Source organism: Sorghum bicolor, chromosome 1 (assembly GCF_000003195.3).
Source record: "Sorghum bicolor cultivar BTx623 chromosome 1, Sorghum_bicolor_NCBIv3, whole genome shotgun sequence".
NCBI classification, from domain to species: domain Eukaryota; kingdom Viridiplantae; phylum Streptophyta; class Magnoliopsida; order Poales; family Poaceae; genus Sorghum; species Sorghum bicolor.
In genome coordinates this window covers 4749210-4818916 of record NC_012870.2, presented here as the reverse complement: position 1 = coordinate 4818916, position 69707 = coordinate 4749210, and the positions used below count along the sequence as shown (strand labels likewise).

At 46.7% G+C, this 69707-nt stretch overlaps 5 protein-coding genes and 1 long non-coding RNA gene across 8 annotated transcripts; 5 read left to right on the top strand and 1 right to left on the bottom strand.

Annotated features, from left to right (window-relative positions):
* On the top strand, positions 12955-16044 carry LOC110431662. 2 transcript variants are annotated; one of them, XM_021450922.1, is made up of 4 exons: positions 12955-13137; positions 13223-14625; positions 15471-15727; positions 15809-16044. In XM_021450922.1, the coding sequence occupies exons 2-3, from the start codon at positions 13229-13231 to the stop codon at positions 15679-15681; spliced, it is 1608 nt and encodes a 535-aa protein (XP_021306597.1). In that variant the 5' UTR covers positions 12955-13137; positions 13223-13228; the 3' UTR covers positions 15682-15727; positions 15809-16044. The 2 variants fall into 2 exon arrangements, with proteins under 2 accessions (XP_021306597.1, XP_021306598.1); XM_021450923.1 differs by having other exon boundaries at positions 15793-16044.
* Positions 18641-26748, top strand: LOC8084134 (RING-H2 finger protein ATL70). 2 transcript variants are annotated; one of them, XM_021448480.1, is made up of 3 exons: positions 18641-20293; positions 21276-21642; positions 23155-26748. In XM_021448480.1, exon 3 carries the CDS (start codon positions 25809-25811, stop codon positions 26397-26399), a length of 591 nt encoding a protein of 196 aa, XP_021304155.1. In that variant the 5' UTR covers positions 18641-20293; positions 21276-21642; positions 23155-25808; the 3' UTR covers positions 26400-26748. The 2 variants fall into 2 exon arrangements, with proteins under 2 accessions (XP_021304155.1, XP_021304190.1); XM_021448515.1 differs by lacking the exons at positions 18641-20293; positions 21276-21642 and adding an exon at positions 21651-22686.
* On the top strand, positions 28784-31964 carry LOC8084133 (putative phosphatidylglycerol/phosphatidylinositol transfer protein DDB_G0282179). Its single transcript, XM_002466287.2, has 4 exons — positions 28784-28989; positions 29055-29156; positions 31357-31514; positions 31623-31964. The coding sequence occupies exons 1-4, from the start codon at positions 28884-28886 to the stop codon at positions 31728-31730; spliced, it is 474 nt and encodes a 157-aa protein (XP_002466332.1). The 5' UTR covers positions 28784-28883; the 3' UTR covers positions 31731-31964.
* On the top strand, positions 33569-47107 carry LOC8084132 (nuclear pore complex protein NUP1). The gene is made up of 18 exons (XM_021451495.1): positions 33569-34086; positions 34636-34682; positions 34784-34926; positions 35237-35405; positions 37092-37376; positions 37793-37870; positions 38217-38861; positions 38959-39410; positions 39732-41742; positions 41881-41949; positions 42429-42575; positions 43567-44584; positions 45167-45310; positions 45428-45580; positions 45722-45837; positions 46122-46289; positions 46392-46616; positions 46699-47107. The coding sequence occupies exons 1-18, from the start codon at positions 33759-33761 to the stop codon at positions 46822-46824; spliced, it is 6324 nt and encodes a 2107-aa protein (XP_021307170.1). The 5' UTR covers positions 33569-33758; the 3' UTR covers positions 46825-47107.
* Positions 51988-55671, bottom strand: LOC8083907 (fasciclin-like arabinogalactan protein 16). Its single transcript, XM_002463723.2, has 2 exons — positions 54025-55671; positions 51988-52454 (listed from the first exon to the last, which is right to left on the bottom strand). The coding sequence occupies exons 1-2, from the start codon at positions 55373-55375 to the stop codon at positions 52381-52383; spliced, it is 1425 nt and encodes a 474-aa protein (XP_002463768.1). The 5' UTR covers positions 55376-55671; the 3' UTR covers positions 51988-52380.
* Positions 60789-61090, top strand: LOC110436519. Its single transcript, XR_002454304.1, has 3 exons — positions 60789-60822; positions 60901-60966; positions 61041-61090. It is a non-coding gene; the product is annotated as an uncharacterized LOC110436519 (long non-coding RNA).

Below are 69707 nucleotides of genomic sequence, written 5' to 3'. Positions count from 1 at the left end.
GGCAGAAGTCACCATAGCAGATCTTACATCTTGGGAGTCAACTGCGGACTGGATGCAAAATCTTGATGATGGCGCATAGCAGATCTCCTCTAGAGATTTCAACTGAAATGGGAAATTGAAGAGAAGATGTAAGATATGAAGCCAAGTACGGCATAGTATGCTTTCAAGATAAAGAGATGATCAATACCTCAAAGTTCTCGAAGGAGATCCTGCCATTGACCTTAGCCTTACGAATAGTATCCGTCAAAGTCGCCATATCATACTCATTGAGCCGAGGACGATTCTTGTTTACACTATCCGTCAGTTTCAAATTATCGACAATAAATCCCTGACAACCGAATATACAGTTAAACAAGTTAACTGTGAAGCAGGCACATCAAATCCATATGAAGCAGGCAACTCAAGCACGATAAAAAAAATCCAAAGATGACAGCTAGCTGGGCAGGTAAAAAAAGCTAGTAATTGATGAGAGCACCAGAATGCTTACCAGAACTATGATTGGGCAACCAGGCATAGTAAGTGATGCCTTGTTTTTTGCATTCTGCCTCTGCTCCTTCCAAATTTTGATAGAACCCCTGAGATGCTCATACACTATTTTACACATGTTATATTCCTTGAGGCTTGCCAAATTCCTTGTGTACATCACTGCATGTACGTTTATACTTTGTGAAGTGGTAGGCATTAGAAATCTTGAAAAGAGAATGTTGAAAAAACATTTGACCTTCAAATGTTTGTTCTCCTCTTTTTTCATAAACTTCAATATATTCGCAGTGTCCAACAACGTTTCACCCAATTCAGCCTTCAATCGAGCAAAGTCCTCATGTTGTTGCGAATTGTACTTGAGGGGGGCCTTAGTACCTTGGGGCAGCATCAAGAGATCATAGATCTCATCTGGTCTGATGTATACAATTACATCATTTTGTAGCTGCACCTTGATCGCATCCTCTTCCAGATCAACTAGCTCCATACACAGATAGGTTTCCTTGCGCTGGCTGATTGGTCCCAACTTTAGGTTTAGGAAAGCTCCATACCCAAGTTGCTTAACTTCATCTCGCTCTGCTTCATCAAGACAAGCCGCTGCTTCCATAACCTCTTGGGCCTTAAAGCCAAAGTCAATACACAAGCGCTCATCTCTTTCTCCTTGTGCGCCCAACTTCTGACTCTTCATCTGGGGACCTGCTGTCCTACAATAGAGAAAACGATAAGTTGTGTCAACTTGCAAGTCAACTATCATCAGTAGAATATGCTGAAACCAGCAGCCAATTTATTTTTAAATGTATAAAAAAATAACAATCAAGAGCAAATCGAACGATCTGCTTCAAAGCGTATCCTAGACTTGTCAAATTATGCACTGCGAGTGAATTTTTGTGTGTCTAAGATACTGTCACTAGTACACACCAACGTGACTTCAAAAAAGAAACAACCTAACTATAGATAGAACAAGATAAAAAAACAAGATACAAATTAGAACAAATCCATATTCAGAGATAGAAATTAGGATAGATAGAAACTAACATTTACAGAAGCATCTGAATATGACCACATAATATGACCATGACTCCTAATCTGAATACACTAGCTAGGACCATGAACTTGACGACCTTAACATTTAGATTTTCCGTGAGATGCAGATTCATCACAAAAATAACGAGTTCATGGTTCAGAATGAAATGAATCACCAAGTGCACACGTTTATAAATTAAACAAGTGCATGGATAATGCCTGGCATACATCACTAGCCAACTGAGTGCTTCATAATGTGAATGTGGACAATCTAATTGCAGATAAGTATACACAATTACTATGAGATATAGCAACCTAAAGAATTTATGCGATAACACTAGAGCAACACCATATGGGCCCTGAAATGAGGCCAGATACAGAAGTAGACGATCATACTACAGCGCACCCGGGATGTTACAGTGAATGAACTTAACACATACAAAGACATAGTAGAGACAATATAAACTAGATCTGAACGACTAACGGAGCGTCAGATATTTAAACATATAATGAAGTGTTCATAGCAAAATCCAAAGCACAGCCAGATGCACAGTACACAAGGAACGAGGGGAAAAGGGAGGAAGAAAGAGGAGACAGGGAGGAAATGCGTACCTTCCAGCTTTCCTTGGACAGCAACAGATGACCGTGCCCTTGCTCTCCTCGGACGAGACCTGCAGCGCCATATATCAGTAATGCTACAGCAATTTCAGCACCATATATCAGTAATACTATTGGACTATTTCAGCACCAGATGCATTAACACTTGAAACTATATTGGACAATATCAGAACCCTATATCAGTAATACTAACGCAAGAACAGGACAAAAACTACCAAACAAACTATACAAATTTGATTATATTTCAGCACCATATTTCATACACGTAATTTTGAAGAAGCAACCAAGTGAACAAGCACAACAAAATTTACCACATCATCTTGAACATACTAGTTAAGTGTACAAAGTGAACAAACAACTGAAATATTGGACAATCATACCACAAGAAAGCAGGGGCGGGCCTAGGATTTTGAACATGGGTATTCAAATTTTTAAATAACAGAACATTTTTTTTATAGACGGGCTAAATTATTAATGCACAACAAAAAATCGAGTACAAACATCATCGATTAATAAAATTACTTCAAATTTGAAGATATTCAACACAACATATCAAAGCTTCAATGTCTGAAATAAATAGATGATAAAACAACCAATTTATAAGAAAATTTGCATCCTATAGATTTGAACCTATAAGCCTTCCTTTGCAAAAAAATTGCCTCAAATCAGTAGTAGTAGCACTACTGTCTTCCTTCCTCACCTAAAATTCGTAATCACGCAACACACAAGTTGCAATCAGAAATGGATTACGGATGGAAATCAAAATTCGTAAATCACCACTAGCACTAGTGGTCTAACAGCAGGTCCAACGACTCTTATTCTATTTTTCAGATCCAAATCGGCTCACGGCTCACCTTCCTGGAGCCCAGCTCGGAGTCCTAGAGATGCACGCCGCCTTCCCGGACCTTGCTGGCCTGCCGCAGTGCCGCGCCGCGTGCCCGCGCCGCCGCCTTGCTGGGCTGCTGGCTAGTACGACCTATACACCAAGGAAACGAAATCATCCATCCTGATTTCACAATGGGGTAAGAAACAAACAGATGACCCAACGAATGAACCAACCAAAGGCATCTCGGCGAAAAACTAGAGAAAACGATAAGTTGTGTCAACTTGCAAGTCAACTATCATCAGTAGAATATGCTGAAACCAGCAGCCAATTAATTTTTAAATGTATAAAAAAGTAACAATCAAGAGCAAATCGAACGATCTGCTTCAAAGCGTATCCTAGACTTGTCAAATTATGCACTGCGAGTGAATTTTTTTGTGTCTAAGATACTGTCACTAGTACACACCAACGTGACTTCAAAAAAGAAACAACCTAACTATAGATAGAACAAGATAAAAAAAACAAGATACAAATTAGAACAAATCCATATTCAGAGATAGAAATTAGGATAGATAGAAACTAACATTTACAGAAGCATCTGAATATGACCACAGAATATGACCATGACTCCTAATCTGAATACACTAGCTAGGACCATGAACTTGATGACCTTAACATTTAGATTTTCCGTGAGATGCAGATTCATCACAAAAATAACGAGTTCATGGTTCAGAATGAAATGAATCACCAAGTGCACACGTTTATAAATTAAACAAGTGCATGGATAATGCCTGGCATACATCACTAGCCAACTGAGTGCTTCATAATGTGAATGTGGACAATCTAATTGCAGATAAGTATACACAATTACTATGAGATATAGCAACCTAAAGAATTTATGCGATAACACTAGAGCTACACCATATGGGCCCTGAAATGAGGCCAGATACAGAAGTAGACGATCATACTACAGCGCACCCGGGATGTTACAGTGAATGAACTTAACACATACAAAGACATAGTAGAGACAATATAAACTAGATCTGAACGACTAACGGAGCGTCAGATATTTAAACATATAATGAAGTGTTCATAGCAAAATCCAAAGCACAGCCAGATGCACAGTACACAAGGAACGAGGGGAAAAGGGAGGAAGAAAGAGGAGACAGGGAGGAAATGCGTACCTTCCAGCTTTCCTTGGACAGCAACAGATGACCGTGCCCTTGCTCTCCTCGAACGAGACCTGCAGCGCCATATATCAGTAATGCTACAGCAATTTCAGCACCATATATCAGTAATACTATTGGACTATTTCAGCACCAGATGCATTAACACTTGAAACTGTATTGGACAATATCAGAACCCTATATCAGTAATACTAACGCAAGAACAGGACAAAAACTACCAAACAAACTATACAAATTTGATTATATTTCAGCACCATATTTCATACACGTAATTTTGAAGAAGCAACCAAGTGAACAAGCACAACAAAATTTACCACATCATCTTGAACATACTAGTTAAGTGTACAAAGTGAACAAACAACTGAAATATTGGACAATCATACCACAAGAAAGCAGGGGCGGGCCTAGGATTTTGAACATGGGTATTCAAATTTTTAAATAACAGAACATTTTTTTTATAGACGGGCTAAATTATTAATGCACAACAAAAAATCGAGTACAAACATCATCGATTAATAAAATTACTTCAAATTTGAAGATATTCAACACAACATATCAAAGCTTCAATGTCTGAAATAAATAGATGATAAAACAACCAATTTATAAGAAAATTTGCATCCTATAGATTTGAACCTAAAATGCCTTCCTTTGCAAAAAAATTGCCTCAAATCAGTAGTAGTAGCACTACTGTCTTCCTTTCTCACATAAAATTCGTAATCACGCAACACACAAGTTGCAATCAGAAACGGATTACGGATGGAAATCAAAATTCGTAAATCACCACTAGCACTAGTGGTCTAACAGCAGGTCCAACGACTCTTATTCTATTTTTCAGATCCAAATCGGCTCACGGCTCACCTTCCTGGAGCCCAGCTCGGAGTCCTAGAGATGCACGCCGCCTTCCCGGACCTTGCTGGCCTGCCGCAGTGCCGCGCCGCGTGCCCGCGCCGCCGCCTTGCTGGGCTGCTGGCTAGTACGACCTATACACCAAGGAAACGAAATCATCCATCCTGATTTCACAATGGGGTAAGAAACAAACAGATGACCCAACGAATGAACCAACCAAAGGCATCTCGGCGAAAAACAAGTAGAGTTGCGTTTTCTACCAAAAAAGGAAATGGGAATTGAAGAAGCCCATACCGATCTTTGCACTCTCACGGCTCGGGAGACGGATTAGCAGAGGGCGAAAGCCTGAGCTGGATTCTAGGAATCAGGGAACGTGGGACAGCCTTTCCCGCTGCTTTTCTCCCGCGAACTGCCCTCTCTGCTCCGCTGGTGGGCGCCTCCGCGCCTGGGCTGTTCGCTGCTGGCCGGCGGCCGCCGCCTAGGGTCAGCACCCGCCGACGCCCGACGCGGTGACGGCGTGACGAGAGGGCGAGGGCGAGCCGCGACGGGAGCGAATGAGCGTCGATGGGGAACGATTCGACTGAATCAGAGATGGTCAGATGGGCTGGTGGTGGGTGGAGTTTAGGTTTGGACCGTTTGGGCCGTTTGGGCCTTCGGGAAGAGGAGGGAGATGAGCTTTTTGCCTTAACGGGCTAGAATTGATGAGAACACATGCTATTTTTTTTTGTTTGTTTTGGTATATATGCTTGGTATACACTATACATACAAATTTTTTTGTCAAAAATAATGGGTATTCAGTTGAATACCCATGAATACACGTGGGCCCGCCCCTGCAAGAAAGTGAACAAGCACAATTTTTTTACCACAACAAATAGAACAAACAAACAAAGAAGTTGGCTCTGTAAGAATTCAGGAACTTGTGCATAGTGTACTTTCTTGTCTTAGTTTTATCACAAAATGTTACTACTCTATAATCTTATCTTTCAGAAGTGTTGGCCACTTTTTACAGAAGCATTCGGTGGTTAATCAATTGAACAAACCACTCACATCGACTGCAGTACCTCTTGCAGTTTATTACTGACGAAAATTGACAATACTGAACGAGTTTAATAACAGAGCAAAAGGATGCCACAGGATTAGTTAGAGGAACAGAGCCGGTACAGAGCCGGTACGTACTGCACACTCCACATGCAATATCTCGTCGCCTGTAAATGACTGGAGCCCCCTCCGCTCCCGGCCTCGGCGGCGGTTCCGATCTCATCGACCCCGCCAAGAAGGCCTCTGGTCCTCCCAACCCTGCCGATCAAAAGGCCGAGGAGGAGCGCTAGGAGCATGAGCGCCTCGCCAAGGAGGCGTGCAACGCCGTCATGAGTAAAATTGCTGCTCCTCCCAACCCTGCCGATCAAAAGGCCGAGGAGGAGCGCTAGGAGCAGGAGCGCCTCGCCAAGGAGGAGTAGATGTCTCGCCCAAATTTATGGATGTCTCATAACTAAGTGGATGACTCATAACTAAGTGGATGTCTATAAGCCGGTAGCCTCCACGAGGACTTCGCAACCCTAGCGAGATGCCACCGACGCCGCTGACCCCTACCCCCTGGCGTCGCCGCCCTCCATCCCTGTCGCGCCATGACTGGAGCCCCCTCCGCTCCCGGCCTCGGCGGCGGTTCCGATCTCATCGACCCCGCCAAGAAGGCCTCCGCTCCTCCCAACCCTGCCGATCAAAAGGCCGAGGAGGAGCGCTAGGAGCAGGAGCGCCTCGCCAAGGAGGCGTGCAACGCCGTCATGAGTAAAATTGCTTAATCAGCTCATGACCGGAGACCTCGCCAACGCCGTCATGGAGCGCGACGCCACCGCCCGTGCAACTTGGCTCACCATCGAGGAGGAACGAGTTTTGCAGAGAGAGGGGATGGAGGCAAGCCGGTACTGACCTGGTCAACGGCGTATGGGATTTAAAGATTTGTAGCTATTCAACCAAGCACTGCTTTCACGCCAAGCTTGGCGCTTGCTGATTTGCCCTGATAGCTTTTGTGCGCAAGTCTTGAAAGCTAAATACTACCCATCTGGTAATCTGCTAGACACGGTAACAGCTAATGATGCTTCGGCGACATGGAGGGCCGTTGAGTATGGGCTGGAGTTGATTAAAAAAGGTGTTGTGTGGCGTATTGGAGATGGCAAGTCTGTACGGTTGTGGCGTGATAACTGGATTCCTCGGCCATCTGGTTTGAAACCCATCGCCCATCAAGGTTTTCCGCCGTTCACGTATCATCCGACGGTAGCGGGTGAGGCAGGCAAGGCAAACAGCTGCCGGGTCCTTGTGACTCCATTGTGACAGCTGCTGTTGTGGGTTCTTGGCCTTGTTTTGTTCCAAAAAGTTACTCCTAAATTTACTATATAAAAAGAAGATTTCCACAGGCCACCATAACCACCCCATTGGTGCAGTTCGTAAGTGATACTAGTTATGATGCACCTAATTTCAATCGAACCTACAAGAAGAAAGAGGAGAATGCATCATCTACCAAGAACGAAAACTCACAGACTGATTTGAGTTGGGATTCACTGGTTCAGGGAGAATCAAGCGATGAAGAGGTGCTAGACTAACCTTGCGGCCACCGCCGTCTTCTTGCGGCCAAAGCATGAGGATCCGCGTCCACGACGGAGGGAAGTCGAGGCCACCAGGACATCTTCGGCCGCTACGACCAAGGTGAACGGGGTTCCGCCGCAGACGCGGATCCTGGGTTCCGCCGCGAACGCGGATCCTCGCCAAGCCATCGCCACCCCGTTCACCTTGATCAACCCTAAACCCTAAACCTCTCGCGCTCACCTCCACCATGTGCTGGTGGCCGAGTCACAGCTACAGTCGCGGAGCAGCGGTGGCGTGCACAAGAGTCAAGGCCCAGCGACTGCTGGTCTCCGTTGTCCGGCAACGACAACAGTCCATCGCGGGTCCCATCCTGCCTGCTTTAGCATGACCGGTCCTCTTGAACACGGAACCCCTTGCCTTGCGTCCGAAGCCTCGCCGCGCCCACGCCCAGTCCCGCGTTCCCGTCCCAGACCTTCCCCTCACGCTTCTCCCGCTGATATCTGGATCCCACCGGCGTCCCGGCGGCCAATCTACCGGACGGCGGGGACCACGTCTCTACCTGGCCAGTGGCACCTTCGGTGTTTATCTGTTCGGCTTGACCTCCACGCTCCGCACTAACCCCCTATTCAACCCCCGGCCCGCCGTCCTCGCGGTCTCACATGTAACCCCGCCGGAGAGAACGAAGACGACGGCGTGGCCGGTACGAACAGCGCGCAAGCTCGAGTCCACCACATCCACAAGCGAGAGCGAGCAGCTAGCGCGTCGGATGGCGTCCGGAGGCGTCGCCTGCTGCCGCCTCGCCGAGGAGCGCAAGTCGTGGCGCAAGAGCCACCCGCACGTACGCGCGAGACCGAAACAGTATACTAAACAGTATAAATGAAGTGTGTCATCTACGAAGACACGTGTGCAAACTCAGCTTAGCAAATAAGAAAAACTAATCCCCAACTTCCCCATGAACTTGCTAATCCCAGAATCATGATGGAACCAAACAAAGTACACATGAATTTCAAGACATCTTTTCTCGACATAAGCCATCTCTTTAGAATAATGAAGTGAAATGAAATACAGAGTACACATGAAGTTATATGGCAATAATTATATATAACCATGAGCATCCTTTAATAATATTTCGGGCTTACATTTGAACTATAAGAAAATAACAACGATAATTGTTTACTGATTTAAAACCCTCAACCACGAAACCAGTTGTTCAGGGCACCTGAACTATTAAAACCGTCCTTTTTTCAACCTCGGTGGTTTTAATGGCTGTTTTGGCCTACGTGACGCCACATAGGCATGTCTGACGTGGCGCCTCTCTCCCCCTCCGCCTCCCTGCCTCGCCCGCACTCGCTCCCCACACTACACCTCACCGGCGCCACCGCCCCTCCCCCCACTCCAGTGGCCAAAATCTGCCACCGGCGCGCCCCCTCGCCTGCGCGCCACGGGAGCCTAGTCCTCAAGTTGATGCCGGTTAAGGTTACTGATGCCGGTTAAGGGAATTGAGGCCGGTTAAGGGAATTGACGCCGGTTAAGGGAACTGATGCCGGTTAAGGTTACTGATGCCGGTTAAGGGAATTGAGGCCGATTAAGGGAATTGAGGCCGGTTAAGGGAATTGACGCCGGTTAAGGGAACTGACGCCGGTTAAGGGGAATTGATGCCGGTTAAGGTTACTGATGCCGGTTAAGGTTACTGACGCCGGTTAAGGGAATTGGCGCCGGTTAAGGGAATTCACGCCGGTTAAGGGAACTGACGCCGGTTAAGGGAATTGAGGCCGGTTATGGGGAATTGATGCCGGTTAAAGTTACTGATGCCGGTTAAGGTTACTGACGCCGGTTAAGGGAATTCACGCCGATTAAGGGAATTGAGGCCGGTTAAGGGAATTGAGGCCGGTTAAGGGAATTGAGGCCGGTTAAGGGAACTGACGCCGGTTAAGGGAAGTGAGGCCGGTTAAGGGGAATTGATGCCGGTTAAGGTTACTGATGCCGGTTAAGGTTACTGACGCCGGTTAAGGGAATTGACGCCGGTTCAGGGAATTGAGGCCGGTTAAGGTTACTGACGCCGGTTAAGGGAATTGACGCCGGTTAAGCGACATAACGCCGGTTAAGAGAATTAACACCGGTTAAGGGAACTGATGCCGGTTAAGGGAACTGATGCCGGTTAAGGGTCGGGCTCTAAAACTAAAAACTCGCATACACACAAAAAAATTTTAGCAAAATTGACTGAAATTTATTGGAGATGGATTTGTTGATTTGTGCATGCAATTTATATAATTTTCAGTTGTATAATTTATATAAATTAATTATAAAATTAATTGTATAAGTCATGTCTACTTCATGATATGACTCAATAAGTCATGTCTACTTCATGATATAAGTCATGTCTACTTCATGATATGACTCAATTAGCAAAATAGACTAAAATTTGTTGGAGATGACTCAATATGATAATTAAGCAACAACTTTGTGCACAATAGCGTGACTAGACCTATAGGTCGCCCCCACGTCAAGAGTCGGGCTCTAAAACTAAAAACTCGCATACACACAAAAAATTTTTAGCAAAATTGACTGAAATTTATTGGAGATGGATTTGTTGATTTGTGCATGCAATTTATATAATTTTCAGTTGTATAGGAGCCCCTGACAGTGAGGAGTAAAATAAAACACTGAATCGGACTATCAGAATAATCTAATCTACGACGACCCCTTCGAGGAGTTCTCCGATGAATCTGACATGGGACCGAGACTAGCAGGAGCCCTAGGACCGACATTGGAGGGACCATCGTCGATGTCGAAGTCTGCACTCTGAAACTTCCTGGCCATCTTCGAGTCCACCTCCTCCTCCTCCTCCTCCTCCTCCTCCTCCCCCACCCTTCTCTTCTCCGCAGCCCCTTTCTTGTCTCTATGCTCCTTCGCTCGCTTCCTCTTCTTGGCCTCTTCTGTCGCTTCATCGTCCTCGTCCGAGCTCTCCTCAACATCGTCCTCGTCCGAGCTCTCGTCGTCCTCCTCCTTGTCGTACTCGGTCTCCTCTCCATAAGAGTCATTAGGAGAATTTGGTACGCTACTAAAGGGCTCTGATGAGAGGGCAGAGTCATCATACTCATCGGAGGAGTAGTTGTTGACAGAGTCACCATCCTCGTCGGAGGAGTAAATGGTTGTACGAGACCACATGTTAGTTATGGTAGTTTTTTGGATTAACAGAATGTGGAGGCAAGGTAATGGAGGGTTTGGTTAGCACATGAGGAGGGTCCTAGGTATATATGTAGGACTCAATGGCTCATGATTTTACCATGTGTCCATATTCAGCACACTTCTTTACAAAATATCTAACTCTAGAAGCACAGTCTCCGGTTAACGGAGACGGACGATGTCTTTAACCGGAGACACGGACCAGCTCCTCGCCAGCAAAAAACGGACAATCTGAATGTCGTTTTATCACTCGTGATCATCGACCTCAACGCACGCACGACTTAATAACAGCGGCTTCTTTATGTATGGAGCACCCATATATATATGGGTTGCATGCTCTGTTACAGCTGTTGTGATTCAAGAGCTTCTGTTATACATCTTTGGTGATTCAGTGTCTTCCTTCTGCGTGCAAGCTATTACAACAACGTCTGCTTCTGATGACGAGAAGTGCATAGGGATTGAACCTATCTTTTGCAGCTGTCTCAGGACTTGTGATTGGTGGAAGGTAAGATAATGTAGAACTGATCGCCTGTACTCATTCATCCATGACTGCAAAATTAAATTACAGGTCATTGACATTTCACAGTAGGTTAAAATAGGGCGAGGGCCATACACTTACTGAGTCAGTGTTCATGTTCAAATCCTGTGTACCTTTATAGCACTCCTCAACGAGCAACTGAACTCTCAACGAGCAACTGAACTTAACTTCTATGCTGACAAGCGCTCCTCAACGAGCAGGGGTAGTCTACACCAACAACGCCACCACCCCCGTGAGTGTCCTCGGCGGCGGAGGCACTGTGTTCGCCCACCTCGAGTTCCCGCCATCCGCTGCCGTAGATTTATCTTGCAAATTAGTCTTATTTTGTACCATTAGTTTTCCTAGCAAAAATGCCCGTGCGTTGCAACGGGAGAAAAAAAGCTATCAAATCCATATCTATATCTCTATTACCTAATTATATATATCTATATCTAATAATAAAGAGGTAAAATTTTAGGCTCTTTTTTTGCCCATCTATTTTTTTGTCTATCTTCCTCTAACTACCGAACAATGAAATGTTTCTTTTATGTGGACTTATATATATAACCCATGCTCATACGAGTTAGAATAACTTGCGTCTAAACCAATATGTGGAGTAGAAGTCTTAATATAAATAGATTCCTCACATCCTAAGTATTCTAAATAGAACTCTTAATAGTCAAATAGAAAAGGATAAGAATTATGTTCTTTATTTTGCTCCACTTTCTTTATTTAGGGGGTGTTTAGTTTCCCTTTTTTCAAAAAATTTAGGTTTTGGTCAACCATTTTGCAAAATGGACTAAACACTATGCAAAAATTTTGGCAAAAAATGTGGTTATTCTCCATTTTGTATTTTGACCTTAAGAAACCAAAAAAAACCCAAAAAGAGTCTCAAGAGGCTCTCATGAGGACAATAAATTCTGCATTTTGGATGGAACTAACCATGACCCTAAAAATTTTGGCCTTTTGTATTTCATCATTCCAAAGTAGTTGGTATTTTACATTTTGGATTCTATGAGAAACTAAACACCCCCTTATTTAGATGTCAATCGGAGGAAAAAAAAGCAAAGTCCTATAGTTCCTTCTTCTTCTCTAATAATAAAAAAGGAAAAATTTCTAGTCATTTTGGATTTTAGTCGAGCCCAACTATTCGCTTGTTTCGGTCTAAAATTGGTTTAAACTCGTGTGAGGCTTCTGAGTTAGATTCAGCCCATAACTTTCTTTTTTTTTTCTAACCCAATTGGACTAGGAGTCTTCGTGCCATGAACAGAAAAATAAGCTAAAAATAATAGAAAATTAGGTCCGAACGAGAGGAGCATCGTTTAATTAATCTTACTGGTGGACATATAAAGATATAATGGACTGAAATTTTCACAATTATATATTAGGAAAAAGATAATTAATTTATATTTATTATTAACACTTCAAATTAGTACGTACTCCGTATCAAACAAGAGTTTACTGACTAGTACTATATTATCAAATTATAAACTAATTATATTCGAATAGATTTATCTTACAAATTAGTCTTATTTTGTACCATTAGTTTTATCATTAATTTATATTTATTAATTAACACTTCGAATTAGTACGTACACGAATAGATGTTTGGTCCAATAGAGTCCGACCAGAGTGCAGGCCCACCAATACAGCTTTCGTATCCTATACAAGTTCCCAACCACCCTATTATTTTTGTTTCAACAAAAAACCCCCCCACCCTATTATTCAAAAAAAATCCAGCCACCAATTCGAAACCCTAGATCTGTTTTGGTTCCTCGAATCGGGAAGCCGCCGCATCGCCGGAGCCTCTACCGCACGCCTCTTGCCGCCTCCCCTCCTCTCTTCTCGACGGCCGGCAGCTGCCTACTTCTCCGTGGGTAAGGCACCTCTTCTTACAATTCTCCCGATTTGTCTTCACGGTGATCCCCCCTGGTCCCCCCTAATTTCCTCATCTGTCTCAAGGTCGCCATGTCCGCGGCCATGTCTGCCGCCGCCGCCTCTGCCGCCGCCTCCCCCCCCAAGTGGGTGATGCTGGAGCGCTTCGTCTTCCGCATGGACGAGGCCTTCCCGGACGAGGACAAGTTGCCCATCAGGGCTTCCGGCATCACCCGGTGGGAGGCCCCCTTCGACATCGCCTTCGAGCTCGCCGAGCCCCCGGCGATCTCCCGCCTCTACGCGCGGCTGCCGGGCTTTCCGGATCCCTTAAAACAGGTGCCCTTAGCCATCCTGGCGAGCCACCAACATCTCGTCCTGTTTCGCGTCTGTATCGAGGACGATACATTTGATTTGCGGCAGGAGCTCTTCATCTACAGCGCCTCAGATGCCGACGACCCTTCCAAACTCAAAGCACTGCCCGCTTGCATGGATTATCCCCTCCATGGTGGTGGTCGTGGTGGTCGCCGTCGCCGTCGCCGTCGCCCTCCTCCTAACAAGGAGCAGCGACCGCGTCTGATGGCGGTCAGATCCATGGGCATCTTGTGCCGAGACCAACAGGAGTTCGTGGTAGCAGAACTACGACTTTTCAGGCCTGGCCGCTGCCCTGACCCTAAGGTCTGTGCCCCTGAGGTCTTTGCTGACATCTTTTGGCTGCACAAACTAGCTGTACCCACTGGTGCCATCGAGGGCAAATGGAACTCCTGCCGCGTACCAATCCGCAGCTTCTGCAAGAAGCCCGATGGTAATGGAATCCTTGGCTTCGAGAACCCCGACCCTGATGATACCTGGCAACTCTGCATCTGGCAGACCGACACTGTCATTCCTGTTGGCCGCTGGCTGTGCTGGATCGACTACTACCGTGGCATCCTCTTCTGCGATGTGTTCGGAGATCCCACCCCTACTGTTTCCTTCCTCCGCTTCCCTCTTGACGAGTTTCCTATCCGGGGCAAACCATCCAGCTGGCTGTATCGTGGCGCGTCCGACGTCGGTGGCAGAAAGCTCAAGTTTGTTGACATCGCCCGCCATGATGGCGTTGGCTATGGGGCACTCAAAACCAGTGTTGGTGGCTTCACCATCACCTGCCACACCCTCTCCTTAGAATCCATGGAGTGGAAGAAGGACTACACGGTCACCTCCAAGGAGCTGTGGTCTGCAAACGCCCCAAAGGACCTCCCTCGCCACATTCTCATGTTCCCTCAGGTGGACATCTACAGGCCACATGTGGTGCACTTCCTTTGCTGCGACTATGAGTACGTGATGATGAAGATGTGGGTGGTCACCATTGACATGAGCACCAGGATCGTGGAGTCATGTTCTCAGTATCTCAATGGGTTGGCGGACCTTCACACTGACAAGATTGAGTTGACCCAAGTAAAGTCTGCCTTTCCCTTGCCATTCCTTTCATCTGAGTTCTCCAAGTTCCTCTCAAGGTAATATATATTGCTTTGCTGCTGTTCTGGCTTTTATATTTCATATTATACTTAATTGATTTGTGCTGGTCGGTTGTATATTTATTTATGAATGCATATATGCAACTGCTCTTCACTTTAGGCCTTGTTTTTTTGGAGCATGTCCCCTCCCCCACCCCCCACCCCATCTCCAATGAATCCTGCATCGTCCTAGTGAAATTGAACCTATATGGAATTCCCGTTTTCCAAACAGGCCTGGCATTTCACTTACTCCGGAACCACCATCTTTCTCCAACTACAGAAGTACTGAAAATTCACATGAATCAGACATCACAATTTCATGTGAAACAAGTCAATTTCTACGAGAAAGCACAGGGTTCTATGAAAACAAATCATGTTTTCCAGGGGGGTCTAAACATTGGTAGCTTTTAAGTTTAAGTGAAATTTATTTATCAGGCATAAGAATGTTTAGAATTGTCAACACCTTCTTTCAAATCTTGGAAATTATTAGTATGGAAGCTAAGTATACCACTCAATTATCTTCAGTGTCTGTTTCTGGCAATTGTATCCTGTAAATATAGCACTATTACTTTACGAAAAGCCGGGTTTCCTAGAAGCAGATAGCAGGAAAGGACTTCAAGGTTCTCAAAATTCACCGCTCGTTAAATGCTACTCTTCACTCTTTAGCCCATCACATGCCTTTACCCAATTCTCATGTACATGTTCTGCCCTTGGCGGCTATCTTTCTTGCCTTGTCTAGAGGCATTGCAGTCTGTATCCGGGGAGCATTTTAGGCTCCTTTCTGTTGCTGTTTAAGTTTATGAAGTTTGTTATAAATAAACTAACAAAAACATCCTTTCATGCAGTGCCAGACCCTGGGCACCTGCTGCACGGGTCCTTACTAGAGCTTCCGTCACAGCACCCTCTGCAGCAAGCTTCAAGACACATGGTCTGGTGGACGTCCTTGTATGCAGTGGCAGACCCTGTACACCTGCCCTACGGGTGCTTACTAGAGGTTTGTTCGCAGCACCCTCTTCAGCAAGCTTCACGCCACGGGGTCTGGTGGAGGTCCTGTGATTTGCCCAGGCTCGATTCACGAGCTTGGTCGGCCACAGATTGCATGGTACCCTTCTCTTGCTAAGTGAAGCAAGTATAATATGAACATCCATCTGACCATTTTTCTCACAGTATTTATGTATTACAGGGAGAAGGATATGGATCGAGTCATGTCTGCCTGCATCACTTTCATGCATCACTTTGTGGTGTCTTCTTTTATGTATTGTATAGTCATTATAAATAGCGTCATTGTGCGGATGTGTCACTTCGTCCTTGAACTTGCCCGTGTCATACCAAGTTTGCATGCAAAATTTGATCGCTAAGTAACAGTATGACAATCTAAAGTACATTGGAATACATTACAGAACTTTTGTTTAGCTGCAATCCAATCCACCTCAGTTTCATGTATTGTGGGGGATTGGGAAGGACTAGGAGTGATTCAGGTGGAAGGCTCGACAGACATCGTCACATTATTTTTTGTTGGCTGCGTTACCGCACGTCAGCTGGCTCTGACCTGTCGCCCCGCCCCCGAAGATACCTTTCACGATGATGCCTGTGCTGCTGGCAATAGACCAACATAAAGGTGCAGAACATCACACAGGTTCACAAGCCCAATATAATGGTGCGGAACATCACACAAGTTCGGCAATATAAGGCCCTGTTTAGTTCACCACCCAAAATTTTTTCATCAATCCCATCGAATCTTTAGACACATACATGGAACATTAAATGTAGATAAAAAAATAAACTAATAACACAATTTAGTTGAGAATCGCGAGACGAATCTTTTAAGCCTAGTTACTCCATGATTAGCCTTAAGTGCTACAGTAACCCACATATGCTAATGATAGATTAATTATGCTTAATAAATTTGTCTTGCAGTTTCCTGACGAGCTATGTAATTTGTTTTTTTATTAGTCTGTAAAAACCCCTCCCGACATCCTTCCGACACATCCGATGTGACACCCAAAAAATTTTCATTTCCAATCTAAACAGGCCCTAAAGGTGCGAAACATCACACAGGTTCGTTGCAAACTTGCAATGCTAACAATACACACTGATAAATTTTAAAATTTGTGATTGTTCGATTGTGATGTTTACAAAGTTCCCAATTATCACTTTTGAAGAAGCACAAAGTTAGATTGTTCTTCCGTACAACACAAGCATCGTGCATTGTACCAGAATGATAACCATATAAATGTTTGAGTTCACACTATGATAGCACCAATGTTTGAGTTCACTCTATGGCCCCGTTTGGTTCCCTTTGCTAAATTTTAGCTAACTAAATTTTAGTCACTTTAGTAGTTAAAGTTCTAAACACATTGACTAAAAAGGAGCTAGAATAGTTTAGTCTCACTAGTCATCCAAGAGTAGCTAAAATAATTTTAGCTAACTAAAATTTAGCAAGTGGAACCAAACGGGGCCTATGATAGCACCAACTGAATGTAACAGCTCTTCATACACGACTTATCCTCATGTAACACGCGGACACACATAGTACCTGAAAAAAAAGAAGAAACATGCCCTGTGTCCATCAATCTGTTAGTCACAAAGCCTATCAAATCGAAAGCCATGATCTAGCTAAACAATGAATGACATCTTCGACCAACATTGTCCTTCCCTATATCATAGTTTTCAATCTAGCTGATGATGAACTTGACAGAGATGAAGTTGGTATCTGCAACACTTGGTCCTCTTATGACCTTGGGATGTGGTTGTAGATCACAGAGTGCACTCTAGATCTCTGCAAAACAAGAGTTGAAGGCTCAATCCACCATCATAAGCATTTAGATGATGGAGAGGAAACAATTTTATCCTCTCACCTGAAATTATCCATGAGTACATGCCCATGTGATAAGCTTGTATAAAAGAAAAGGCATTGAGGAAATATGATTGTACGGTGGTGTTGGTGTTTTTTTTAAATTGGTAGTCTGTTATGTGCTTTGAGTCTATTACTCTCGGATTCTTGAATCCTAGTCGACAAGGAGTTGCTCAGGAGCTTCCAACTTGTGGATCCTTCAAGGGTAGTTTGTATCACCCATTTGATTCTAGTGGATTTCTCAACTTGAACTTTATGGTCACTTGAGAGTTGGGGTTTGGTCACATCAACAATGGGGACCCAAGCATGCCTTTATGGTTTTGTCCAACCTTAGAGTAAATTTGTGTCACTTGTGTTCTACTTGTTCTTATTATTGTTTTGTGTAATTATTGTCAAATATTTGCTAGTATATTTGGGTGCATGAATCTTTGGAGATTATTTTTGTCCACCCTCTACGTGTCTTTGTAACGAATTGATTCTTATTTCGGTTGTAGATCTTTCAAATTTTGTTCTACTCCCTCAATTTCAAATTATAAGTCATTCCAAAAATCTTGGAGAGTCAAAATATTTTCAAGTTTGATCAAAATTATAGACAGAAATACTAAGATTTGTAACATAAAGTGAGTATACTATAAAAATATAATTAAGAAAGAATCTAATGATACTTAGTTGGTATAATAATAATAATGATTTTATCATATAAATTTGGTCAAATTTAGAAAAATTTGACTCTCCAAAATTTTTAGAATGACTTATAATTTGGGATGGAGAGAGTACTACTTTTATCTATATGAGAGACGGAGAGAGAGGTCCTAACCTCACACACACGCACACAAAGCCCCTCTAGTTATTTGCTATAAAATTGTAGAAGCTCAATTCACCCCCTCTGGGTGCTGTGTGCACATGTGTTGTCGTGGTTGCTAAATGCTGTTACGTCAGTACGTGCGCAACGCCGCCGTTCTACTTCAAGTCTTCAACGGTTCTACCACCTGTTTGCCTCCATTTTCCTCTATCATGATCTATTCGTACAGAGCCAAGATTTCGTCGAACATTTAGTTCAGAGTTGGACCTAGAGGTCATGCATGAACGCATTCATGGTCGAGCACGGCTCAGGTTCGTATATAAATCCGTCCCGCAGTTCAGCTCGCATTCATGAACTTTCAACCGCAATATTATTCTCCTCTAACACCATTAATCTGTGATTCCGTGCAGTCTCTCTTCTCCTTACGAATCCAAGATTCTCCACTTTGTGATGTCAATGCAAGCATGTGGTACTTGATGCTGTGGCGGCGGCTGCGGTGGCGGCCAAGCGTGCGACTTCAGGGTTCAAACCCCGCGACGACAGCGACGGCGACGGCGACGGCGACGCGTGCCTGGCCTTGATCTCAGTTGGCCGTTGAGCGAGCTCTCACAGCCTCGTAGGGCCATCGCCTACTGTCACCTGAACTAGCCACCACCTGCCGATGATGCAGGGAGCGGAGAAGCATCAGGGGAAGGGCATCGCTGGAGGAGGTTGTGCTATCTGCAACTGCTATGCTATTAGGCTGCTAAACTAGGGCATATTATATATACAATTGCATTGACAATTCGACTCAAGTTCCATCAATCAACGTCCAAACAAACCAATTTATGTGCTTTTTTTTTTCTGGACGTACGTTGACCTTCCAGACCGAGTAACTGACCACACATGTTCTTCAACCCAACCCACCTTCTCTGACGTTGCAACGGAAAGTTCAGAAGTCAGAATCGAGAGCAGCAAGGATCCACATTATTCTGGACAGCAACCAACCAAGATTCGGTTCCAGAGTTCCAATCGGCTGCGGCGTCCTCGAAAAAAAAAAAAACCAGCTTTCCGAATGGCATTTGGCAAGATGAGGTAAGCCTGGTTTGGTAGAGGTGAAGAGGGTCTAGTAGTATTTCGCTAGATCTTGTGACGTCCCTTGTGTTGTGCGTGAAGGCACTAACAAGACGAAACAAGAATCGTCCACAGCGCTTCCTCGCCCCGCAGCACTCCATCGCCCCGCAGCACTCCATCGCCCCGCACCGGCTTACACTGTCCTCGATCAGCACCAAAGCCCAACCACAGAGGCGTTGCGCACCATCCTGTCCAGCAGGGGTGCAGGGATTGCATCCCATTCACACCCTCTCTGCCTCCAACTCCCCCTCCCTCCGCAACTCCTCATCCCTTCGACTCGCCCCTCCGCCGAGCGCCCCTGAGGCCGCCGTCGCCGGGCACCGAGGCCGCCCCTGCTGCTGCTGACGACGAGCGCCCCTGAAGCCGCCGCCACCGAGCGCCCTCCTCGCCGCTGTCTCCACCTCCAGTGGCGGCAGCGGAGGCGACAGCAGCGGGTACACCGGCGTGGGCCCCGCTCTACTCGACGGCAACAACTTGGGCGCACCTCAGTACCGCAGCCGCGACGATTGATTCCAGCCCCCTCGATACACTCCGACACAGCTCCCCAGACACCTCATCCACTACTGGCCCCTAGCAAGCTCCCCCAGATCCTCCGTTGGGTGAATCTTGCCGGCAAGCAAGGTAGGCAGCGCGGGTGCGTGGCTGACTAGAGAGGCGCCGTGGGCACCTAACCGGGCGTCGGTGCGGCATGGACGGCCGCCGAGCCGTTGTGGTGTTTCGGGCAGCGTTGGTGCCTTGACCACAAGAGGAGGGGACGAGAGCTGTGAGCACGTGAGAGCAGCACGGCCGAACACCTGCTAAGCCGCTGCAGCGTCTTGGGCTGCGAGGAGGCCGGCTGCCGCTGTGGCACGCTACGTCCAGGTCCACCACGAATGCACGAGCTGTGCCCACCGGCCAGTGTAAGCCACACTCTATCTGCTACGTGTTTGTTAAAATGACTGAATAATTTGTTGTTATGAACAATCTGCTACTTCTGACACAGATTTTCTATGGCACAATAAATGCGCAATTTGCATTTCCCAATTTATGATTTATTTTCAGTTTTATTCTTTTGCGACTGAATATTATGAGTGTTTTGAAACACTTAAACTTAAAATATGATTTCACTCCTAATGCTTGCTACCATTTCCTTTCCATTTGTGGTTTGACTGGTTCTATGTATAGTTGCACTTTCCATTTCAGTGTCTTACATAGCAATAGTAGCACAAATGCCCACAAGCTAGCTCTTGTTCTGTGTGCAGTGCAAGACAATTGTTTCAGAACCCATGACCATGAGCTGTACTCATATCTACTAGCGTTTCTCAAGTGTGTACAAATCTGTTGCAAAACACTGAAATAGTAGTTGAACTCTAACAAGTGAATCTGTTTTTGTCTCTTTTTTTGTTGGTCATTTCTCTGAAACAGGTAATTGATTGACACAATGCAAAAGTTTATTAAATATACGTTTAGTTAACTTTATCTTTACAGAAAAGCTATCTGATCACACATTCATTATTTTACTTATAAACAATACAAGACAAATGATATTTCATTTCAGTGGTGTAGATTACCCTCGAGCATTGCCGAGAATAGACAGATACAGTGATGCACTAAACTGAAACCAAACTTGCATTCTTATCAGGAGGTCAGACTCATGAGCTGCCTTTTCTGAAATAATTGCACTGCACAACAATGTTCAACATATACAGGTCATCCACTCCAATCCGTTGGTTTTTTGGCTGTTGCTAGCCAAACCTTTGCACAACACCCGTTGGTTTTTTGGCTGTTGCTAGCCAAACCTTTGCACAGCACTAAAATATAATTTGCAAAGGACTGAAATAGTAGCTGCATTCTAATTCTAACATGTCTCTGTTTTCTTTGTTGGTCATATCTTTGAAACAGGTAGGAGCTGGGGAGAGTGGAGACGGTAGCAGAAGGAGCCGGGGAGGGAGAGTGGTAGAGGCGGGGCGGTGTTCCGGTGGGGTCACATCACAGCCGGCGGCCAGCGCGCTGCCGCTCGCTGCTCGCTGCTCAGCCGCTCCCAGCTTCCCCCCTTGCTCGTAAGCGCACAACCCCGGTGGCGACGGTGCGACGCCTAGCCCTTGAGCCAGGACTCCCTGGCCCTGGCGTCCCGTTTGAGGCTTCGAGCACCGTGTCCTGGCCGGCCACAGCAGCAGCATCGTCCTCGCTTGCTCCCTTGCCCTTCTGTTCGCCGTTGTCGCCAGCGGCGTTCCATTTTGCCCCGCGATCTGTGGACGCAAGGAGCAAGGTTTGCCCACCTAAATCTGCAATTTAATATTGTTTCTTGACTAGCCTATGCCCGTGCCTTCAAATTTTCAACACATAGTACCCAAAAAAATCAGTGAGTCATATCAACGAACAAATACTCTCATACTATTCTAAGACACCTTCAAATAAATAAGCACCAATTTTAGTCAGTGTCAAGACAAGTACATGAAAAATTGGCTTCGTTGGGGCCTCGTCTACTAGGTTCATATGGGACTGCCTTCAGCTTGCCATCGCCAATGTCATTTGCTAAAGGACTGAAGATCTCTCAAGCAACCTGAAAAATTGAAAGATGCAGTTTTGGAGCAAAACAGAAATGAACAAGTCTCAAATAGAGGATCTTGCTTCCTTTCCTACCAGCCATCCCTTTACTAAGTATTAGTTTGCATCCGAAAGAACCCGACCCCTCCCTCACACACTCATGTTGGTATTGCATGAGTCGGCAGGAATTCTTGTGCCACTTTAAGACAGGACTCGGCAGCCACAAACATGAGTGCTACATGAACTTCTGAGCAGATGAAGGGTGCTGTACTTGAGCATTTTCCTATAAATTATTTGTGTAGTATTTTAAGTTCTAACCTTTGGTGTCATTAAATTGGACGACTGATGCAGCATTCGCCAACTACTTGCAAATATATATCACTCTTTCAGAGATTGCGCAGAAGCTAAAAGTAATAGTCATTTGATCATTTCCTGGCTTCTATTGCACATGTTATAGGGTCCATTTCATTCTAGATACATTCCTCCAACTACTTGTTATCTGTCGGGATCTGAAAAATGGAAATCAGTATCCGCTCATATTTTCAGGTGTTCTCAAAATACGAAGAATGAATAGTCTCTTACAAGTAAATTTTAGTCATCTAATTTCCTATATTTTATTGTTTTCAACCAGTAAGTCAGTTTAGTTTGCTGTTGTCTGTGTGTTCTTGCAAAAATTCACCAACTACTTGCTGTAAGTCAAAATTCACTGCTGACAGAATGGCTTATACTACAATGTTCATAATTTGCTTCAGTTAATAAATGTCTGGTCAGTGCCAATTCTGCATCCATACTTGATTAGAAGTGGTTTAATGCCATTTTGGGCTGGCTCTGCCTCAAAAGTTTTAAATTAGCACAATGAGTAGGCAATGTAATTCTAGATCCCCACGACACAAAAATAGGATAGCGATTTCAGTCAGTGGGCAGCTCTTTGTACCATTGGTTTTAATTCTTGCCTTCTTTCACATATTGTGGACTGCAGTGCCATGTTCTTATCATCATAGCTAATAATAGGGATCTAGAAAAATGTGGTTTTCTGATAATCCAATGATACTACAGATTATGATGCAATACTCTGATGGAATCCTATTCTTTATTATCTTCGATAGTTCTGTTTTTTTTTGAAAAAGATTGTTGAGAGAAATTGTTGTGTTTTTATTAATCCTGTCTGATATAATACTATTACAAATTAGTATCTGGTTACACGTCATTTGACCTCGCGGTATTCATATAACAGGTTTGTGATCGTGAGAACCTTTAAAGGGATCGAGTAGAGAGAAGATGAAGTCAGGCCATCCAGGTTTGTTGAAAATTGAAAATTTGATACTCCTTTGAAAATTGAAAATTTGAGACTCCTAATTTAATTTTTTATACTTTTATATTGTGTTGAATTGTATTAAATTTTTTTAAGATTCCCGTAGCAACGCACGGGCATATGCTAGTCTATACGTGAAGCAAGAACTTTTGCCATCTTTACCTGTCGCTTGCATGGCTGCAGTTTTCGTGTAATTTTGGTAGGCCTCTTATATGATAGCTAGCTGCCTGATAGGTTGTTTATATTAGTGCGTGTGAACAATAATGGTTAACTTCAGGTTGTGGAGAAAGGGTCATTCCAGACGAGTATAACATTAAACAACCCTGACATAATCCATGGAAAAGATTTAACTCTGACGTGAGGCATGACAAGGGCCGATCGACTTCTGAAGCTCAGAAGAAAAAAAAGGGCGGAAAAAAATTCTTTCGGCGATAGATAGGAGTGAGAAAAGGCAAGCATGGCACACAAAGAAGTCCGGAACTCAGATGACTTGAAGTGCACTTCACATGTCACTCCTTGAGGATCGCATGCACTTGGACAAGTCGGATGACCTTGCCTTCTAAGGCAGTAAGGTACAATAGATTATGCTTTCACAAAGCAATCATATACTGTATTGAATTGGATCGGTACTTTTTTTTTCATGACTTGATCCATTCCACCTACGAGGACGACATTCAGTAACACACGAAAGAAGAGGCACCCGTGTGTGACACTAGCATAATCTCGAATTATCTTAAGTGTCCAGACCGATAAAAGAAAGGACCTAAACCGATAAGGAATTGATCTTTATCTACAAACCTGTCAAACAAACTCACTAAAGGATAGAAGACAAGTAAAATTAGTTTTCTTACAGTTTTGACACTAAAGGACAACAAAACTAGCGCCCCACTTAATTCGCCAAAAGGACAAGAAAATGTTATAGCTGCCAAGTAAATTAGTTTTCTTGAGGATCAGCAACCTTCAAGAAAATACTCCAGACCACCAAGGTAATTGTTTGTTTCATTGTTGCCCATCACCACCAAAAAAATTATAGTTTTTCTTGCCAAAGGGCCTCTAACTCAGTTGGTTAGAGGAATCCGGCGGTACTCCTTAGATTTTGGGTTTGACTCCCCATGAGAGCGAATTTTTATGGGTGGGGCATAGGTTCAGGGGTTTTCTTAACCTACGTGAGAAGGTCCGGGGTACTGTCTCACAGGTCGAGTTTTTATTTATAGTTTTCCTTGATTGTTTATAATTACACTTATAGTTTTCCTTGATTGTTTATAATCACACTTAGGGCCTGTTTAGATTTAAAATTTTTTGGCCCAAAGAGTTGAGAACTAAACGGGGCAAAAAAGCAAAAAAAATTTAGGGCCAAAATTTTAGGCTGCAACTGTGCACGCACTCCCATGGAAGTCCACCAATAACAACTTGGGCTGCATGCAGTTGCAGTTGTCATTGGTGGGCTTCCATCGGAGTACGTGCACAGTTGCAGTCTAAAATTTTTGCCCCAAAATTTTTTAGCCCCGTTTAGTTCTCAGGTCGCAATTCCACAAAAATTTTTCTCTTTAGGCCAAAAAATTTCAAATCTAAACAGGCCCTAATGAGTAACTTCCTTGGTGATGCTTAGAGACCGGCAAGAAAATATCCATATTCCTTGCCAATTTTTGTCAACTCTCAAGGAATACATATTTTCTCAGAGCTCTATGTAAACTACTAAGAAAACTACCGTTTTCATGGAAGTTTCATTTTGACACTCAAGGAAATGATCATCCCTCAAGGCAATTGCGGATTCGATAGTGTGATGTCACTGTAAAAGATTCTTTCTTTCTATTTTTTCTACAAAACATATATGAACCTATGCATATATAGGGCTTGTTTGGACGAAAAATTAATATATCTGGGGCCAGCTCACTTAGGCCATTTTTTTCCCAACGTCTAGAGCTAGATCGACTCGAACCAAATAAACCCATATACGCTCACCTTATTCTCATGAAAGTTTGTGAGAAACTAAGCCAACAGAATTTGAGATCACGAACATCTTGTTGTCACGTTGCCTATACCACAAATATTTTTTTTATAAAAAATACGAACATCCGTTTGGCTTATAGAAAACAAATTACATATGCATACTTCGCACAATTCACATTTTCAAATTAATAATAACCAAAGAAAGTCAACCTGCACACATGATCCTATTGTACTGATCACCTTTGACAAAATCAGCAAGTTGTGCAGCAGCAACCTGTGTTTTTTTTTTCAAACAAACTACGCGAGCAAAACCAGCAGGAAACAGGCGTATAAAAAACAGCAAACCGACGCATTGACCTCGAGATCATTGCTCCCTCTCTCTACTATATACTACTCCCTCTCCGCGACATGCACAGCGTTGACGTCGCACTCGCAACCTCTCCGGATCCGAGCAGCTCCTCCTCCTACCTTCAAACCCAAACAAAACCGCACCAAACGATCCAAAGCAGGGGCGCGCCACGGATCGCTGTCTGCACCAACACCAACGCCGACGCCTCACCTCGAGCTAGTCGTGTCGTGCGTGGCCACTTGGCTCGCCGCCTCGCCGGCAAGCTCGGCACGCCGCGATGGGCTCCGGCGGGACGCCGCCCGTGGGGCTGACACCGGTGGACAGCAGCTCCAGCGGCATGTTCAGCACCGACCGCATCGGCGGCTTCGGCTACGGCGTCGGCGTCTCCGTCGGCATCCTCCTGCTCATCACCACCATCACGCTCGCCTCCTACTTCTGCACCCGAGCGCCCGTCGACGCGGCGGCGGGGGAGGCTGCTCCGTCGTCCCGGCGGCGCCACGGCGGCGGCCGGGGCGGCGGAGCCGGTGGTGGCGAAGGCGCGCACGACGACGTCGAGCTCGGCATCGACGAGGCCACGCTCAAAGGGTATCCGGAGGTGGTGTACGGCGAGGCCAAGAAGGAGGCCAAGGCCGCCGGCAAGAAGGGCACCACGTGCACGTGCTGCTCCATCTGCCTCGACAACTACGGCGACGGCGAGGTGCTCCGGAAGCTGCCCGAGTGCGGCCACCTGTTCCACCGGGAGTGCGTCGACCCGTGGCTCCGCCACCACCCGACGTGCCCCGTGTGCCGGACGTCGCCGGTGCCCAGCCCCATGCCGACGCCGCTCGCCGAGGTCACGCCGCTGGCAATGGCCAGGATGTCGTCGTGACAACAGGCACGAACCGGCTTCTTTTCTTTTCTTTTCTTCTTCTTCTTCTAAAAATTCTTTGCTTTCTTGCCCATAGTCCATAGATACTGCTGTACCACTACCAGCAGTGTGGTGGATTTGCCATTGCCAGATTGGGGCACATGATAAATTTGAAAAAAAAAATAGAATGGGCGAAAATGTTCAGGATAGTAGGAATTAGAATAATCTTTTCTTGGGTGTAATTGTAAATTTGGGTTCAGCGTATTTTTGTTTTCTCCTTGATGAAAAACATAGCTTTGAATTAGGATTCTGTACGGATGACAAATATTTGACGAATCTTTCGAATTATATGGAACCGCGATTTTTGTTTCGCTGCCATCAGCAAGGCAAGGAACTTGGCCCCAGGCCCCAACAAGGTGTGAATTCCTGATGATAAAAATTTGGTGCAGTAATCCAAAAGATTCCTGAGAAATGTATATATCATTATCTCAAAATACAATTTCAGGGTATAAAGGAGATTGATTTCATACCGATACTCTGATCCATGACTTCAAATTGTTCTGTACAAAGATTTAATTTCACCTCTCCCAGTTGCTTCAATGTTCTTGACTTCTGGGGTCAAGTAAAACGAAGAATTAGACTAGGAAGTTCAGACTTCAGCCTCTCCTACAGCTTGATTATTTTTTAAGTTCTACTCCGTACTAGGCAGGTACTTAATGAATATAGAATATCAACCCAATGGTCCTAGAACATGCCCTTGACCTATAATGATGTACTACATGCAGCCCCCTTTGGCCCTTTTATCCCAGGTTTGCTGGGTCAACTCCTGTGGAAATTTCATTGTTCGTGCTTCGAAGTCATTGCGAACAAAGGATAATGTTGCATGCTGTACAAAACAAAGGCTAATGGCTCATTTTTTCCTACAGCTCTTCAATGTACCCAGAAATACGACTTCTAATTTGATCTTAAATAAAACAACAGTGACCCATCTAAACCAGCTCATTGCTCTGATTCAGACGAACTGATGATTTTCCCTCACATAATTGGCTAAGGAAACATTACTATTTGACAAAGGTTGTGCTGAAACGTATTTTCCCTCCAGACATAATTTCTCCCTGAAGGCATATGCACTGCCTGAAGGATAGAAAACTGGGGGGAGGGGGGGCATTTTCAGAAGAGTAAATTTCAAGGAACTAAAACTATTTTCGACATGTGTCACTGAACTACAACTATTTTGACATATCCACATACCTACAACGTTCTCATAAAACTACACGTATTTTCATCGTATATCATGTATCAAGAGTCGTCGTTTCATGGTGCCAGAAGTGAAAATAGCTGTAGTTCTATGATACATGTCAAAGTTGCTGTAGCTTTTAGGTGCTTAGGCCAAAATAGTTAGTTCTGATAGATTTGTTCGTTTCCAAATGCTGTACACGATCTTGCTACGATCAAAAGACTTTATAGCTATTTTGAATCTCTCTTGATGATATCTGCAGTACATGGGACATTTCCAAAAGACACGGCATTGGATTCCCTAGTAGTACCTTAACAGCAGTAAAGGGCAAACTAACCAATAACGTTTTTTAGATAATAATGTGGCAATTAGCAACTGAAAAGGACATGTAATCAGTTGATTCATCGTGCTTTACTAGTGTAATTCTGACATGAGGTTCACTAGCATACCTTTGATGCATGTTATTCCCTATGACAGACACATGAAACTCTGAAGAAGTCATGTAACGAGTCCCATAACAAATTTGTGGGATGTGTCTGAATCCCAACTAGTACAATACTACAATGTAAATGGGGCATTGTATTATTTTTTGGAATAGAGGGAGTATATAATGTTTAAATGGCGAAGACTTTCTGCTCGTTCAGTATTCCAATCGTACTATGGTACAATTATCAATCCACTGCCAACATCTATTGCAATCTGCAACCTTGTTCTCCCATCTAGTCCTGTCACTGTCTGCGCAGAAATAAAAGTACATATTTAACAAAAGATTTGCAAAGATTTTGTCCGGAATATACATATAATTAAGACATTCCTGCACGATTTTATTCTCCAAGTGATATATGATGAACATGAAACTGAAATGATCAATAAAACATCTCATCAATACTCAATACTATGTAAAAGCTTTTCCTCCGTGTATGAAGCTATGAAAGGGAGGAAGAGTTACGTAAAATTTGGAGTTCGATTGGCAATATTTTGAGACAACATTATTGTTTTCAAGAAATCTCTAGCATTAGCATTGCACTTAGAAAGCTGACTGACCCTTTATTAGTCAAAAAAAAAAAACTGACTGACCCAAAATGCAGCGTATAATAAAGAGTCCCAAAATGTTCGGATAATAGAAATATTGGGCTGGCGGCACGGAAAAATTGTAGCCCAGCCCAACCCGATGCAAACCTCAGTGCCCAACAACTGGTGAATTCATCTGCTCGACTGCTCTAGCGTCCACCGTCCAAGCTCCGGAGTGCGACAGCCCGCCTGCAGTGATGGCGCCCAAGCACCTCAACCGCCGCCGCCACCTCCTCTTCGGCGCCGCGGCGGTGCTGGTCCTCCTCCCCTCTGGATCCAGCGCCACCGCCGTCGAGTACTGCAGTAAGCGCGCCTCTAGAACTAAAAGTGTCCCCGAGTCGAGTGATGATTTCGTGGTGTTTCTGCAGAAAAGGGGCGGGACTACCCAGTGAAGGTGAGCGGCGTGGAGGTCGTCCCCGATCCCGTCGTCAGGGGGGAACCGGCCACCTTCAAGATCTCCGCCTCCACAGGTAACCAGTCTGTCCGTTGCGACGGGCTCAACCGGCTACCCTCTGTGTTGCGGGTTAGGGATTCAGAGCGTGTATGTGGCATCAGGTAGTTCGAGCGGGGAATTCCTGTGTAGCCATTGTCTCAGATTGGATATGCTTCTCGTGGGATCAAATTCGAGCTGTTAATACTAAGAATGCTGTAACGTTGATGAGCGTTTCCATGGCATTGCTCCTGTTTCACAATATTGTCTGGTCTCTGGTGTACCAAACACAACAAAGAGCCACAGTGGTGGGTCTTGAATTTGAACCCAGGGTATGCCTGGCAAAAATATCTCGCATTCAATATGGTATAATCCAAAACAATATTAGACCTAGCGGATATCAAGCGCAAGCGAGTACTAGCCGAGAGGAGGGATGGTCTGAAGACTGACAAAGTACTTTAGAATGTTGGAGTTTTAAAATTTGGACTTTCTAAATCTAACTAGTACTAGTAATTTTGGTTAAGATCTAAGGTAGGCCTGGGTCCGCCCATGGTAATGGACATAGAATTGGTTGGAATGGTTGCTACAATGTACAATCTAGAAAAGCTCTCTCCTTAGGTACCATATTGGATTGTTCTTGACAATAGATGGTTTTCACATGGAAGCACAAAACAGTGTATGTTGCAATTCATATGCATGTGTGCATGCCAGATCAGCGATTTCTCTTATTTTTGAACTTTGTTTTCTTTTGTTGCCTGTATTTCTGTCAATGAGGACTGCTTTAATGTACTAGTTGTATCCTACAAATGATTTATTTTCTTTTATGTGATGTGCTCGTAAGTTTCTCTACAATCAAAGATTAAGAGTACCCTACAAATGATATGTTATCTTTTATGTGATGTGCTCATAAGTTCCTCTACAAAGCAGGGTGATATCAGCCTATAAAGCAACTTGTTTTCTATACACTTTTTCTTCCTTTTGTAAGATTAGTTACAGTTTGGATAATGAAATTAGGTACTGTCACCTGTTCTAGACCTGCATAAGAAGTTATGAAGTGATTTTTTTGTTTGGTTTGGTTTGTTGGGAGTGGGGAGAGGGGGTTTCTTGTTCAAAACTTTTCCTTGTTCAGAACTATGGTGAGCCTTTGCGGTCCGCCTGAATAACTTGTATTAAGCCCATCAAAAACTGGTGGGTTTTAGCCACCTAATTTTAGCATTTAAGACACCCTTTTATCGCCTGTTGAACCTTTATTCACAAATTATGATGTCACTATCTTGTTTCTCTTAGTTTGGTAAATATTTCAAACCCTTGGTTATCATCCCCATTTAGATGATAGTATTGTTTGAAACTTAGATACCTCTCCATTAGCATTTATTACAACAGAACGACTTACTACTGTGTCACCTTTGTAGTATATATTATCATCGTGTATTTTGCCACAGCTACTGTTGTTTAGTTGAGAAAGAACATCACAAAGAATTTTCCAAGCTCATTATTCCTTTTTTTTTCTGCATTACCTGACACATCTCAAACTTTTGCATAGAGGCTCAGTGCAATTTTGCTGACATATTTCCTGACACATCAAAACACTAGAATCTCCATTCTAGCCTGTAGATGTGTACCGGATCAGAGGATGCAAACTTGAGCAGAGATACTATACCTATCTTGACTTGTCAAATCTAGGGCAGCAGGATGGTAAACAGGCCTTGTTTAGTTCGCAAAAATTTTCAAGATTTCCCGTCACATCGAATCTTTGGTCGCATGCATGGAGCATTAAATATAGACGAAAATAAAAACTAACTGCACAGTTTACCTGTAATTTGTGAGATGAATCTTTTGAGCCTAGTTACTCCGTGATTGGATAATGTTTGTCAAATAAAAACGAAATACTACAGTAGCCAAAAACAAAAATTTTTGCTAACTAAACAAGGCCTTAGATTGCTCTGGCAGGAACGATTTTTGGATGTTCATATCATAAATTGCAGATGTAGGGTCATACATTTTTTTCCTTTTTATTTTACCTTAGGAAAATGTTTCATATGGCTAACTGGAGCCCTGTGATGAATCTGAAGTTGAAAAATCATTTAGATGACCTCTTTTTACTGTTGCAGTTTGCTTATCAGTGTAATTCATTTTGTGTGTTGTATCGCCATTTGAATTTATCTGGTTGCTTCCTGCCAGACCCATACAGGCTAGTCATGACTCATGACTCGTGAGATGTTTTTGTTTGAATACCCTAGATAAAAACATCACTAAAGGGAAACTGGTGATAGATGTTGCGTACTTCATTTTCCACGTCCACTCAGAAACTCATAACCTCTGCGATGAGACTTCTTGCCCAGTAACAGGTGAATTTGTGCTAGCTAGCCAACAGACATTACCATCATTCACCCCGCCAGTAAGTATAATGCACCACAAAATTTAGTTCTATTAATAAACTATATATTAATAAACTATGCTTACTGGATTACTGATTACTTTTCCTGGAATGTTGTTTATCTTGCAGGGTTCCTACACCCTCACGATGAAGTTGCAGGGGGACAGCAACGAGGAACTTACCTGCATCTCCTTCGGGTTCAGCATCGGGTTTGTTACGCCAAACCCCATCATCTAAGCCTGATTTCAAGTTTGCCATGGATGTAGTTACATGAACCTTAAAGTGCAACATATTCTTCCATATGACTCAGAATGTGTGCTCAACTGTTGTCTTGTATTCGGAGCTGGACACCCGACCTAACGATCTAACTACATACGGTGTTATCATGGACCTACCTGAGTTTGGTGCTCCATGTCAGCATGTTGTTTACATGTATAATATATATAAAAAATTGAAATCTCCTTTCGGTAATTGCTGTTATGGTCTTGTCCCCTCAGTGCATCTTTCCTGAATGATAAAACTTGAAAGGACAATTGGGTTCACTTTCTTTTGATACTTGATTCTGTTCTGTGATGCCCTGGCGTGGGTGGATGGCCCCCGTTGGTTGCTGCTGTCCGTCCAGCTAGACGTGCAACTCATGAGCCTGGCGCCGCCTGCCTGAGTACAAGGCAACAAATGGACAGACATGGCGCAATGGGTGGGCTGGATGCCGTCCAGCTATGTGTCAATGTGTGGAAGCAGGATCGCCGAGCAACAAATGCCCAGGCATGGCGCAATGGATCCCGTTGCTGTGATACGTGTAGTAGGCTTTGTCCCACGCGGCACGCATAACGTCGCCGGCAATGTTTTCTTGCGACAGCACCACGTGCAGCAAAATGGTTCCTTTTTGTTTGCAGTATACAGTAAGTGGTGGACCAATTAGCACTGACACGGGGAGTACTTTCTTCTCTATTCTAGAGCAACCATAACGTGTCCAAAAGATACTTTCTTCGTCTCAAAGATAATACAATTATAAATATCGCGCTTGGCTGATAAGTCATAATTAAAAATATTGTTCGTTGATTTGTTGTGAGGAACACAGCTGAATGACTAGCAGATTCGACAGATAAGCTCAAGCGAATAGACTTAGTTTCTTTTAAAACAGAACCAAAGAATACATACAATGAAGATATATTTCATAGTACATGTAATGAAACAAATTTGATGATACATATGCTAATACATTTTTGCTTTACTTTTGGTCAAATTTTAAATAAGTTCAGTATAAAGTCAAAATGATCTATAATTTGGAACTTGGAAGGGTGACACATGCTTTGAACTAACATGAAGGAGGATTTAACTTGTTTTTTTTATTCATACACCAAATGTCTTTACCTTGAGATTTTAGAGGGAAACATATAGACTTCATTTGTTTTACTAGAACTTATATTGAACCGACAAGTTCTATGGTTTTTGGCGGCCATATGTATGTACATCCAGAATTTTGAGCTAAAGAGCAATTTTATTACTAACAATTTAATATAAACACATGCCCCCCCCACTTTAATTTATTCTACAAACTTCAAACCTTGCATCTATAACTTGGATGTTCAAACCCATAAAAAATATAGTTGCATGTGCCAGATAAATTAGGATACTTAGGTCAGTCTCAATGCATGTTTTATGGGAGTGTCATGCATATTAAATAGGGTGCCACATAAGCAAAATTGCTGACTTGGCAGGATCATTAAATGAAGATGTTTCATCAGATGAGAGAGGAGTTTCATTCCCATAAAACTCTTGTGGTTGGGTTACCTAGTTTATAGTCTTGGTAACTTTGTCATGAAACTATACATTGAGACTGATTACCCCCGATATAAAAAACATACAACGGCAAAGGAGCACCGAGGCCATATCCGGCGCCAAAAAGGAAGGCTGTTCAAAATTTCGAACCATCCTTTGCATTAACGGCTCTAATCGTGTTCAAACTACCAAATCTGAACGTTAATGGGCTGCCCGGGAAGCGGCAGGCGCCCGCACGCAAGTTTAACATCCGCACCGCACGCCAGCCAGCCCAGTGCCCCACGCTCCGCGCACGCCAACGACGCCCGAGAGCACCGAAACAGAATCCAGGAGAGGGCTGCGTAGCACACGGGCCTCGCGACGCGACTCCCGGAACGGAAGCCCTAGCTTTTTCCTCGCGTTCTTCCACCCCCTTTCCTTCCTCCACCCCGCGCCTCCGCCCCCGCTCCCGCCTCCACCCCGCGCCCTCGCCTCCGCCGCGCCATGTACCCGAGCCCGTACGCCGGCTCCGGCGCCGGAGGGAAGATCCGGCGCCGCCCGCCGCCCCGCGCCGCGTCCACGCCCTACGAGCGCCCCCCCGCCGCCGCCGCCGCGCACCGCCTTGCGGCCGCCGCTGCTGCTGCAGCGGCTTCCGCATCCTCGGAGCCGGGCGGCGGCGAGCGCGGCGGCGGGAGCGGTGGCTGGGTGTCCCGGCTGGTGGACCCGGCCTCCCGCCTCATCGCGGGCGGCGCCGCGCGCCTCTTCGGCTCGGTGTTCCGCAAGCGCCTCGCCCCGCCGCCGGCCCCGTCTCCGCCGCTGTCGTCGCCTCCCGGTGAGCCTAAGATTCATCTGCGCTCCTCCCTGCTCCCTGAGATTCATCTGCAACAACCGTCCGTGATTTTGGCTGGGGCTAGGGTTTCGGGCTTCCCAAGCATGCTAGGGTTTACCTCACATTGGTAAGCACCTACTCACGGTTTTGGGCGATTTTGGCTGTGGCAGATGTATTGCCGATATATAGAGGATGAAGCCGAGTTGTTCTGCCACGTTAGCTCACATGAGCTTTCCTGCAGAGACGCAAAGCTTTGAAATCGTGGTTTGGAGTTATGTATATAGTGCTTTTTAGCATTGTTTTGATTATATACTTCAAAAGGAAATATGTCACAATGATTGATTGGTGTATGCCAGAGTCTAGATTTTAGCGCTCGAGAGGTGTCTAGCCTATTGGATCCTTGTGTTTTTATTGGTGGATGCGAAATAAAAGGGTTCTCTTATTCTCCCCATTCTTTCTTACTCTTGGCTCTTAATTCTTAGTGATTGTGTGTTGACTGTAAATTAATAAATTATGTTGATGCTGGTCTGATCGCAGTTTTGGTGTTTGCAGGAAAAAATAACGAGCCAAAACAGGACTTGCCTGATTCAACACATGTTGTAAGTAGCAACCGACCGTTTGCAGTTAAACAGAACACATCATATATTATGTTTAATGAGCCTGTGTTCTATTTGGTATCATTTGGTTCACCGTTGTTCAGACCAGAACATTTGAAAACTCAATGCAGGATTCGCTTCCAATCCCAGAGGGTGGAATGGATAAAGGGAAGAGCATAGTTGGCACATCAGATGACAAAGCATTGTCTGAAGTAGAGCACTTGTTAATGCGGAAGACATTCACTAAGTATGTATCTGCATAGTTACCATTCTTCAATTTCTATTGCTTAATCTGCTATATTTTTCTTAAAATGTATTTTGAAAGTTCATAAGTAGCTTTCACCCTCACCCCTGGTATAGTGGCTATTATCTGGTTCATGTGATGTTCCACCTCTTCCAGTCTAAAATATATTTCAAATGAGGTTCCCTTTTGTTGTACTGCTGCACGCAGTGCGCTCTTCGCGTTTCCTCTGTTTGTGCTTGCGTGCTGCTTTCACAATGTATTCTTTGTTCAATGCTACTGAAGCTGTTCATGACAATCATTACTTCCTTTGCAGGGTTGAGTTTGATCGACTTACAGACTTATTGCGTGCAAGAACCATTGAGACTGATCCACCTAAATCAATTGTTCCTCATGAGGAAAAGAATGAAGAAAGTATCAGGATTGATGGAATCGGAGGCTCAGCATTACGTCATATGGATCTAGATGATTCTCCGGCTGTTAAAGTAAGGATTCAACTTGCTCGTACAAGCATTTTACGTTACTCCTGAATATGGAATAACAGAAAATCCTGTTATCCAGTACCTGAATACCATGAAATTTCATGCTGTTAGCAGAGCCAAGAGGAAAGCTTGTACAATTTATAGTTCCTTTTCCAGTATCTCTATGGTCATATGGTAGTACTATGTTTTACCTTATTCAAATTATGGCAGTTTTTTTCTTAATATTTAAATTGGATAGCATGGCCGTGTTTAGTCCCCGAAGCGAAAAATTTCGCGACACTGTAGCACTTTCGTTTGTTTGTGGTAAATATAGTCCAACCATGGACTAACTAGGCTCAAAAGATTCGTCTCGTAAATTCCGACCAAACTGTGCAAATAGTTTTTATTTTCGTCTATATTTAATACTTCATGCATGCGTCTAAAGATTCGATGTGATGGGGAATCTTGAAAAATTTTGGGTTTGGAGTGGAAGTAAACAAGGCCCATGTCCTTCGAGTTCTTTGTGTATCACCAAGGTTCTTGAGGCGGTAGGGGAGGTGAAGGCGTGAGGTGAGGTGAGGTGATGTCATATCAATCTAGGAACAGTGGAATGCAGCAGAGGAAGTAGCAAAGAAAATGGGGAAAAGATAAATAAAGGGAAGAAAGGGGAAGGAGGGGCAGGCCGAGCGCACCATCGAGTCTATACCCCTTCTCTTCGCGGCTTCCCTGAATCCTTAACTCCTGATTGCTCGATGTCCAAAATGTACTGCTTGCAGTGCTACTGCTCCCTCCCTGCTGGCTACACGTCCCATCTCTGTGTTCCTCCTCTCTGCCACCACCCTTCCTGGAAGGAGTGCTGCACCGGCCATCAACGCCGAGCTTGGTGGGGGTGTGGGAGATGGTGTCTGCTTGGCCTGGCCATCAACTTCCCCACCTACTCTTCATATTTTCTTCCTCTCTTGTCACTGCATTTCTGGTAAACCGTCCATTATGCCTAGGCTTGTGGATGTGCCCTGTCTACATTGTGTATCATTTAGATCCCTTAGAACTGCAAATTTATGTTACCAAACACTTGGCCCTATTTATGGTCAATTTTGGTTATGTGTATGCTAAATGAGAATAATGGAACATTACTGAGATTTTCTCCTTATAATTTAAAGACCTCATTTAAATTAAAGACTGTCAATCCTACATTTATAATTTATTTCAGATAAAAAACGCGTGGCAAACAACAGCTTATGTTTGAAATAAGTTCCCATGGTATCTCTAGTAACTAGTTTTTGTTCCCTATTGGCTCCCAGTTAGTTTGGGGCCTTGGGGACCTAAATACGCATGAGTCTCAAGTTTTAGTTCAGGGATGCAAATGACATACCTGTACACATTTAGATCATTAGCTTCAATGCCTGTTGTTACTGCACTCCAAAATATGTTGTTAATAAAGCTGGTTAGATTGTTGGATTTATGTTTTTTTGACTTTTTTCCTGTACTAATGTAAAATCGCTAGTTTGATTGGATGCATGTAGCTCGGTAAGCATAATAATTTGTCTAGGTATGACTGTTAAGTACTATATATACAATTGCTGACTTGCAGCATCAACCATTCAGTGAGCTAGGAAGAAGCTAACAAATGTAGCTTTGCTTTTAGGTATTGTTGTCTGAATCTTCTGTTACCTTTTATATTTAATTCCTATCTAATTTGCACTTTTACAGGTACATAATCATGTTGATAGTTCTCCTGCAGAACTCGCGATACAATATATGAGCTCTCGTTATTCGAGGGAACCCCAATCAAGTAGTCTGCGGAGCCGTTTGTTTCTTGAGAATAAAGGGGAAGCAAGCAACATTGCCAATGATAGGAGATCTGGACCACCAATTGTTCAGGCACCACTTGAATTTCGGAATGAAAATCCTGGTCTCCCTGTGAATGGCTATGGGACTTCGGGATTACGTGGGCGGTCAGCGATATATAGAATGTCTCGCTCTCCGTATTTTAAGGTTGGTATATATCTAGTACACATTATGTCAGGTTCTTTTAGGTTGCTAGTTTTCTGATAAGTATAGTTTTGCATTGCAATGGACCTCAAAAATATAATTTTGACAATCAAATGCAAATGCTACTATAAAATTGCATTATCATCTAAGCATCTAAGTTTACTTGTATCACCATTTCTTTTATACTTAACAAATATTGATGGCCAGTGCTGGTCAGATTTAAAATAGTTTGACTTAATGAGTTCTAGGATATCACCTTTTTCCTTTACCAGAGGTCGCGAACACATATTTATTTGTATGTGCTCCACACAGAATGCTCTTGGTTTTACAGTACTAGAAATTTTCTACTTTTTCATTTAGTGAGTTGAGAAGAGCTTCCGAAGTTATTGGAAGTAATTTTTTGTTTATGCATCTTGTAGGGTCAGAACTATTCCAACGATGTGAACACGTCTTCATTGCCCCAACGAGCGCAAAGTTTGCATGTTGGTGGCAGACAGGTAATTTATTAAACATTTGGAGTACTGCATAGCTTTAAGTACAGTATGCATTTTTTCTTTCATTATACACAAATATTAGAAAGCGGTGTGGATACGTTACAGAATTATGGTTGTGAACGTGTAAAATCTATGATTTTTCTCCTGATGTCTGTGATGTGCCACATGCAAATATTTATATGATAGAAAGCAACATATCAACTCAATTTATTGATCTTTGAATAATATCATGGAATCTAGACTTGTTGGGTACATCATTGAGGAACTTTCTTTGAGGTGTATGTAACTTCTGCATGGTCTGAACTTTATGCACCAGAGTTTTCTCACTATACTCCCATATCCATAACAGGTCCTGAAACGAAGGGTGGCTGAATTAGAGAATGAACCTGGATCTGTAGGCCCTATTCGTAGAATTCGGCAGAAGTCAAATATGATGTCTTCTTTTAGGGATTCTCGTGCAAATCCTCGAGGAAACCTTCTCACTAGCCATACAAGTGAGGAAACCTTCTCACTATCCATTCAGTCTTCGAGCTCAAAAAGACAGGTTGGGAGTAGTCAATCTCTGAGACCCCTAGAATCCCAAAAGAATGGGGGAGATGGTAAATCTAGTGATAGCATTCCACCCATACCTGCTCAATCAAACAAGATGGCTGAGAAAATATTTGAGCAGCTTAATATAATAGCTCCATCACCAAAACAGCAGCAATCTGTTACTCCGAATGCTAGTAATTCTATGTCAAAGAAACCTGTTATGCAAGATGCTGGGCCAAGCAGTATGTATAACCAATCTAGTTCCCTGAAGTTTCAAGATTTGGATGGTGCAAATGGACCCCTTGATACAAATTTGAATGGTTCCCTGTTTAAGAAAGACAAGCTAAATATAATAAAAGACGTACTGCCAAAAGCTGCCTTTTCTGATAGACCTACCCTTTTGGGGAACCCAGTTGCTGCTTCTAAATCACTGACGCCAGGCTTTAAAATGGCTGTGAGAGAGGTATGAGAAATGTGTACTCTTTTTATCAAATGTAATGTATGCAATCATATATCCAACACTTGTGCTGACACTTTTTTCTTACCGTTATGTTTTCAAGGACTCACCAGAGTTGGATGATGATCTGGAGATTCGTATTCCACCATCAAGTAAGATTGAAACAACTGAGCAAAAAATTGATTCAAGTAGAAAAGAAAATATATTAGAGCAAAGGGTCGAACCAAACTTAAAGAAGAACATTGCTGATTCTCCGGTTAGTGAACAGCCTGTAGCATCACTGTCCAAAACTGTCCCTTCATCTAGTGGTTTGCTTTTATCTAATGATCCTGGGAAGGCAGTTCCCAATGCTTCTGTGGACAACAATACTGGTTTTGCATTCTCAAATGCACCTCCTGGCAGCCGTCCTGCAACTGGTGTATCAGCAATGTCAGTTGCTTCAGTTAATGATGATAAACAGACTGGTGCTTCAAATTCTATTTTTGGCATCAAGCAGTCAATTACATCAGTTTCGGAAACATCAACTGTAAAAAACAATTCCACACATGGGCAGAGGTGATTTCTCTTGTATCCTTGTCTCTCTTTTGATGTTTCAGGGAACATTTATATTATTAGTAGTAAGAATGTGCACCATAATTGCAATGTCTTATGTGTTACTGTGCAACTGAGTATTTATCTTATCATGAAATTGGTTAGACTTGGTGTTAGTAATTGGATGTGGATCTTTGATGGACAATGGAGAGATAATTTTTTTTTTAACTTAGTGATGCATTTAATAAATCTATATAGTCTTAAAGCTGATCCTCCTGTAATGTAAGCCTGGTTGTTTTCAATGTTTTTAAGTCTGCTAATCTATTTTGCTTTTTATGTTTCCAGTGTCATGAAGCCCACACCATTAGCCAGCACTAGTCCAGAGAGAGGTGATAAAACAGAAAAAGCAGAAGATGTAGCTAAATCATCGGAAAAGGTGTTGCCCTCAGCTGCATCAGCAACACTGAACGTACCTCTCCGTTTTACTTCTGCGGCATCTACTTCAAGCCTGAGCAATGGCTTCTCGTACTCGCCACCAAAGCTCGAAACTGCTCCACCTACTGATAAACCTGCTATCAGCTCTGCTGCTTCCAACTCCATATTTGCTGTATCCAGTAGCAGTCCAGCTATTTCATCGTCTCCTGCATTTACAGCATTTAGTTTTTCTTCCAGCGCTCCGGTTGGCTCGTCAGTGGTAACATCAGCTAAATCAGATGGCACAACTGTTGAGAATAAGGCAGCTAGCACCATATCATTTGGTGTAGGGGCTGCAAAAGATGAAGTGAAATCTTTGCCACCAGATGCAACCAGCAAGTCGCCATCGAAACTTTTTACTTCACCTGTGTCATCAAATATTGCAAGCTTTTCAAGTTCTGTCACTTCTACGCCTAGTTTCTCCCCGGTTGCAGCTTCAAGTGATGTTGCTGGCATAGCTATGGCTGCACCATCTAGTACTTCTACTGCACCAGGTTTACAGTCTGCTTCAACCCCATCATTTACATTTCCGAGCTCTGGAAACAGCCTTTTTGGGTTCAGTTCGCCAGCCCAATCAACTGGCCTCAGCACATCATCAGTTGCTGGTACTACCTCTCAACCATCAGCTGCTAGCACATTCTTTGGTAGTAAGCCGGCACAGTCAGAGGGAACAATGCAACAACCATCACAGAGTTCAAAACCACAATCTGGGTCACCATTCCCGGCCATGACTCCTGGACTTGGTGCTTGCTCGTCTGGATCGGGGACGTTATCTTTTGGACTTGGAGCTTCCTCGACTGGTTCAGGGACCATATCTTTTGGTGTTGGAGCATCATCTTCCGCACCTGGAACTTCATCAGCTTTTGGGACAGCAGCTCACTCATCTGGACCTGGGGTTTTCTCTTTTGGGGCAGGAGCTTCCTCATCAGGATCTGGGACTGTTGCCTTTGGAGTTGGAGCTGCCTCATCAGGACCTGGGGTGTCTTTTGGATCAGGAGCTGCCTCGTCTGGACCTGGATTTGGAGCAGGACCCTCCTCATCTGGACCTGGGATCGTGTCCTCTGGAGCTGGAGCCTCCTCATCTGGACCTGGGACCGTGTCATTTGGAGCAGGAGTCTCATCTGGACCTGGCACTGTCTCTTTTGGAGCAACAACTTCCACATCAGGGGCTGGATTTGGCAATTCACCATTTGGAACTGGAGCTACGTTTGCGAACCCATTTAGCGCTAGCTCAAGTACTGGGTTCACATTTTCTTCACCTAGCTCTTCTGGTGCATCAACGGTGGCCAGTACGAGTGTGTTTGCCTCCTCCACAGTTTCGTCAGCCTCAGATTTTAGCAACCCTTTTGGCTCAAGTTCATCCGCACCCAGCACATTTACATTTGGGCAATCAGCTTCTTCAGGCAGCGGTTTTGCATTTGGAGCGCAGCCAGCTCCAACGTTCTCATCTCAACCATCATCAGTTTTCTCATTTACTTCAGCAAACACTAGCATGAACTCGTCTCCACAGCCTGCATTTGGAATGACTAATACCAACACAGCCTTCGGCATGGCTTCCCCTGGAAATGATCAGATGAACGAAGACAGCATGGCAGATGACACTAGTCAGGCGGCACCTGCGCCAGCGCCAATATTTGGTTCTTCATCATTTGGACAGCAGAATATCTCACCTGCTGCCCCGGTATTTGGTGCTCCCGCAGTCCAGCCAGCTGGTGTTTTTCAGTTTGGCAGCCAACAAGGCTCAACACAGCAGAACCCGTCCTTTCCAGCCGCTGGCAGTCTAGAGTTTCAGGGTGGGAATTTTTCATTGGGCAGTGGGGGTGGTGGCGGTGACAAGTCGAACCGAAGAGTGATCAAGGTCAAAAGGACAACAAAGAAGAGATAAGGGTGAGCCCTCAGTTGGAATCTGCATTCAATGGTGTCATTTGGGATTGGATTGCACCACTTGGTAGCAACCTTACCTCGGTTTATAATCAAGGGAATGAAGTTATCTGCGACAAAGGTTTATATGGCCATACAGATTTCCCTGCAGCAGGAAGATAACACTACTATATATCTCATGTCTGGGGCTTGTAAACCCATCCTCAAGGTCAGTGGAGTCTGCCCCCACACAATTCATTTCCTCATCTGAGCCGGCCTGCATGTTGTGTAATATGCTTGTGCTCTTGGGGTGTAAAATAGAACAAAGATGTGTCTCGAGGTGTAATTTTTGTTTTCTGGCCCCCCAAATGCCGTCTTGATTTCATTTCCCTGTGGTTTGCCTCCGGTATATTTGTCTCGGAGTGTAATGCACTGTTGTATTTTTGTCCTTGGTTTATTACATTCAATCAACAAGGTCAGAACTGATAGCGTAGAATCCGTATCCAAACTAATCATGCGTATGCATTGATTGTTTACGTGTCTTCCGTGAGCTGTTGCGTGCCCACGCCACGCTGTGTTGTCTTTCTCGCAGCAGAATATTTTCGTTCCCGTGTGCTTGACCGGTTCTTCCCGAAAGCAACCGCTCGGCACCTATGTTTAATCCGTAATCGGACGGGCACCTAATTTGGAATTTTTTGTCCGGCACAGCTGAAACTGGGATGTTACCGGCCACCTGCCGCGGCTGGTGGTACTCTGGGAGAGCCGGAGATCCGGACGCCCATTGGCTCCCGGACCCGGTGGGACGGCGACGCGCTTTTGGACTTCGCACACAGCGGAGCGGCGCGGCGCGACCCGGTCGGTCGGCCACCCACGCGCAAGTCCGGTCTCGCGCGTTTCATTTCAGCCCCGCTTTCCCTCCGCGATCATGGAAGTGGAAGAACCGGGGCAACAGGACAAAAACAATGACACTTGGCGTCGTCGTGCCTCCTCGCGGATCCCCACTTCGCGCCCTCTTCCTTCCTGCTATAGCTCCTGCTCCTTCCTCGCCGTGCCATGTCAAACTCATCAACAGCTAGACACGAGTAGCCACCCAATCATTTCCCCCCCTCGGTCTGAACTCTCAACTGCGCGTATCCGCCGCGGCAGCCCAGTACAACCGCCTCAGGTCGGTCCCCACGACGCCTCCTCCTGGATCTCGTTTTTGTTCGCTTCTTGGTCCATTCATACTTCCCCTCACGCACGTAACGAGGGGATCACGCGTTTCCAGACCCTCAGCTCCTGCCCTTTTGTTGCCCCCGCTGCTCCTATTCATGCTCTCATCACTTCTTGTTCTTCTTCGAGCTAGCTGCCTATCATGGTCATGGTCGAGCTGCTTGCTGGCCCCTTGCTTGTAATCCTCGGTCCTCTATAGAGGTGGCCCTACTACCCCTCTCTCTGCCTTGAGCAATTTGGTTTCTTGCATCTGTGCTCTCGCCTTTGACTGCTTCTTCCTCCACCTGCCGCGCCGGCAGGACGACGAGGTCCAAAAGCTTTTGGTGGCCATGCGGTCGCTCTCGCCGCTTCGTTACTGTTGATGCGCAGGCGGTAGCTGCTGTCCCAAGGCGTCTGATTTCTGCATTGCAAGCTCCGGGATACCTTGTCTGGCGTTGACTTCGACACGCACTCGAGGCGATCGGCGCGTTTCTTTCCATCTTTGATCTTGGCTTTCCATAGTTTCCCGCGCGAGGTATCCGATCTCCTGCTCGAAAGAGGTCCGTTCCCGGATGCTGGAAGAGACATACATACATCCATATATCCGCGACGTGATCTGAGCCGACGACGCGGAGCTCGAGGAGTTGAGAGCTAGCTGTGCTTCTTGGATCCGAGCGGGGGGTCAGCTTGGGCGCCCGCCCCGAAAAAGATTCCGGCGACTCGTGTTCGCCCCCGCCAGCCGACGGCCGCGATGGGGAACACGTGCGTCGGCCCCAGCATCACCAAGAACGGCTTCTTCCAGTCCGTCTCCACCGCGCTGTGGAAGACGCCGCAGGACGGCGACGCGCTGCCCGCCGCCACCGCCGCCAATGGCCCCGGCGGCGCCAGCCCGGGCCGGTCGCAGTCGATGCCGCCGCCGAAGCCGGCGTCCGACGTGCACGTCGCCGTGCAGAGCAAGGCCCCTGAGCCCGTCAAGATCGCCGTCTCCTACTCGGAGCCGCCGCCCAAGGCGGCCGCCGCCACGCAGGACGCCAAGCCTGCCAACACCAAGGCCAACGCCAACGCCAACGCCAGCCCCAGCCCCAACTCGTCCGCCGAGGCGCCGCCCAAGCCGCGTCCCAAGGTGCCGCAGGTGAAGCGCGTGTCCAGCGCCGGGCTGCTCGTCGGCTCGGTGCTCAAGCGCAAGACGGAGAACCTCAAGGACAAGTACAGCCTGGGGCGGCGGCTCGGGCAGGGCCAGTTCGGCACCACGTACCTGTGCGTGGAGCGGGCCACCGGCAAGGAGTACGCGTGCAAGTCCATCCTCAAGCGCAAGCTCGTCACCGACGACGACGTCGAGGACGTCCGCCGGGAGATCCAGATAATGTACCACCTGGCAGGCCACCCCAACGTCATCTCCATCCGCGGCGCGTACGAGGACGCCGTCGCCGTGCATCTCGTCATGGAGCTCTGCGCCGGCGGCGAGCTCTTCGACAGGATCGTGCAGAAGGGCCACTACACCGAGAGGAAGGCCGCCGAGCTCGCCAGGGTCATCGTTGGAGTCGTCGAGGTGTGCCACTCCATGGGCGTCATGCATCGGGATCTCAAGCCGGAGAACTTCCTCTTCGCTGACCAGAAGGAGGAGGCCGCTCTCAAGACCATTGACTTTGGTCTCTCCATTTTCTTTCGCCCCGGTGAGTTTCTGCGATCACGTTGTGAACGTAACCTTCCATTCAGGAAAACATGTCGACGCGAATTGATATTTCTGTACCTTGTTTTATTTCCCTTTTACTTGATCCATGATTCGGTTATGTGCTCCCATCCCTTCAACATTTGATCAACATTATCAGCATTATGTGATTCAATGCAATGCTTCTCAATTTCTGCCAAATCAAAGGTGTGGTGACTGTTATTACACGTTTGAATTGCCAAATGCCAATGCTGTTTGATGACCCTAATTCAGTCAGTTACGGAGACAATGTCATCTGTTATTCATTTTACCGATTCGATCTTCACCACAATTAGAATTCAGAATATTGTCATTCATTAGCTGTGATACGTGGTTAGGGATACGACATTATGTTTTTTGTTGCTCGATTAAAGTACTGGTGAAAATATGATCCTTGCCACTAAATGTATATGGAAGGATTTATTTTGTGCCACCAACAGTTGAGACATAGAGCTGCATATCTTTACAATTCTGCAGTCTGCATCCCATCATCATGATAGCAATCATTCTCCATTTCCCTCAACATTTTTATTCCATCTTACTCCAGGTCAAATATTCACGGATGTTGTTGGTAGCCCTTACTACGTCGCACCAGAGGTCCTGAAGAAGAAATACGGTCCAGAGGCAGACGTTTGGAGTGCTGGTGTAATCATTTACATCTTGCTGTGTGGAGTGCCACCATTTTGGGCAGGTGCAATACTATCCCCTTTTCAGTAGTCCAATGATACTGATCCAGCAACACAGCATTATGCAAATTTCCTGGCCATTCTCTTGTGCTGACCATGCACTTCATTTGTTTGTCAACCAGAGAACGAGCAGGGTATATTTGAAGAGGTTTTGCATGGGAGACTTGACTTCGAGTCAGAGCCGTGGCCCAGTATCTCCGAAGGCGCCAAAGATCTTGTGAGAAGAATGCTTATTAGGGACCCAAGGAAGAGATTAACAGCTCATGAAGTTTTACGTGAGTTCCTAACTTTTCATCAAACGCATTGCTTCCCCATTCATGCCTGCATCATTCCCATTACTGTAGAATTGCTTCCCTTCAACAGTGCATTGTAGCTGCTGTAATTGCTTAAGCTTTTTGTTTGTTATCATGTTTCAGGGCATCCGTGGGTTCAGGTCGGTGGTTTGGCTCCTGATAAGCCGCTGGATTCCGCTGTTCTTTCTCGCATGAAGCAGTTCTCGGCTATGAATAAGCTGAAAAAGATGGCTCTTAGGGTAAGTCGTTTGGTCTTGAAAGAGTTGTTTCACATTCCTCTTTATTTTGTGCATTTGTGTTGAACCTTAGCTACCATCGTCTTGCGTTTGTACTCATGCACCCAGTCAATAGTTTCTGGAAAAGCCATTTGGCTGATGCAAGACGCATTACAGATTCATGCAAAACAAAAGGAAACATTTGCTGGCATCTATCCATCCAAATGGTTGCTGTTTGTGGCGAAGAATCCAGCCAAACCCGGCCGCTTGTCCTGATATATGTATGTTTGGTGTTTGTTTGTTTGCAGGTAATTGCCGAGAACCTATCCGAGGACGAGATCGCCGGCCTGAAAGAGATGTTCAAGATGATCGACGCGGACAACAGTGGGCAGATCACGTTCGAGGAGCTGAAGGTGGGCCTGAAGAAGGTTGGCGCCAACCTCCAGGAATCGGAGATTTACGCTCTGATGCAGGCCGTAAGTGATCCATTTGTTTCATCTTTGGATCCAAGTCACAGACAGACAGACAGAACTCCCTGCTGAAAACCCATCCTCCCTGTTGTGGTTGGCAACACACAGGCGGACGTGGACAACAACGGGACGATCGACTACGGCGAGTTCCTCGCGGCGACGCTGCACCTGAACAAGGTGGAGCGGGAGGACCACCTGTTCGCGGCGTTCCAGTACTTCGACAAGGACGGCAGCGGGTACATCACCGCCGACGAGCTGCAGGTGGCGTGCGAGGAGTTCGGCCTGGGCGACGTCAAGCTGGAGGACATGATCGGAGAAGTCGACCAGGACAATGTTCGTTTTCTGACTGAGAACACATCATTCAGACAGTTTTCTGCATCTGGATTGTTCTGAACATTTTTTATTTGGGTTGCAGGACGGGCGCATCGACTACAACGAGTTCGTTGCGATGATGCAGAAGCCGACGGTGGGTCTGCCCAAGAAGGCCGGCCTTCAGAACAGCTTCAGCATCGGCTTCAGGGAGGCACTCAGGATGGCCTGACTTGGGTGGGGAATCATATAGTTGCCTCTCCTCTCCTCTCCTCTCCTCTCCTCTCCTTGCTGCGTGTAGATGATGAATGGAGTTTGGACCTGAGTGAGTACGGTTGCTGTAGAGACGGTACTAGTAAAGTGGTAACTGGCTTCATAGCATAGGACTGATGACGAGATGAGAATGAGATTGGTTCGAAGCCGCTCGAGATGTGTACATGTGCCATCAAGGCCGGCCGCTGCAGGCCCCTGGATCGGTTCGATTGCTTGGTTCCAAACGGTTTTGTTTCATGTCGCGTGCACATGTGCCATATCTGTCTCTGTCTGATGATACTAGTACTAGTATATGCCGCGCGCGTCGGTGACGCGACGTGATACCTGTCCGCCGAGCTCTGACGGGATCCTGTCGTGTTCTCCGGCCACCAACCCGGCACCGGGAGGGAGCCGGCAGCGCAACGCCCCGAGGCCCGAGTGACGTAGTACGAGTAGCCGGCTGGATTCCCGTGGCGGTGGGCGGTGGATGCCTTTTTGTGCTTTTGTGTCGCGTCTGAGTTTGGTTGGGCCAAGTTCCGACGCGGCCCAACAACACCCCGATCCGAATTTATCGCGTTCAGGCCCCTCAGGCTCGGCCCGCCATGCCTCGCCGCACGGCACGGCACTGTCAGAGTTGGCGATTAACGTGCATGGTCCTGACTCCTGACGGAGTTCTCAGTCAGTTACCGGTGGTCATGTGATGATGTGAAAATGTTTTCACCATCGGCCTCCGTTTGTGTACTCTCTCAAGTCTGAAGAAACACCCACCACACCAGCAACACCCACTTGCACGATGGGTTCAGCCGTTCAGGATCCGTTACTGACTTCCCTGTCCGGCTGTTCCTGGGGCATAACAAACCAGTGGTCCGTCCGTTAAACCCGGATACTACCGTTAGCGTGTGTCGTCGCCCGTCAGGACCACGCGACTCCCACTGACTAGTGACTACTCCCTCGTCCCTCCCTAAAAAAAAATATCTTATTTGATCATTCGTCTTATTTAAATTTTTTATATAGATATTATATATTTTATTAAGACTTGTTTTATCATTAGAGATACTTTGCTCATGATTAATTTATTTTGTAATTTACATAAAATTTTTAAATAAGATGAACGGTCAAACGCGATGTCTTAAAGTCAGAAACATCACTCTTTTTGGGACGGAGGGAGTACGTACAGATTACCAGAATAGCCGCACCTGTCTTCGGCGGTATCTTCGGTTTACAGCAAGGTTAAAATCTGACATTCTGCCTGTTGTTTGGGACTAGTAGTATAACAAGAAGCAAGCAGACCTTTCCTTTGAGTTAGTTGTTCGCCACTAAAGACCTTGATCATATATACGTCACTATGCCAGAAAAGCTTATCAGCGACGCTTCATAAGGCTTATCAGAGACGCGGAAAACACGCGTCACTAATTTCACGTCACTGATAAGGGCTTATCTGCGACGCGTGCTCACGCGTCGCAGATAAGCCCTTATCAGTGACGCGTATTAGCTACACGTGTCGCAGATAATCTCTTATCTGCGACGCTTGTTGGCTACACGCGTCGCAGATAAGCCCTTATCTGCGACGTGTGGAGCCAATAAGAGTCACTGATAACGAACTATCTGCGACGCGTGTAGCTAATACGTGTCACTGATAACAATTTCCGAAAAATAAAAAAAATCATATATATATATATACCCTATATATATGTATATGATTTTTTTTATAAATATATATATAAGCACACACAAATGTTTCACCATTTCAACAATACATTCTTTACAAGGTTTTTAGATACAATTCTTACTACAAAATATTCATGTCGTCTCAAAATTCGCTACATCCAATTCATAAAATTCATACATCCAATTCGCTACAGCTTTGGATGATCTGACTTGGGCGATGAGCTCTCTTCTCAAAATCTTTCCAGCAGCAGATTTTGGTACCTTGTTCACAAACATCACCTTCCTCAGTCTCTTGTAGTGCGCCACCTGAAATGTAGTGTTACAAGGGTCATATTCAGTTGATGCAGGAGTACAGAACATATATGCAGCGAATCAGTCGATCGATCAGCAACATTCTCCAGGGTTTGGGAGCTACAAACCTAGAAGATTGCTAATAATACATGCTGAGCAGCAACATAGAAGATTTCTTACAGTACGTAAGCTGTAACTACATTTGAGTGTATATAGGCTGTTCTTCAGATCCTGCAAAACCATTATGCTCCAATAAATCAGCTAGCATATATCAAAACAATAATTAATAACTGTTTGGAAAGTAACTAGAGAGGAAACTTCTACTTACTTCAACAGGCATTTAAAAAGGACAAAGATACACCTTCACGTGCAAGTTGCCATTGTATTTGCAATTCATATCAAAGGAAAATCTTCTCTGAACCTACGGCAAAGTAGAAAATAATGAGGGTGACTTATTTGTGGGTATAAATCCATCCGTAGAAGATATATGAGTAGCAGTTAGCATAATGTGCAGATCTAAAATCAAGTAGCCAAATTGATACAGATAGACAAATGACAAAATTACTATGCCATTTGTTTCATTCCAATATTTTTTTACAAGTTAAAAGAATTGTACATGAAGATAGAAGTTGGTACATGAAGCAAGTCATTTCTATGGCTTAAATCTATTTGTTTGAGTCTTGCCTGTCTAGGTACATCAAGCAAAGTTTTTATGTACAGATCACAGGCATGAAGCAAAGTTTCATGCCAGTCGAAAGCAGCACCTTCCTGTCAAACAAGGTGGTGAGCTGCTGAGGCCTTTTGTTGCTCCCAAACAAATAATGCAGAGCGGAGCACTAAGGGTGCTTGTAGAACACTACTTTAGCATACAATTACTTAACGTATTTTCACCAGGAAACTGAACATATGCAGTAATCAATAAACTAGAGCACCAATCAGCAGCGTTAGGAATGAAAGTCACATCTCCAGTATTAAACAGTACTTTTTGTAGCAACGATAATGCTAATAGGAGCAGAATTAAACCTGTACAGTAGTGTCAAGCAGTAGCATTTTGCTTTGTTTACAGCACCTTGAGCATTGCTTACCTGAGTAGGGTGTGATGAAGCTGCAGCACTATGCCATTTGTTTCATTCCAATATTTTTCAAATTAAAATAATGTACATGAAGACAGAAGTTGGACAAAATCATAGCAACGACAGTATTTAGAGCAATATTTTCTGAGCACAGTGCTACGAAGTAGCAACGACAGTATTTAGGGAACACTTGATTTCTTCATAATTTAATTAAGCCAATGACTGGCTTATAAGCATTGACCGATAAGGAGCTAGGGGGTTTCGGATTAGCACATCCAAGGAGGGGATTATGTAGATCTCAGTCCAATCAAAGTTTACTCCCCCAAATTCCCAATACCCTAGTTCACGAATTTTTGGAAACGAACCCTAAATCTCCACTGAACAGGGCGCCATGGATAATTTTACCTTGGAAGCGTCGTTGTTGCCTTCAGGTGTGTGGGGTGGCCGAACTATTGCTACTGGCGCGGATGGAGCCGCTCCGTCGACGCTGCATCAGGGGCCCGCCGCGCATGAGGAAGTTGCGCAACCGCCGACGGCGCATCAGGGGCTCGCCGCAGATGAGAAATCCTGCCGCCGCCATGACCGCTTGAGGTGGCCACCGCAGATGAGGAATCCTGCCGCCGCCGTGGCCGCTTGAGGTGGCCGCCGCCGCCGCCGCGAAGAGACCCGTGCAAGTCGTCTTCTCGAGGGCCGACTGGGAGCCGATCCCGTCGCCGTGCGGAGATGGCTAGGGCGGCGCAAGGCAGCCTGGGGAGGGCCACGGTGGAACTCGGATGCTAGTGGAGACGGCCGGGGCGGCGCGGGCGGAGGCGACCAGGGAAGGTGAAGGCACGGGCAGAGGTGGCCGAGGGTGCAGGCAGAGGCGCTACGGGAGAAGAGTCATCTGCTTGTGCTTGGTCGATGGCTTTTTTCCGATTGCTGTGGGCCAAATTAGGGTGATCGGCTTTTTTTCTCTAAGCAGAGAAGAGTCATCTACAGATTAAAACAAATTAGGGTGATCGGCTTTTTATGCATAAACGCCTCCAAATGCCATGGACTAGGAAGGCGTTTCTCTAAAACGCCTCCAAATGTACATGTATTTCAGGCGTCTTTTTTATCAGCCTCTAACAATAAGTTTTCTAAGGTTTTTTTTTCAAAAATGCCTTTATACAAACAGAACTCGAGCTGGGGTTGTCGAGCTCCTCCCGAGCTGGAGCTGGAGCGGCCGGAGCGCTGGGGTTATCAGCTGGAGCGGCTGGAGCAGCAGCTTCGCGGACGCGGTGCGGGGCGGGGCGGGCAGGCGGGCGGGCGGCGCGGCGCGGCCAGGGCGGCCGGCCAGAGCGACGCGGACAGGGCGGCCGGCGTTGGGAAGGGCGTCGGCACAGCCGGACCGGAGAAGGGCGTCGGCGCTGCAGAGAATTTTTTTTTACCGGAGAAGGAGCGGTGGCGTTGTGTAATGGGGTGCTGTGTACATGCATTAAGATTCGTGCTGTGTACAAGCTATCTGTGACCCTTGTAAGCAATATGAGTCACTGATATGTCCCTCTATCAGTGACGCGTCACTTCTATTATCAGTAACGCGCATTCATAAAATGCGTCACTAATAGTACCTCCTATCTGTGACGCGTGTTGTTAATACGCGTCGCAGACTATATCAGCGACGCGTTTTCTTTACCCGCGTCGCTGATATATTGTTCTCAGCATTCCAGCCATGGTGGCAGCTTATCAGCGACGCGTCTAGCTAACCCGCGTCGCTGATAGCCTTATCAGTGACTCTTTTTGTTCTTAGTCTATGTAGAAGCGTCGCTGATAAGGCTTTTTGGCATAGTGCGTAGATAGTAGCATACAATCATGCAAAGCCATCCGGCGCCATTAGCTGGCGCCTGCTTGATTAATAGCACCAGCAACTTCTGAGTGGGAGCATCTCATCTTCTCTTGTTAATTGCTCCCCAGACCCATCATGTTCTCCACAAGATTCCTCCCCACTGTGACGACTCTTGCAAGTGCAACGCGGGTACACCCAGACACATCAAACAGCCTCGCAATCGCAATCTTTACAAAGATTGATCACGTCGAATGCGACAAGAAAATATATATAGGAGTATATATAAAATAAGAAAAAGGAATAATAGTAAGAAGTAAAAAGAATAATAAGAATGATTATGTGTTTACCCGATATTCTCATTGCCAAAACGGGAACAAAAGCAAAGAATGACAGAAAAACAAAACAGAAAAACAAAAACGTTTTAATTCCTTCCTATACACAGACGACGACCCTGGGCTTGTTCATGTATGGACAATTTTTTTTTTCTGCCTTTCTTTTTCTCCTTTTCTTTTTCTCTGGACACACCAACAACCACCGAGTTTACATCCCCCCACCTGATTCATTCATTATTATTCTCATAATAAACAAAAAAAGAAAATAAAACAAATAATAATGTGGACGCGGCTCCCTCTCCAGCGCCAGCCCATCTTCAGTTCGTTCGTCTTTCGGTATCATGGAGATCGATCAATCCTTTCCCCGTCTACTGGCAGCTTGCAAATCGCGATCGCTGACCAAAGAGCCCGGCCATTTGGCACGTTGCTTCTAACAATTTACCTGCAGTGTGTTTAGTTGGGGAACAAAAGCGTAAGACTAACTGCATGGTTATTATAAGAAAATAATGACACCGACAGGTTGCCGAACAGAAGAAGGAATACTTTGGTAGAAAGTACTCCAAACAAAGAATAAACGCTAGATTATGCTGTAACAGATAACCCGTCAAATCAGCAGGACAGCACCCGATGCCTAAATATTTATTTATGCCAAAGAAAACTTGCAGATTTTAAAACATACTATACTACAAATTCTCATGGATGCCAAGGGGCATGACAATGGCCCACAGTAACTTGGCTTCGAAGGCTGCAAGCAGGTAAACACCGCCTATGGAAGGTGGAATGGGCCTAGCATCAAAATCACGTGGAACTGAAACTTGAGGGTGGAGACTGAAGATTACCCAAAAAAGCTAGACTAAATGTATCAAATTATGCAATCAGCATTGCCAATTTGCCATGTCACAGTCCTCATTGAGGAAGAATCTCCCTGATCATGATGCAAGGGTTATTGCAAGAGAATCTCCCCAGTTTCAACAGCGCAGAACTGGCCTAATGATTTTAAGGTCCCTGCCCACATCACATTCCTAGAAGATTTTGGTATATTCCTGCTCCCAAGGCCTACAGAGGTTTAGTGGTTTGGATTGAACTGAGCTGTCTAATTCAGCTTATATGTATATTTCTGAGGATTTCCCTCTCAACACAGGCCAGATTTTGATTCCGTTCATTTACAGTTTCTGCAGTCTGAACACTACCAACTATCGCTATTTTCCCCTACAAGGCACACAATTCGGCGTTGCCCTACCTCTAAGCATAACCAATTTATTTAGCTACTATTCCACCTAAACTATGACAACAAGGACGTGACCAAGGCTTCGGCATGAGACTTTCATGCTTTGCAAAAAGGCAAAATTGTTGCTCATGTGTCATGGGTTAAAGAACAGTGTTGCTTGCAGTCCCAGGAACGGTATCAGCCATCAAAAAGATGCTGAAGGCAACCACCCACCAACATATGCCCAACCATTACTATTGCTTCAGTTCACATCCATGTTTTCACGGTAGTCACACGTTGGCCAGTACTACAGAAGGTGAGCATTTGTGACACATCATATAAAAACCTACGGAGACTACAGTAATATTGGTTGGTTGAGTCATGGTAGAAAATGTCCAAACGGGCACCGACAGTCCCAGATGACCTCCAATACGGCCATGTCAATAGGAAGGAACCCTAATTGCTGCTTACATTTTATTTATGCCAACGCCTTCGTCTTTATTCTACTACCCGGTACTCATCGCCCACCAACTGATAAATTATTAAATCCTGGCCGCTAGGATCGGAACACTCACCGGTACCCTCACCGACAACATTCTGACCACTAACTGATCAGCTCGCGTTGATTGATGTTAATAATCAGCTGCAAAATTAATCTACAAACCTCCCCTAATCTAGATCACGACCTGTAAATTTCGGTGCTATTATTGAAACAAGGACAATGTGGTGGGCTACTTTTTAGCAATCTGTAATGATACGAGCAGGACAGAAAGGACCAAGTCCAGATCTGAAGGTAGGTACTGACCTCGCCGGAGCTTGATCTTCTTCTTGTGGGTGACGATGGCGGGAGGCTTCCTGTTCGGATCGGCGGTCTGTGTGGCCTTGGTGTCGTCCGGCGCGAACAGCACGGCGTCAATGCCCTGCACGGAGATCCTGCCGTCGGTGTAGATGTCCGGGTCGAAGAGGTAGGCGGAGCCCTCGCCCTGGCCGAACTTGACGGAGCCGTCGGCCTCCCGCGCCACCACCTTGTGCGGCAGGCGCAGCGTGTCGTAGCGCACCTTGCCGAAGCGGCGCACGGCGTTGTACATGGACTCCTCGGTCTGGTACTCCGGGATCATGTGGTAGTAGAGGATGTTCTCCGGCGACCCCGGCTCGCTGAGCTGGTCCGTGGTGAGGCGCGCCATGGCCTCGTCGTTGGGGGCGAGCACGGTGAGGACGTAGCCCTCGGAGACGAGGCGGCCCATCTCGGTGGCGAGGGAGGTGAGGTTGACGAGGATGTCGGCGAGCTCGTTGTAGCCGCCGTAGAGGAGCAGCGTCTGGATGAAGTCCTTGACCTGGCTGTGCCCGTCGAAGTGGTGCTTCCCGGAGCCGGGGCCAGGCGCGGGCGCGGGGGCGATGGAGGGGCCAGGCGCCATGGCGTCCCAGATCGGGAGCACGGGGGGCGCGCCGGGGAGAACCGGCGGCGCGGGCTTCTTGAGGCGGTGCGTCCTGGGGTCGACCTCAGGCGCGCCCGTGGGCAGCACGGCCGAGATTGCGGCGAGGCTGCGGCGGCGGTTGAAGTCCTCCTGCACGGAGCGCGGGACGAGGAGGCGCTCGATGCCGTGGATGACCCCGTCAGGCCTAAGCACAGCGTCCGGGCGCGTGACGGCGGCGTGGCCGACACGCATGCCGGTGCCAGTACCGGCGGCGGCGAGCTCGACCTCCTCGCCGGAGAGCGTGGGGTGGGAGGCCGCGGGCCAGGCGTCGGAGGGGAGGCGCGAGGGCAGGACGTGGTAGAGCAGCAGCGCCTGGAGCGACTTGAGGTTGCGCGGCTCCAGCAGGAAGCGCTTGAACTCCGGGTCCAGGTCCCGCTCCAGCGCCTCGTTCCGCGGCGCGAAGATGGTGACGTTGTGCTTCCCGACGGCGTCCTCCAGCGTCTGCAGGAGCAGCGCCTTCTCCACCAGCTCCGCCAGCTCCGTGTAGTGCGAGTCCAGCAGCGCCACCAGCACGGAGTTGGAGTTGACCCCGACCGCCGCCGCCGAGCCGGCAGCGCCGGAGCCGGAGCCGGAGCTGGCGGCGGGCAATGTGGGTTCTTGCGGCGCCGTCTCCTCGGCCGCCGCCCCTACCAGGAGCAGGAGGAATAAGACAAGGGCGCCGTGCACCGGCGCGCTGCCCATGGCTGCGCGCGCGGCCTCTGCTCCCTGCGGATTGCTCTGCCTCCTCCTCCTCCGCCGCCGCCGCTTCTGCTCGGAGCTCGGTGGTGCGTGCTGCGCTGCCCTCCTCTGTCTCTAGCCCCCTCTCTTGTTCCCAGCTAGGTCGATTTGTTGGCTGGGGAAGACAGCGAGAGGATGGAGTAGTAGGCTAAGCTAATGGTGGTGGGTGGTGTGAGCCTTTCTTTTGGGTGTGGTTTTTTTTCCGCTTTGTATGTAGAGAGAGAGAGAGAGAGAGAAAGCAGAGTGAGGTGTGTGTGAGAGAGCTTGCTTATAAGTGAAGAGAGAGAGAGAGAAGCAGAGCCAGAGCCAAAGGCCAACCGAGCCGACGGAAGGAGAGAGAGAGAGAGACGTGAGACGCGGTGTGGTGGGTGGGGGCAGCGCGAGGTCAGTCACAGGCTGGCATGCGGGTCCGGAGGGAAAGTGTCGGTGTGCGCAGCGGCGGCCGCGCACACAAGGTTCGCGTGTGCGTAAGCAGGAAAAAGGCGGGACGCAATGGTGAGGTCGGGGTCCGCGTCCGTGTCTCGCTGCGGGCGACGAGGCCGGCGAGGCAGCCAGGTACTAGCCCAGAGCCCACAGAGGGCCGCCGGCGAGCGCGGCAACCCCGCGGTTTTCGCCCCCCCGCGCGCGAGCGTTTCTGCCGGTTTCGGGCGCTTTTCACGGTGCCCGCCAAGCTTTTTGAGCCCCTTGGCGGATTGGGGAGCCTTCTTACCGTCGCCACGCCACGGATTTCTGTGTCAACCAATGGTCGTTCGTTTCGATCGGCGCATGAGATTTTGGGCTGAAAAGCCTGCGCTTAAAAGTAAGTGTGACGTGTCACATGTCCGTGTTTAACCGCCAGATTCCGTGACAGTATGATTCTATCCTATCAGTACGTACATGCTGAGTTCACTCAGCGGGCTAAAATACGGTGCGTGGCATGTCTCAGAGTTAAAACGGACTCGGTTCGCTCGCTTTGCTGGCCCCTGGTGGCCTCGCCAAGTGGCCAGTCCGTCATCCGTCCGTCGGTGCTGCTACTACCGGGTCCCATAAGAAAATGACGAAGTGCTCGATCGAGTGCGTTCCGGCTCCTCTCGTGAAAAAACAAATGCGTTTCGGTAGGTGCAGGTTGCCAGCAGAGCCCGGATCAAGGAGCGACGAGACGAGCTTCTTTTTCCAGGCTTAGAGTATGTTATATCATCTTTTGTTATTGTTGAGGTCAAACAAGACTACGAAGAGCAGAGCTGCGGCATGTGCATTTCGCGACGGAGTAATTAAGACGCCCTAACTACTAGTCTCTCCTCGTTTACCTGCAAGTTGCGATACCAACAAGTCAATGACTCGTCTCTGTTTACTTGGCTGATAAGCCTTGACTATTTGCTGATTTGTTGTGAGAGAAAAACAATGTTGAATGACTAATAGATTCGGAAGATAAACTCAAACAAACATAGCAGCGTGAGCTGCAGAGCAAGGCGCTGTGTGAGACAATTGGTGTGTTGTGTTTATTGCATGCAGATACAGCACACATACACATACTTTCTCGTGTTTCAGATGCATTTGAGTAGTTAAATGTCCCTCGGAGGAGAAAGACAACCCACCTATAACTAAACTAATGCCCCACTGCACCTCTCCATGATTATTAGGCTAGGCCAATGATCGGTGATCCACGGTCTACCATAAACCTACACTTTGTGATTTTTCAACTATATCGTCTGGCGAAACATATTCTCTTTTGCCTTGCTCTAGATGTACAATATTGTTTCTTTTTTTTTCTACATGCAAGAGGTGGACTACGGTGTGTGGCATGAGCAGATCATCACGTTTTCCGGCGTTGCAGCACGGCACGCACAACGCGCGCGGCAACGAGCCAACGACATTAGCTTTGGCGTCTTGGCGATACTGCGCTAAACGTGGCTTAACGAGGGCTTCGTTGGCCGGTCGCCATCGCCGAATGTACTGCGCAGCACAAAACGCGGGATGGATTGATCGGCCATAAATTGGTTGGGTGCTGCACTGCACCCAAAAGGAAGTCGCAGGACAGCACCGTACGAGCTGATGATGAGCTTCTCCTATCCTTGGCAAATTCGACCTGGAAATGATGCATGCCACTAATACACGGCAAATGCGTGCACAGCATGAAATCGTTGCTTAACCGTGTAAACGAGGTGTTACATTACATCGATCAATTAGCAAGGGTTTCTTTTTCGTTTTTGGTTGTTGGATTATTGACTTATTGTGTTATGGAGAGAATTAAGAGGGAGAGTGTGTGTTGGGAAGATGCTCTCCGCACTCCCCAGCAGTACGGTGAATAGTGAACCTTCTCACTCGGTGCCGTGAGAGGTCTGAGCTCCAACGGACAGCAGGCTCAACAGTAGGTGAAAACAGTGAATGCTCTCTCTTATTAATGGCGGCATCACGCCCCTTATATAGGGCCCGGAAACCGACCCAATGACATTTACATAAATGCCCCGTGACGGTGGGGGAATATTCCAGCATATTCTTTCATCGCAGTCTACTGACCCTAATACACCCGCGTAATTTCACATTGCAAACCCTTCGTTCATCCTTTGACTGGGGCCTCAGCAGGTCGGAGGCTCGGATCCTCCGCCCAGTTGCGGATCCTCCGATGCTTTGGTGTCGGAGGTTCCGCAGCCCGGCTGGTCGGAGGTTGCTCCACCCGGCCACCCCGGGAGTTCCTCCTTAGCCTGGTCCAGTCGGAGGTTCCTTGGCCTGGCTGCGTTCTCCCGCCATCCTCGGACCCGGGAGGGTCGGAGGTTCCAACCTTTCCTCGTTCGTGGACCTCCGCCGGTGTCTCAGTCCCTGCACACACTTTGCACGACTAGACGAGTCGTCAACATTAGCATTTCCCGTCGAAGGATATCCTCCGACGTTTCAGGCGTCGGAGGTTCCTCAGGTGAAGGATAACCTCCGACGCTACCAGGGGGAAGGATGCAGCTTTTCCCCAACAGTTCCCCCCTTTTTGGGCTAATGGCACTCCTGCGGTCCATGTGCTCAAAAACATGCTACGCTGCGGAGATTATGAGCATGGTTGCTGCCTTCCCCCCTGGTGCGCAGGATGTGTTTGTTAGCAAATGTTGGATAACTGTTTCTTTTACTTAGTCATAATTTTTCTTGTTTCTTTATTTTGCCGGATCCTCCGATCATTGCTGCTATGTTAGTCTGATATCCTACGCGCGTTAGATTGCGGAGGATTGCGGAGGATGTTATTGCCGTTGGAGTTAGCCGTTGGCATTGACGAAGCGCAACGGTCTGGGCGATTCCTCCGCTTATAGCCGTTGGGCGCGGGGAATCGCAACGGCCGCGCGGTCGCAGGCCCCCCCCTATAAAAGGGGATGCTGGGGAGCCTTGAGCTCTCACCCCTGCTGCTCATTGCCTGCACACCTTCCTTCGCTACATCTTTCTCTCTGAGCTGCTCGCGTGCGTTTCTGTTTAGTTCTAAAGTATTGTCGGAGGTTTTACGGTGGCTCAGCTTCCTTCACCGCGTCCTTCGAGGTCAGATTTTTCTGGTCCTTTGCGCAATTTCCTTAGTGTGAGGTCTGGAGGTTGGCTGCGGAGGTTTGAGGAGTGGATGCTTGAGGTGGCTGTAGCTCGAGATCTGGAGGAGACGTTGTCTGACGTCGAAGCTTCTGTTGGTGACTTGATCAGTGCGAAGGAGTTCGAGGAGATGGCGGCGATTACTTTTGAGTTCGGGCAGTCGACTGTGAGGACGGAGGATATCGCTGACATGGTTGAGGCTAGGTTTTTCAAGGAAGGTCGGGCGGAGGCTCCTCCTGCGGGTCAAACGGTGCCTGCGCCTGGTGAAGGTTATGCTGTTGTTTTTAGGGATTTCTTCACTTGCGGGCTTCGGATGCCTCCATATCATTTCCTTCGTGAAGTGATGGAGAGTTTCAACGTGGAGCTACAGCATTTCAGTCCCAATGGGATACTGACACTTAGCAAATTCGCCTGGGCGTGTGAATCCTACGGAGCAATGCCCCACATTGATACTTTCTGCTCGTATTTTGAACTTCAGCGTCAACCTAAGAAGGTGAAGGATGCCGAAGGTGTTGAGTGCATTGCGCAGTTTGGAAGCTGCGCGTTCATGCCGCGCCGCACAATGCCTGGGCGAAGGTGCGAGATCTCCTACTGCCAAAAGGGTAAGTGGGAGAAGGATTGGATGAGAGCCTGGTTCTACGTGAGGACCCCCGCTGCGTCGAAGACTTTAGATGACGGCAGCGTTGATAAAGTTTATCCTTACGCGTCGTTGATGAAGGAGCTGAAGCCTTTCTCGAAGGTTGATCCTTCGCAGGAGATGTCGGAGGAGCGACTGGCTTGTGATAAGGCATTTGCGCTGGCATGCCGATATTCCGGAGGCCGGGATTTGGTTGAGGAGATGGTCGCTGCTGACTACTGGCCCCTTGGCCGCAGGACCGATGAGTTCACCATTGAGATGGTGCAAGTCCCTGTGTTTGGTCCTCCGGAGGGGTTGCCGTTTCCCCGGTTCGGCGCGGGTATTCCGGAGGATGAGACCAAGGAGTCCTTCCTTGATCGTGTGGAGGTTTCTGCCCGGAGGATCGTCGGGAAGATCTCGGAGAAGGAATATCTCCAGCGGAGGTCTGCGCTTGGGACGATGCCCCGGTTCAACCGCGTTTTTGAGGAATTGGGGATCGAGTATGAGGATTATGTTATTCCTCCGGATGTGTTGCTTGGATTGGAGAAGAAGAAGGACTCCTCGAAGGCTGTTGCTTTGGCGGAGTCGAAGAAGAGGAAAGGGGGCGGCGCAGTAAAGCAACTTGCGAAGAAGCGGAGGGCGGAGGTTGTGCTAGAGACTCCTGTGGAGTCTTCCTCCGCCCGCTCATCTGCTGCCGAGTCAAACTCGGTAGCTTCTGCACCCGCGGAGGCCGCTGCTGCTGGTGGAGCTCCTGAAGTTGAAGCTTCGCGTGCGGTGTCCTCTGTGCGCGCGCCTTTCGCGTCTCTTCTTGGGGAGGAGTCTTCCGACGCGGAGGCCCCTGAGGCGAGCCCTGCGCGGGAGGCAAATCCTGCAGCGTCTGAGGGTCCTGTGCGTGGGGCTTCAGTTGGCGGAGGGTCTCCGCCTAAGGAGGTTCAGGTGGAGTCCAGCGACGAAGCTGAGTCCGCCTCTGTTCGGAGGATCAGGAGGGCGGAGGCTCCCCTTCGTCCGACTGGTGACGGTATTAATTCGTTGTACATGGGTAATGTTTTTTTGTTGGTTATTTGTTTTTCTGCAAGTTTTGATTGACTTGGTCTCATGTTTTTGGTTTATCTTTCAGCGGATGTTTTTGCTGGGCTGGCTACCGCGGAGGAGATGGCTAAAGGCGCTAGCGTTGCGCAGGAAGGACTTGCCGTTCCTCCGCCGCGTGAGCCTGCGCCTTCTGCGTTGGCCAACAGGCCTTCGCCTGCTGATGTTCTTGGTCCCGGTGAGTTTCTTTTTTTTGGTTCAACAGTTTGGTTTGTTTTTGGCATTTTATTCTAAGGTTTGTTTTTGTTTTGCGCAGGTGCTTCTGATCCTTCGATCACAGGTTGGACTGATGCCTTGCGCGAGGTTCATTCCTTGGTCGGAGGTTCGTTTTCTGGCCTCCGCCAAAGGTTTTTTGTTTCTTACGATGTTTTTTCTTACTTGTTTTTTGCTTTACAGATCGTTTTCGTCAGAAGCTCCGCGGCATGGACTTTGACACGCTCCTTCGCATGCAATATGAGCACCATAGCCTTGTACGTTTGCGATTTGTTGTATCTTCCTTCGCGGTTTTTCACTCGGAGGTTTGTTGTAACTGTTTATTTTTGAGCATGGTCATCACATGGCTGCCGCCTTGGAGGAGCGTTGCTCCCGGGAGGTTATCTGCCGTGATGAGGCGATTGGTGCTCTGAAGAAGGAGAACGAGACCTTGGAGGCTGAGAAGGCTCGTCTGTCGGAGGAGGTTAGGGAGTTTTCCTCCGTCAGGAAGGAGATTGATTCCCTGAGAAAGGAGAGGGATGACTATAAGGCTGGATCGGAGGTTCTGAAGAAAGAGAAGGAAGATGCCGAAGCTTCGGCGGCGGTCCTCCGCACAAGTGTCGCTGAGGCGGGGAGAGTTAGGGACTTAGCCCTGCAGCGAGCCGAGAAGGCGGAGGACATTGCTGAACGCCTTCGCAAAGAGCTTGACGCTGAGCGGACGTCTGCGGCTGAGCTGCAGACTCGCATACAGAAGGCGGAAGCGGAGGCTGCAGCTATTGTTGGGCTCTATGCCGACTCGCTTGCGAAGTTTGGGGGAAGCACCTCTGCTCCTCCGCCCGGCGGCGATGTTGGGGCTGCCCTCGCATGGCTGAAGTCTCATATCCGCATGCTCCCCGACTTTGTCGGGGGTGCTGTTGATTTTGGGGCTTTGGCCGCGGTTAGCTCTTTCGCTAGGCTTTTACGCCGCGGAGGTTGCTCTCACGCGGAGGGAGTCGCCAAGGAGGAATTTGCTGCGGCGGAGGACGTTGGCGAAGGCACCCCTAGCCTGCGCAAATCTGTCCGGAACTTTATCAGTTCGTTCTGGATTAGGTTTGGGCGGGCTGAGGCGAAGAAGATGGCGGAGGCTCGTCGCGCTGAGGTATTGTTGATTTTTTTTTTCTTTTTGTATTTTGCTTTGCTGCTTTGCAATGTTACTTAAGATGGGTATTTTGTAGGAGATTGCGAAGAAGGAGGCTAAGGTTGACAAGGCCGGTCCTTCGCGTCCACCGAGGGAGGCGCGTCCTCCGACCCAGACTGAAGCGGAGGCTCGTGATGCTGGTGCCAAGGCTCCGGAGGGATCTGGTGCCAAGGTTTCAGAGCTGCCCGAGACTTCTGCTCCTCCTCCGCCTCAGGTGTGAGGCTTGTTAGTTTTTAGGTTTATCTTAGTCTTTTTTGCGTCCAAGCATGTGACGCTTTTTGTAAATAAGGCCGGAGGTTTTGCTTATTTTGTACAGACTTTTGAGGATGTAATATATTAAGTTGTTTTCAGATAAGCCTTTGTTTTACACTTTGATCCTGCGCAGGTCTCTGGCGGAGGACCTGCGCAGGATCATTTCATTACTCCCCTTTCGATTTTTTACAAAGAGATTTATGTTTCTGGCGAATTGTGGGAGTACTGGCGAGTTGCCATCCCTAACATGAGATTGGTGGATATGTTCGAGTTTGTTGGATATGATATTGATGGCGAAGGATCTGGATTTATCCAGTCGCTTGCGCGCCGAGGTTCATGGCCTCCGGCTTAGGTGGTGTTTTTTGTTTTTCTTTTCGTTTATCGTAGGTTTTACTTGTATTTTTTGACATGATTTGATGTGTTTATGTAGTTGCCATATCCCATCCTTCGCATCTTTGGTGAGAGGGATAGGGTACGCTGGGTGGCGGAGGCCTCTGAGGATGTTGCTGAGCCTTTTCTTCAAGGTTTTCCGGAGGTTCGAAAGCTTCGTTTGGTTTTTTGGTTTTATCCTTCGTTTGTGTTGTCTTTGAAGTTGTTATTTTCTGCGCAGGTTGTGAGTTCCGCTCCGTTGGAAGATCTTCCTTCGAACTTTGTCGAAGGAAGTTACGTTACCCCAGTGACGTTCAAGCGTGGAGATTTGTACGCGAGGGGTTATCTAATTGACTGGTGGCGCCATAAGTATCCTACGCGTAGTATAGATGACTTAGTTGATTTCCTTGTTCGTGATTACTGTGATGATCTTAGGCTTTTCCCAGATTCGTATGTTAGAATTGTGCGAGGGTCTTAGAACCTTCGACGTTTTACGGTCGGAGGATGTTTCTCGTTTTTTGTTGTAAGCTTCTGTTATGTACATTGTATATGGTTAATAAAGATCAGACATTTTTACCACATGGTTTCCGCACCTTTTAATTTTGACAACGTTCGCGCTATAACTTGTACGTGACTCATAGATCCTTCGGTTGTTTAGTCGAAGGAGGATTTGTAAGTTTGACTTGCACAAGCTAGCTATAACCTTCGACTTTTTATGTGTCGAAGGATGATTTTTTTCTTTTCTTGTAAACGAACTTTTGTAATGATTTATTCATCAATAATATAGTTTTTAAGTTTGCTACAACCTTCGATCTCATTTTTATTACAACCTTCGCGCTACAGCATTTATATATTGCAACGTTACGGTGGTGTTGATCCTAAGGATCTTTGTGTTGCTGTGGATTGCTTGTTCTTGATGCTTGATGTTGCGAAGGTGTTGTTGATTTTTTCTTGCGCGGAGGGTCGCTGTTTCTTGGCCTTAGAACCTTCGACTTTTTTGGCGCGAAGGATCCTTCGCTGAATTGTGCTATTTTTTTTCCTTTGCTCGACTCCCGTGGAGTGTTGTCGAGGAGAACCTTCGGCTTTCTGAGTCGGAGGTTCTGAAGGGACGTTACGAGACTTCGTGCGATACCCTTCAGAGACCTCTGAGTCTGACTTCCATTGTTTCTGTTGTGGCTGTACACGACTTTGTGGTCGATGTTCATCACAACGCCGGAGTTCTAGTATTACGAAGCTTCGTGCGATACAAACTTTTGTTGGTGTTGTGAGGCTAACTCCTGCTTCCATGGTGGCCTAGGATTTTTGCTTTTTGACTGCTAGGATTGCACTCGATGCTCGGGTCTTTGTATACTGATTCTGATTGAGGGTGGGGGTAGGGTGAGCCTGGTTTTATAGGCTTTCGTGCATTTATTTTATGTACTTAGTTAGGTTAAAGTTTATTGACGGGTTATTGATGGTTGTTGCGGTAGTTGGTTTTGCTGTACCTGACTGAGGGTTATTGTAGTTTCGTTTTAATTTCACATTTTGTTTGTTAGGGGTCTGCTTGGAGTAGCAGGATACCTTCGACCTTATTTTGGTGAAGGTTATGTGAATTTTGTCGAGGTCTGTCTTGTGAATGTTAAACCTCCGCTGCCTTTTGGCAAAAATAATATAGTTCCTGATGCCTGATTCTCCTCAGGTCTTTGTCAGGTTTGAAGGTTTTGTTCCTTCTGGCCATGTTGTGATGCCTGAGGAGGACATGACTTTTTCACTTTTTGGCCATGTTATCCTTGCTGCCCGGCTCTTGGCTAGGTCTTTTGCTAAGGATTTGGTGTTTTTTCACCTTTGAGGACGTTCCGAGCTTTCTTAGCTTTTGGATGAAAGCTGCGGAGGGTCCTTGTGATCACGTGATGTTTTGTCGAATGCTACAGCCTCGTTGCTGGCTGTTTTTCGACTTTTGGGCTTTGGTTCTGGGGTGGATTCCTCTTTATATTTCAGAGGTTTTTACATAGGTTCTGCCTCGTTAAAAACCTCACCTCCTGGTAGGAGTACCCCTGTGAGGAAAAGAGTGCAGACCTTGGAATGCGAAAAAGTAGAGAAAAAGAAAACAAGCGTATTTAGGGATGTGGATGCCGCCGCTTATTTTGCAGGGGTCATCCTTACATTCAAATGTAAAATCTACGTAGATTGTCGACGTTCCACGTGTGGGTGGAGGTTCTACCTTCGAGGTCTTTCAGGTAGAAGGATCCCGACCTTCCCGCTTGTATTGCTGTATAAGGTCCTTCCCATTTGGGTTGCAATTTACCAGCGTTTGGGTGTTCTCCTTTTTTCCTGAGCACCAGGTCCCCATTTTGTATGTCTTTTCGTACTACCTTGCGGTCTCTCCAATTCTTTGTTTCTTGTTGATACCTGGTAATGTTCTCCACTGCCTCAAGTCTTATTGATTCTAAGGTTTCTTTGCAGTACTCTTCATCTTCAGCCAACTGCTGCTTCATGGAACGCAGGCTTTGGTGTTTGATTTCTTCGGGCAACATTGCCTCTTCCCCGTACAAGAGCTTGAATGGGGTGAACCCAGTTGTTCTTGAAACTGTTGTGTTATGTGACCATACAACTCTTGGTAGTTCTTCAACCCATTTCCCCTTGCGTAGGTTGAGTAAGGTCTTGGAGATTGCGGAGAATATTGTTCTGTTTGCTCTCTCCACGGCCCCGTTTGACTCTGGGTGATAAACAGACGCGAAAGCAATTTTGGTTCCTATGTGATGGCAGAATTCCTTGAAATTGTCTGAATCAAACTGCTTCCCGTTGTCAACTGTGAGCAAGCGTGGAACTCCGAATCTGCAGACTATGTTCTGCCAGAAAAATTTCCTGATTGTTTCAGAGGTTAAGGTTGTCAGTGGTTTAGCTTCGATCCATCTTGTGAAGTATTCGATGGCCACGACGGCGAATTTGTTTCCCCCCTGGGCAGTTGGCATTGGTCCTACCAGGTCCATTCCCCATCTCTGCAACGGCCATGATGCTGGTATGAGCTGAGTTAGTGCTGAAGGTCCTGACTGAATTGGTGAGAAGGTTTGGCAGGCTTTGCACGTCTTCACTATTTCTTCAGCATCTTTAATGTGAGTTGGCCAGTAGAATCCTTGTCTTAATGCTTTAGCAGACAACGCGCGAGGTCCAATGTGAGACCCGCACATCCCGGAGTGTATCTCTTGTAGGAGTTCTCTGCCCTCGCTTTGTGATATGCACCTCAGCAAAGGTTGGACTACGCCTTTCTTGTACAGGATCCCGTCAATGGAGGTGTAATTCCTTGCTCTTGCCTCCATCCTCTTGGCTGTTGCTTCGTCGTCTACAGCTGTCTTGCCTTTGAGGCAATCAGCTATTGCCTGCCTCCAATCTTCGCTTTCTGTCAGCAGGACTGAGCGAAAGGCTTTTGGCAACGTTTCGGTTGCGGGTGTTGCAACAATCTGGTGGAAGGTTCCTTCTGGCAAGGGGGTGTTGTTGGCTGCTGCTTTCGCTAGCTCATCTGCCTCATAGTTTTCGGCTCTTGGAATGTACTGCAGAGTGAATCCCTTGAACCTTTTCTCCAGGCCTCTTATGACGGCCAGATACCTTGCTAGCTCCGGGTTGTGTGCTAGGTATTCCTTCTCCACTTGCCCTGCCACCACCTGGGAGTCTGTTTTGATGAGTAGGGTTTTTGCTCCCGAAGCCTTAGCTTTGTTCAGCCCGAGGATGAGACCTTCATACTCAGCTATGTTGTTTGTTGCTTTGAATTCGAGTCGTATAGCAAACTTTAGTTTGAGTCCAGATGGTGCGATTAGAACGGCTGCTGCTCCTGCTCCCGCTTGACCCCAGGCGCCATCTGTGTACAGCGTCCACGGCTGATCGATTACCTTCTCCTCGTTTTTGTTCGAAGGTGTCCAATCTGCCATGAAGTCAGCCAGGGCTTGAGATTTGATGGAGGTTCTGGGGACATAGGTGATATCAAACTGTGATAGTTCGGCCGCCCATTTTCCTATACGTCCGGAAGCCTCTTTGTTCCTAAGGATATCACCCAATGGCTGTGAAGTGGGCACTTTAATCTCATGGCTTTGGAAGTAATGCTTGAGCTTCCTCGATGCGCACAGGACCGCGTACGCGATTTTTTCTATCTCCGTGTAGTTCAGCTTTGCTCCTGACAGAGCTTCGGATACGTAGTAAACGGGTCTTTGCACCGTTCCCTTAGTGTCGCTTGTCTCGTGCACTAGAACACCACTGACAGCGTGCTCGGAGGCAGACACATACAGTAGTAGTGGAGTGTCTGGCTCGGGCACTGTTACCACCAGGTTGGTTGCAATGTAATTCTTGAGCTGCCTGAAGGCCTCTGATTGTTCCGGACCCCATTCTGTTTTACCTTCTCCTCTCAGCACTTTGAAGAATGGGAGGCTCCGTTCTGCCGATCTTGATATGAATCTGTTGAGGGCTGCTATTCGGCCGGTCAGTCTTTGCACTTCTTTCTTGTTTGAAGGTTCTGCCATTGACATGATTGCTTTTGTCTTGTCTGGGTTAGCTCTAATTCCTTCGGAGCTGATGATATACCCCAGCATTTTTCCCTTGCTGACCCCAAACACACACTTCTCCGGGTTAAGTTTCAGCCCGGCAGATCTAAGGTTGACGAAGGTTTCCTGCAGGTCCTTGATATGATCTTCCTTGCGCTTGCTCATGACGACAACATCGTCGACGTAGACTATGATGTTTCTCTGTAGCTGACTTCCTAGAACCTTCCCCATCATTCTGGAGAAGGTTGCTCCAGCGTTTTTGAGACCTTCTGGCATTCTGGTGTAGCAATACGTGCCGAATGGGGTTGTGAAGCTTGCCTTTCCTTCGTCTTCTTTTTTGAGCCAAATTTGGTGGTAACCGGAGAAACAGTCCAGCAGTGAGAATCTCTGACAACCAGCTGCTTTGTCCACGGAGATATCTATCCTTGGCAAGGGGAATGAGTCTTTGACACAAGCCTTGTTGAGATCCGTAAAATCTATGCACATCCTCATTTTGCCATTTTTCTTGGGGACCAGGACTACGTTTGCCAACCATTCCGGGTACATGACTTCTCTGATGACCTTTGCGTCCAGGAGTCTTTGTACCTCTGCCTTCGCGGCTAAGGTTCTTTCTTCAGACATTTTCCTTTGTCTCTGCTTCTTCGGCCTCATCCTCGGATCAATGTCCAGCGAATGCTCTATTATGTCTCTGCTGACTCCTTGTAGGTCAGCGGCGCTCCAAGCAAAGATATCTTGGTTCTTTTGCAACACGTCTAGCAATTCGAGTTCCTCCTCTCTACCGAGGGTGGCGGAGATGGTGACCTTCTTATCTGGAACAGCTTCCTGCAGAGGGACACATTTTGTTTCCTCCTGATCAGCCAGGTCTGTTTTCCCCCTTGGCATGTCTGGTGGCTGGAAAGCTTCATGCTGCGTAGAGTCTACGGAGTTTATGTTCCGGAAGGACTTGTAGATTGCTTTCTCTATGTTCCTTGCCTCCTTTTGACTTCCGTGAACCGTTATCACTCCGTGCAGAGCCGGGATTTTCATGCACAGGTATCCCATATGAGCGGCCGCATTGAACTTGTTCAAGAATCCTCGCCCGAATATTGCATCATATGGGTAGTGCAAGTCTACCACATCGAAGGTGACGTACTCTGTTCTTGCGTTCTCCGTTGTGCCGAAGGATACGGGCAAGGCGACCTTCCCCAGAGCATGTATCTGCTTTCCTCCGAACCCGATCAAAGGTGACTCCGAAGGTTGGAGTTGGCTTCTACTGAGCTTCATTTGGTCAAAGGTTCCAGCAAATATTATGTCTGCGGAACTCCCTGAATCCACTAAGATCCTGCTTACTCCCCAACCCGCAACATTTGTTGTTATGACCAAGGCGTCTGTGTGAGGGTAGCTTTCCAATCTTAGATCTTCCTCGGTGAAGGTTATTGGGGTTCTGGACCAATCAGTGCATCTCACTGGCCCTTGAACTGCAACGTTGTTGACGAGCCGGAGGTGATCCTTCTTCTGTTTCTTTGTCTGGAACTCCATTGAGGACCCTCCAGCTATTGGTAAGATCATTCCAATCGTGGGCAGGGGTGTATGAGGGCCGATCTGATTATCATGGTGGGGTTCGGTTTTTGGTGGTGGTGGGGCTTGGAGTAGCTGTAGCTGGTTTGGGGGAGGAGGTAGTGACTGCTGGTGGGGTTGCGGGGTTTCGATGTACGTGATATGTGGAGGTCGTGGAGGAGCATAGTTTGGTGGAAGGTTGTGGTCTGCGGTTTGCTGGGCTGGGCGCCAAGCTGGTAGGAAGTTGGGATAGTAAGTGTGGCAGAACCTCCTAAGTGTTTGGGCCCACCGACACCTGTCATTGTCCTAAGGACCTCTGACGGTGATGCCGGGAGTCCTCCCACTTTAGAAGTCCGATGAGCATGGCTGGGCGCTCATACCACTGCTACCTGTGGCGTACCAAGCTGGCTCGTCCTGACCACTGGTAATGGTCAAACAACGAGAACTGTTTCTTCTCGCCTTTACAGGATAGCAAGTGGCCACTTTAACACCAGGATCATTCGTTGCGAAGATAAAGCAGTAACTCAACGACACGAGACCAAAATAATATTTCAGAGTGAAACAGCGGAAGTATTACATAACTTAATTTATAAAAGGAGTTCTTCCAAATAGTAGAGTGTTATTACAAGCCTGGTCCAGCGGAGCAACTGAAACTTTAGTACAGACAGAACAAATTTACAGACCCTGCCCATGGGTCACGCTCACTCTTCTTCGTCGTCAACCTCAACGACGGTCACACAACAGGGTCCGAAACAAGTCGGCTCCTGAGCTTCACCTGCAACAGGGGTATTGAAACCCTGAGTACGGGAGTACTCAGCAAGACTTATCCGACGGGAAAATAGGAGAATTTAGGGATGCAGGCTTAAGGTAGACAAGGGGTGGCTGAGCAAGGAGCCAAAGTGTTTTGCGGAAAAGCTTATTAGTAGTGCATCCTTATTTTCAAGTTTTACCCTGAATTCCTTCCTCGCAGAGGCAGAAGAATTCGAGGATAGTCTAACTAGTTGTTCCCCACAGACGAATCCGTGAGTT

Excerpts from the sequence above, each read along its gene's own strand:
- LOC110431662 (XM_021450922.1), top strand. The coding sequence starts at position 13,229 with ATGTCCGCGGCCATGTCTGCCGCCGCCGCCTCTGCCGCCGCCTCCCCC. Across the intron at positions 14,626-15,470 it reads TTCTCCAAGTTCCTCTCAAG|TGCCAGACCCTGGGCACCTG; the intron begins GTAATATATATT and ends CCTTTCATGCAG.
- LOC8084134 (XM_021448480.1), top strand. The coding sequence starts at position 25,809 with ATGGGCTCCGGCGGGACGCCGCCCGTGGGGCTGACACCGGTGGACAGC.
- LOC8084133 (XM_002466287.2), top strand. The coding sequence starts at position 28,884 with ATGGCGCCCAAGCACCTCAACCGCCGCCGCCACCTCCTCTTCGGCGCC. Across the intron at positions 29,157-31,356 it reads CAAGATCTCCGCCTCCACAG|ATAAAAACATCACTAAAGGG; the intron begins GTAACCAGTCTG and ends TGAATACCCTAG. Across the intron at positions 31,515-31,622 it reads TACCATCATTCACCCCGCCA|GGTTCCTACACCCTCACGAT; the intron begins GTAAGTATAATG and ends TTTATCTTGCAG.
- LOC8084132 (XM_021451495.1), top strand. The coding sequence starts at position 33,759 with ATGTACCCGAGCCCGTACGCCGGCTCCGGCGCCGGAGGGAAGATCCGG. Across the intron at positions 34,683-34,783 it reads TGCCTGATTCAACACATGTT|ACCAGAACATTTGAAAACTC; the intron begins GTAAGTAGCAAC and ends ACCGTTGTTCAG. Across the intron at positions 46,617-46,698 it reads GAGAAGTCGACCAGGACAAT|GACGGGCGCATCGACTACAA; the intron begins GTTCGTTTTCTG and ends TTTGGGTTGCAG.
- LOC8083907 (XM_002463723.2), bottom strand. The coding sequence starts at position 55,375 with ATGGGCAGCGCGCCGGTGCACGGCGCCCTTGTCTTATTCCTCCTGCTC. Across the intron at positions 52,455-54,024 it reads GAAGATCAAGCTCCGGCGAG|GTAAATTGTTAGAAGCAACG; the intron begins GTCAGTACCTAC and ends AACACACTGCAG.